Genomic DNA, 61,058 nt, shown 5'->3' with positions numbered 1-61,058 from the left:
GACCCCTGAACTCTGCACCCCCAAACCTCATGGATCCCAAACCACAGGGACCCTCAAACTCTGCACCCCCAAACCAGGGACCCCCAAACTCCAGGGACCCCAAACTCTGTACCCCCAAACCCCATGGATCCCAAACCCCATGGACCCCAAACCACAGAGATCCCAAACTCTGCACCCCCAAACCCCAGGGACCCCAAACCATGGGGACCCCATACTCTGTACCCCCAAACCCCATGAACCCCCAAACCACATGGACCCCCAAACTCTGCACCCCCAAACCAAGGACCCCCAAACTCCATTGACCCCAAACCCCAGAGACCCCAAACTCTGCACCCCCAAACCCCATGGACCCCAAAACAGGGACCCCATACTCTGCACCCCCAAACCCCATGGACCCCAAACCACAGGGATCCCCAAACTCTGCACCCCCAAACCAGGGGCCCCCAAACCCCAGGGGCCCCCAAACCCCAGGGACCCCAAACTCTGTACCCCCAGACCCCATGGACCCCAAACCACAGGGACCCCCAAACTCTGCACCCCCAAAACCCACAGACCCCAAACCCCATGGACCCCCAAACTCTGCACCCCCAAACCAGGGACCCCCAAAGTCTGTACCCCCAAACCCCATGGATCCCAAACCACAGGGACCCCCAAACTCTGCACCCCCAAAACCCACAGACCCAAAATGCATGGATCCCAAACCACAGAGCCCCCAGACTCTGCACCCCCAAAACCCACAGATCCCAAACCCCATGGACCCCAAACCAGGGACCCCCAAACTCTGTACCCCCAAACCCCATGGATCCCAAACCCCAGGGACCCCAAACCACAGGGACCCCAAACTCTGCACCCCAAACCACTAAGACCCCAAACCAGGGACCCCCAAACTCTGCACCCCAAACCCCATGGACCCCAAACCACAGGGATCCCCAAACTCTGTACCCCCAAACCCCAGGGGCCCCCAAACCCCAGGGGCCCCCAAACCCCAAGGACCCCAGACTCTGCACCCCCAAACCCCATGGACCCCAAAACAGGGACCCCATACTCTGCACCCCCAAACCCCATGGACCCCAAACCCCATGGACCCCCAAACTCTGCACCCCCAAACCAGGGACCCCCAAATTCTGCACCCCCAAACCCCATGGATCCCAAACCCCATGGACCCCAAACCACAGAGACCCCAAACTCTGCACCCCCAAACCCCATGGACCCCAAACCACTAAGACCCCAAACCAGGGACCCCCAAACTCTGCACCCCCAAACCCCACAGACCCCAAACCCCACAGACCCCAAACCCCACAGACCCCAAACCCCATGGACCCCCAAACTCTGCACCCCCAAACCAGGGACCCCATGCTCTGTACCCCCAAACCCCATGGATCCCAAACCACAGGGATCCCCAAACTCTGTACCCCCAAACCAGGGGCCCCCAAACCCCAGGGGCCCCCAAACCCCAGGGACCCCAAACTCTGCACCCCCAAACCCCATGGATCCCAAAACAGGGACCCCATACTCTGTACCCCCAAACCCCATGGACCCCAAACCACAGGGATCCCCAAACTCTGTACCCCCAAACCCCATGGATCCCAAACCCCATGGACCCTCAAACTCTGCACCCCCAAACCAGGGACCCCCAAATTCTGCACCCCCAAACCCCATGGATCCCAAACCCCATGGACCCCAAACCACAGAGACCCCAAACTCTGCACCCCCAAACCAGGGGCCCCCAAACCCCAGGGACCCCAAACCCCAGGGGCCCCCAAACCCCAAGGACCCCAGACTCTGCACCCCCAAACCCCATGGACCCCAAACCACAGAGACCCCAAACTCTGCACCCCCAAACCAGGGACCCCCAAACCCCATGGACCCCAAACCACAGGGACCCCAAACCAGGGACCCTCAAACTCTGCACCCCAAACCACTAAGACCCCAAACCAGGGACCCCCAAACTCTGCACCCCCAAACCCCATGGATCCCAAACCACAGGGACCCCCAAACTCTGCACCCCCAAAACCCACAGATCCCAAACCCCATGGACCCCAAACCAGGGACCCTCAAACTCTGCACCCCCAAACAGCAGGGACACCAAACTCTGCACCCCCAAACCTTATGGACCCCAACCCCTATAGCCCCCCCTGCACCCCTAAACCTTATGGACTTCAAACCCTATAGACCCCCCCCTGCACCCCTAAACCTTATGGACCCCGAACCCTATAGACCCCCCCTGTACCCCCCAAACCTTATGGACCCCGAACCCCCAAACCTTATGGACACCGAACCCTATAGAGCCCCCCTGCACCCCCAAAACCCTGTAGACCCCAAACCCTATAGACCCCCCCTGCACCCCCCAAACCTTATGGACCCCGAACCCCCAAACCTTATGGACCCTGAACCCTATAGAGCCCCCCTGCACCCCCAAACCTTATGGACCCCGAACCCTATAGAGCCCCCCCCCCACACCCCCAAACCTTATGGACCCTGAACCCTATAGACCCCTCCTGCACCCCCAAAACCCTATAGACCTCCCCCTGCAACCCTCAAGCCTTATGGATCCCAAACCCTATAGACCCCAAACCCTATAGACCCCCCCTGCACCCCCCAAACCTTATGGACCCCGAACCCTATAGACCCCCCTCTGCACCCCCAAAACCCTATAGACCTCCCCCTGCAACCCCCAAGCCTTATGGATCCCAAACCCTATAGACCCCAAACCCTATAGACCCCCCCTGCACCCCCCAAACCTTATGGACCCCAAACCCCCAAACCTTATGGACACCGAACCCTATAGAGCCCCCCGCACACCCCCAAACCTTATGGACCCTGAACCCTATAGACCCCCCCTGCACCCCCAAAACCCTATAGACCCCCCTTCACCCCCCAAACCCTATAGACCCCAAACCCTATAGACCTCCCCCTGCAACCCCCAAGCCTTATGGATCCCAAACCCTATAGACCCCAAACCCTATAGACCCCCCCTGCACCCCTAAACCTTATGGACCCTGAACCCCCAAACCTTATGGACCCCGAACCCTATAGACCCCCCTGCACCCCCCAAACCCTATACACCCCTAACCCTATAGACCCCCCTGCACCCCCCAAACCTTATAGACTCCTAACCCTATAGAACCCCCCGCACCCCCAAACCTTATGGACCCCGAACCCTATAGACCTCCCCCTGCACACCCTGAACCTTATGGACCCCCAGATCCTATAGATCCCAAACCATATAGACCCCCCCCCCACCCAAATCTTATGGACCTACAGACTGCCCCCCAAGCCCTACAAACCCCCCCAACCCCTATAGACCCCCCAACCCCTATAGACCCCCCAACCCCTATAGATCCCCCCCAACCCCTATAGATCCCCCCCCAGCGCCGCTTTCCGCCTTCTCCTTAAATTCATTTTATTGAAAAGAAACGTACAAAAAAACTCACTGATCACATATATACATCTCCCATCTCCCCCTATATACACCCCCCTGGCCCTATATACAACCCCCCCTTATATACATCCCCCCCCAACCCCTATATACACCCCCCAGCCCCTTATATACACCCCCTCCCTTATATATAATGTACACCCCTCCCCATCTATACAGCTCCAACATATACAATATATACAGTGCTTCCCCCAGTGGGGGCTGCGATCACAGCAGGACCATATAGGGGGGGGGGGGGGTCAGGGGGGTGTTTTCCCCCCCCCCCCCGCCCCGTATGCTAATTAATAAATTAAATAAATAGCTAATTAATTAATTCCCGCGCTGCCTGCAGGTTGTAGACGGCTCCCAGCAACTGCGAGACCAGGCGGTACAGGTGACCCCAAAACACGCCGCCGCGCCGCTCCCGCTGCTGGAAAAAGGCCTTCGTTAGTGTTAATTAACGAGGGGGGGCGTTAATTAGTCAGGGGGTTCATTAACAGGGGGGGTTTTAGGGTCCCCCCCCCTTCTCCATTGGCTCCCAGCTGCTATTTATAGGGGGTGAGGTTGAGGCTTGGTGTGATGCAAACGAGCCGGCGGCAGCTTTTTGTTAACGAGGAGGGGTTAATTAATTTAGGGACACCCCCCTTAAGTTGTGGGGTGACCCCCCCCTTGAAATTTTGGGGTTCCCCCCTTTAATTTTGGGGTTAAACTCTTAAATTTGGGGGGAAACCCCTTAAATTTGGGGGTAAAACCCCCTTCTGTAACATGAAGAATAACGTGAATAAGGGGGGGGAGAGCTTGGTGATTTTGGGGTGCCCCCCCAATTTAGGGGTTTCTGCGCCAATTTAGGGGTTCCCCCCCAATTTAGGGGTTTCCCCCCCCAATTTAGGGGCACCCCACTTTACATTTTGGGGTCCCCCCCTTAAATTTGGGGGTAAACCTCGTCAGTTTTGGGGTAACGGTCCCTTCAGTGACACCAGGAATAACATGTGAATAGGGGGGGAGATGGGGGATTTTGGGGTGCCCCCCCCAAAATACATCCCATGGGGAGCCCCCCCCCAATTTAGGGCTGTCCCCCCTTAAATTTTGGGCTGTCCCCCCTTAAATTTTGGGCTGTCCCCCCTTAAATTTGGGGTTAAACCCCTTAAATGTTGGGGTGCCCCTCCCCAAATAACCCGCAACAAGAGGGAATAACAATGAGGATGGAGCGAGGGGGGGGGTGCAAGATTTTGGGGTTTCCCCCCACTTTAAAGTATCCCCCCCAATTTTAGGGTGCCCCCCCTTAAATTTTAGGGTGTCCCCCCCTTTTTGGGGTGTGTCCCCCCCAGTTTTGGGGTGTCCCCCCCCCTCACCTGCTGTTCATAGGAGCTCTGGAACGCGTCTCCCAAGCGGCGCAGCCGGGCGCCCAATTCCCGTTCGGGGCCGGGGGGGGCCGGGGGGAGGTGACCGTTGGGGACAATGACACCGCCCCCCCCCTCGTGGGTGTCCCCCCCCTCGTGGGGCTCGTCCTGCGTGGGGTGGAAGTCACCTGTGGGGGGGACACAACAAAAATGGGGGGGGGGGGGGGGGTTTAGTTCAGTGTCTGCTGCCCACTCTGGTCTGTTCCAAGTGGGGTTTGGGGAGGGGGGGGGGGGGTCACAGGGAGGTTCCACCACCCAAAAAACACGGGGGGGGCGGGGGCAGGGAGGGAAGTGGGGGTATTGACCCCCCCATAGCAGGGGTATAGGGACCCCCCACGTGTGCGTGGACCCCCCCACGAGTGGGAGAGCCCTCCCCATGGGTATAGGGACCCCCCCACGTGTGCGTGGACCCCCCCCACGAGTGGGAGAGCCCTCCCCATGGGTATAGGGACCCCCCCACGTGTGCGTGGACCTCCCCACGAGTGGGAGAGCCCTCCCCATGGGTATAGGGACCCCCCCACATGTGCGTGGACCCCCCCCACGAGTGGGAGAGCCCTCCCCACGAGTGGACCCCCTGCCCCCCCCGTGGATATAGGGACCCCCCCCCACGAGTGGGAGACGCCCACCCCCCCAAGTATAGGGACCCCCCCTCCCGTGGGTGCCTGGACCCCCCATGAGTGGGACCCCACAGCCCCCCCCTTGGATATAGGGACCCCCTATGTATAAAGATCCCCCCCCCCCATTTATAGGGACCCACAGTTATAGGGACCCCCCCCGTGGGTTGGACAGCCCCCCCACGGGTAACAGGACCCTCCCATGGGTGCGTGGACCCCCCACGAGTGGGAAACCACCCCCTCTGGGTATAAAGACCCCCCCACACACAGTTATAGGGACCCCCCCACGAGTGGGAACCCCTCCCCATGGATATAGGGACCCTGCTGGGTATAAAGATCCCTTGCCGTTTATAGGGACCCCCCCCCCACGAGTGGGAAACTGACCCCCCGGGTATAAAGACCCCCCCCCCCCTGCCACGAGTGGGTGCCCCCCCCACGACTCACCATGGGCAGCAGCGGGGGGGGGGTCCTCCCGTCCCGCAGCCGTAAAAGCCACAAGGGGCCAGGATGGGGGGGGCCGGGGCGTCCCCGGGACACGCGCAGCTCAGACGGGGGTGACGCCGGCGTGGGAGGGGCGGGACACGCGTGGGGGCGGCGGGGGGCGGCCCCCCCCGGCAGGCGGGATGCGGCGCCCCCCCCGCGCCCCCCCCGCAGGCAGGAGGCGCAGGCAGGGGGGCTGGGGGCTCCCCGACGGTCCCTTCCCGCAGCGGTCTGGCCATCGCACCCGGGGGGCTCTGCGTGGGGTGGGGGGGACACGAGTGGGTTAGCGATGGGGGGGGTGTGATGTCCCATGATGTGTGTGTGTGTGTCCCCCCCCCCCCCACCATAGGGCGCTGTGTTTTCCCGCGCCCGCCAGGGGGAGTCGTGGGGAGCGGGCGGTGTTTGTAAACAAACCGGGCAGCGACCCGAGACGGCGCCGACCCCCCCCCCACGGACACGCGTGACACCCCCCCCTTATACCCCCTATATACCCCCCCCCCCCCATTACACCCCTACAACCCACGCACGGGGCAACCCACGTGGGGGGTGGTGCCTTCGCAGACCCCCACACTAAACCCCCCACCCTCCTGTGTCCCCCACGGATCCCACGCGTGATGGGGACCCCACGAAGACACCCCCCCCGCCCCCCCCGGCCCCACTAAACACCCCACGGGTCTCTCGTCCATCCCCACCCCCCCCGTCCGTGGACACCCCACGGCTTCCTCACCTCACCTCCCCACTCTGCCCCCCCCCAACGCGTGATTCCCCGTCCCCACCCACGCGTGATTCCCCTTTCCCACACCCCAAATCCACCCCACGGGCGGGAACGGGGGGGGTGTCCACGACCCCCACGCGTGTCGCCCGCGGGGGCGCGTGCCCCCACGCGTCTCCCCCTTTCCCCCCCAACAATGTCACGCGTGGGGGTGCGTGTATGTGTGTGTGTGTCCCCCCCCCCCCAAAACACTCACAGCAGCTGCATGAACCGGGCGGGGGAACCGGGAACGTCGCGATCGGGCACCGGCTCGCGAGCTCTGGCAGGCGGGGCCACGCCCCTCCCGTGACGTCACCCCGCAGGCCACGCCCCCCCGCTCCCCCCCTCCCCTACAGGACAAGTTCGGGCTTGTGCGGCGGGAAACTCCCAATTCCCCCCCGCGATGGGGGGGTCCGGGGGATTTTTGGGGGGGGCGGGGGGTGCGCCCCATATATTCATCCCCCCCCCCACCTTGGGTCCCCCAAATGTTCCACCCCCACACCCCTCCGCTTGGGGTCTTGGGGGTGCGGGGAGTTTGGGGGGGGGGGGGGTGCGCCATTGGGTCCCCAAATGATCCCCCCCCCCCCGCCTCATGGGGAGTCCCGGGTCGGGGGCGGGGGGGAGGTTTTTGGGGGGGGTCTGGGGTTTTTGGGGCTCAAACCAACTCTGTCCGCCCCCCCCCGGGTGTGGGGGGGTCTGAGGGGACACAGGGCGATTTAAAGGGGGTTGCGCCCCATACCCCCCCCCCTCCCAATTCCACTCGTGTCCCAAGTCTGGGGGATTTCGGGGTGTCCAGAGGGGGAATTTGGGGGGGGGGGTGCCCCCTATGGGCCCCCCCCAACTCTTTCCCGCCTCCCCTTGGTCCCACTCGGGACGGTGGGTGCTGAGTGGGGGGTGTCACCCCGACCCCCCCATGGGTCACAGTCCGTGGGGTTCCCCCCATTCCCCAGGGGTTCCCACCCCCCACTCTCCATGTGCTGCCCCCCCCCACACACTCCCCTCGTGGTTCATTCCCCCCATCACGCGCGGGGGGGGCGGGTCCCGGGGCGGCCGCAGCCAATCAGGAGCCGCCGCCGCCGCCGTTTCCAGGGGAAAAGTTTGGGCGCCGCCGCCGCCGCCTCCTCCCCGGTAACAGCGGGAAGGGGCCAACCAGGCGCCGCCGAACCGGCGAATCCCCGCCCGGTGCCCCGGGAGCCCCCGAAACACCCCCCCCCTCCCCCCGCGGCCTTTGCCCGGTAACACTGCAGGCCCCTCAGGCACTGATATTTGACCTTTGACCTCTGCCCCCCTGGTCACCCCGCCCCTCCCTCCGGCCGCTCCCCCCCCCCCCCACCCCGTGCATATACACACACAGAGCGCGCCACCGCGGGCCGCGCTCCTATTGGCTGGAGAGGGTGGCGCCGCAGCCAATCAGAGCCCGCGGCGGCCGCTGTATCCAGCGGAGCGGGAACCGGCGGGACCCAGGGCGCGGCCGTGGGGACAGAGCGGGACGGACGGACACGGGACAGACAGACAGACATGGGGACAGAGCGGGACGGACGGACACGGGACAGACAGACAGACAGACATGGGGACAGAGCGGGACGGACGGACACGGGACAGACAGACAGACAGACATGGGGACAGAGCGGGACGGACGGACACGGGACAGACAGACAGACATGGGGACAGAGCGGGACGGACGGACACGGGACAGACAGACAGACAGACATGGGGACAGAGCGGGACGGACGGACACGGGACAGACAGACAGACAGACATGGGGACAGAGCGGGACGGACGGACACGGGACAGACAGACAGACACGGGACAGACGGACACGGGACAGACAGACAGACATGGGGACAGAGCGGGACAGGCAGGCAGACATGGGGACAGACAGACATGGGCAGACAGACAGACAGACAGACGTGGGACAGGCAGACATGGGGACAAAGCGGGACAGACAGACACACATGGGACAGACAGACACACATGGGACAGACAGACACACATGGGACACAATGGGACAGACATGGGGACAGACACGGGACAGACAGACATGGGACAGACAGACATGGGACAGAATGGGGTAGACAGACATGGGATGGAAAGACATGGGACAGAATGGGACAGACAGACATGGGACAGACAGACATGGGTCAGAATGGGACAGACAGGCAGACATGGGACAGAATGGGACAGACAGACATGGGATGGAAAGACATGGGGACAGACAGACATGGGACAGACAGACATAGGACAGACAGACATAGGACAGACAGACATGGGACACACATGGGGACAGGATGGGACAGACAGACACGGGACAGACAGACACGGGACAGACAGACGTGGGACAGACAGACATGGGACAGACAGACATGGGGGTAGAATGGGACAGACAGACAGACATGGGACAGACAGACACGGGACAGACAGACATGGGACAGGATGGGACAGACAGACACAGGACAGACAGACATGGGACAGAATGGGACAGACAGGCAGACATGGGACAGACACGGGACAGACAGACGTGGGACAGACGCAGGGACAGGAGCTGCTGGTACAGCTATAAGTACCGGCTATAGGTGCAGCTAGAGATGCGTCATCCATAGGTACCGCTGGAGGGTCTGGCTGTGGGTGCCAGCTCTGGGTACATCATCTATAGGTACAGCTATAGGTGTGGCTGTATGTATTGGCTATACAGCTATATGGACCAGCTATATCTATAAGTACCGGCTATAGGTGATGGGTATGACTACCAGCTATGGGGGCATCTAGATGTAAAGGCTACAAGTACCAGCTCTATAGGCTCTATAGCACATCTATAGGTGCTGCCTATAGCTACCAACTGTAGGTCGTGTTATAGATACTATAAGTAGCATTATACATACAGAGACAGGTGCTACCTATAGGTAACACTTGCTGCCTATAGGTGCCATAGGCATCACTATGGGCACTTCCATCAGTACAGCTATAGCTACCACTATAGGTATAGCCATAGAAATGCCTACAGGTGCTTCTAGGGCTCTCTCCATAGGTCCCGCTATAGCTTTGGCTATAGATACTGCTATGGGTGCTGCTATAAGTAAGTCTATAGGTCCAACTATAGGTTCTGCTATAGATCCAGCTATCGGGGCGGCTGTAGCTCCATCCCGAGGTGCAGCAGCCGCTATAGGTCCCGCTATAGTTCCCGCTATAGGACACGGCCCAGGGCCGAGCTCCCCCCTTGGCCCCGCCCCCCGGCCCGGCGCAGCCAATCAACGCGCGGCGCCGCGGCCAGAGCCGCAGCTGCCATGGAGACAGCTGAGGGGCGGGGCCCAGGGAAGGCCACGCCCACTCCCGCCTCCGGCACAGCCTGCTGAGGGCGGGGGAAGGGGCGGGGCGTGGTGTAGACACGCCCACCGAGGAGAGTGGGGAGCGAGGGGGACGGGGAGACACAGACACGGGGACACGGGGGGATCCAGACACGAGGGGATCCAGACACGGGGACATGGAGGACATGGGGACAGGGGGACACAGACACGGGGGACAGGGGGACACGGGGGGATCCAGACACGGGGACATGAGGACAGGGGGACACAGACACGGGGGACACGGACATGAGGGGACAGGCGGACACGGGGACAAGGGGACACAGGGACGTGGAGGGTGGGGGGTGTAGGGACATGGGGACAATGGGAAAAGGGGACATTGGGGACACGGGAATCTGGGGGCACAATGAAATGGGGACAGGGGGATTTGGGGATGGGGGGACATGGGGACACATGGACAGGAGGACACGGGACTGTGGGGACACATGGGGACACATGGACCCCAGCCAGGGCGGGGGGACAACCATGGGGACACACATCAGGACAGACGGACAGCCACGCGTGTGGCGACACACAGTCCCGGGTGGGCCCCACCCGCCTGCTGCCATCGCCCTTTTAAGACACCCCCCCCCATACCCCGCAGCGGAAGCGGAAATGGCTCTGGTGGGCGGAGCCGGTCGCTCCGGGGGGCTCAGTCCGTCCCGGAGCGCTCAGGGGGCGGCCGCTGTTCCCGCCGCCGCGATGGTGAGACCGGGCCCGGGGCTTCGGCCCCGGGGACACCGGCCCTGGGCTCCGGGGGGCGGGGGAGGCTCTGGGGGTCGCGCCAGGCCGGCTTGGGGCTGCGGGGGGTTCGGACTGGGCCTGGAACGGCCGGGCCGGGGCTGCGGGGGCCGGGATGGGGCTGCGGGATGAGGCTCTGGGGGTCCGGCCTGGGGCTCTGGGCCGCCGGGTTGAGGCTCCGGGGGTTCGGTTTGGGGTTCCAGGGAACCCGGTTTGGGGCTTCAGGGACCGGGATGAGGCTCTGGGGGTTCGGTCTGGGGCTCCGGGGAACCCGGTTTGGGGCCCTAGGGACCGGGATGAGGCTCCGGGGACCCGGTCTGTGGCCCCAGGGACCGGGATGAGGCTCCAGGGACCCGGCGTGGGGCTCCGGGGACCCGGCGTGGGGCTCCAGGAACCCGGTCTGGGGCTCCGGGGGTTCGGTTTGGGGTTTCAGGGAACCCGGTTTGGGGCTCCGGGGACCGGGATGAGGCTCCGGGGGTTCGGTCTGGGGCTCCAGGGACCCTGTCTGGGGCTCCGGGGACCGGGATGAGGCTCCAGGAACCCGGTCTGGGGCTCCAGGGACCGGGATGAGGCTCTGGGGGTCTGGTCTGGGGCTCCCAGGGTTTGGGTCTGGGGCTCCGGGGGTCTGATCTCAGGCTCCAGGGACTGGGATGAGGCTCCAGGGACCAGGATGGGGCTCCAGGGATCGGGATGAGGCTCTGGGTGTTCAGCCTGGGGCTCTGGGTGGCCCTTTTGGGGCTCCAGGGACCCGGCCTGGGGCTCTGGGAGTTCGGTCTGGGGCTCTAGAGACTGGAATGAGGCTCCAGGGACCGGGATGAGGCTCCAGGTGGACCCTTTGGGGCTCCAGAGGTTCGGGTCTGGGGCTCTGGTGGTTTGGTCTGGGGCTCCAGGGACCAGGATGAGGCTCTGGGGACCCAGCCTAGGACTCCAGGGACCAGGATGAGGCTCTGGGGACCCAGCCTAGGGCTCCAGGTGGCCCCTTTGGGGCTCCAGGTGGCCCCTTTGGGGCTCCAGAGGTTCGGGTCTGGGGCTCCAGGGACCAGGATGAGGCTCTGGGGACCCAGCCTAGGGCTCCAGGTGGCCCCTTTGGGGCTCCAGGTGGCCCCTTTGGGGCTCCAGGTGTCCGGCCTGGGGCTCTGGGGTCCAGTCTGAAGCTCCCGAGGTTCATTCTGAGGCTCCAAGGGGCCGGTCTGGGGATCTGCGAGTTCACTCAGGGACCCCAGGGGTCCAGTCTGGGGCTTGTTGGGGACTAAGCGGGGCTCTGGAGTCCAGCCTAGGCCCGGCCTAGCCAAGCCGAGCCTTCCTAGAACCCGTCCCCGCTCTGTCCCTGCAGTCGGCGGCGCTGGACCTGCGCTCCAAGGAGGAGAAGGACGCGGAGCTGGACAAGCGCATCGAGGCGCTGCGCAAGAAGAATGAGGCGCTCATCAGGCGCTACCAGGTGCGGGGGGGGGCCTGTCCTGTGTGTCCCCCCCCCTTAAACCCGGCCTAAGGAGGCACCGAAGGAGCTTAGAGCCGTTAATCCCGGCTTAACGCCAAGTCGGGGGGGATTAATATAATATGAGGTGACAGGAGCAGCCGGGGGGGTTGTTGTGTCCATCCCGTCCTGGAAATATTCTTGGGGGGGTTGTGTCTTTCCTATCCCCAAAATCCTCATGGGGGGGGGGGGGGGTGTCATATCTGTCCCTTCCCAAAATATTTGGGGGGGGGGGTGTTGTGTCCTTCCCAACCCCAAAATCTTCATGGGGGGGTCATCTTGGTGACAACAGGTGACAGGAGGGTGGCTGGGGGGGTTGTCACCTCCTTCCCGTCCCCAAAACCTTTTTTGGGGGGGGGGTGTCGGCGGTAGGAGATCGAGGAGGACCGGCGCAAGGCGGAGCAGGAGGGGGTCGCGGTGACGACGCTGCGGCGCGCGCGCCCCCCCCCACCCCGAATTCGACGGCCGCCGCGTCCCCAGGGGCGTCACCGTCGTGTCCCCCCCCGGGGTGAGTCAGGGACCATTTTGGGGGTTCAACACAAGGCGGGGGGGTTGTTTGTATCACTGATCTCTCCACCCACCCCCCCCGTGTTGTTTCTTCCAGGAGAAACGTGTGACAAGGGACAAAAAGCCACCGGGGGTCCCCAAATCCCCCCGGGGGTCCGGCCGCTCCCCAAGGGGGGACCCGACCCCCCCGGCGGAGCCGTTTTGGGAGGGGGGGGCAGGGGACGGGGGCTCCGCGGGGGGACGGGGGCGGCGAGCGCGGGGCCGGGGGGCGGCCGCAACGGCCGGGGGGGGCGACGGACCCGACCGCAAGTCCAAGGTGGGTTTTTGGGGGTCAAAAGTGGGATTTTGGGGTTCAATTTGGTTTTCTTGGGGGTCCAAGGTGGGACTTTGGGGGTCCAAGGTGGGATTTTGGGGCCAATTTGGGGGTGTTGGGGTCAACCTGTGTTTTTTGGGGGGTCCAAGGTGTGTTTTTTGGGGTCAAAAGTGGGATTTTGGGGTTCAATTTGGCTTTCTTGGGGGTCCAAGGTGGGATTTTTGGGTCCCAAATGGTGGTATTTTGGGGTCCAGTTTGGGGTTTTGGGGTAATTTGGGGTTTTTTGGGGGGTCCAAGGTGCATTTTGGGGGTCAAAAGTGGGATTTTGGGGTCCAATTCGGTTTTCTTGGGGGTCCAAGGTGGGATTTTTGGGGCCGAGGTTGTTTTTTGGGGTCCAGTTTGGGTGGTTTTGGGGTCCAGTTTGGGGTTTTGGATTAATTTGGGGTCTTTTGGGGGGTTCATGGTGCGTTTTTGGGGTCAGAAGTGGGATTTTGGGGTTCAATTTGGCTTTCTTGGGGGTCCAAGGTGGGGTTTTTGGGTCCCAAATGGTGGGTTTTGGGGACTTGGTGAGTGGTTTTGGGGTCTGTTTTGGGGTTTTTTGGGGGGGGGTCCAAGGTGCGTTTTTGGGGGTCAAAAGTGGGATTTTTGGCATCTAATTTGGCTTTCTTGGGGTTCCAAGGTGGGATTTTTGGGTCCGAAGTGGTGGTTTTTGGGATCCAATTGGGGTGTTTTGGGGACCCAGATGGTTATTTTGGGCTCCAAAGTGGATTTTTTGGGGCCCAAAATGTTGTATTTTGGGGGGGCCCCCCCCAGGAATGGGAAGAACGCCGGCGCCAAAACATCGAGAAGATGAACGAGGAGATGGAGAAAATCGCCGAGTACGAGCGGAACCAGCGGGTGAGGCCGGAAAAAAGGGGATCGGGGGGGACACACGTGTCACAAACATCCCCCCGAGGGGGTGACAATGTCCTCTGTGCCCCCCCCATTTAGGACGGGCTTAACGAGAAGAACCCGGTGCGGAATTTCCTGGACGACCCGCGGCGCAGCGGCCCCGTGTCGGACGCCGATCGCAGGGAGGGGAGTCGGCGCCACGTCCGGAATTGGGGGGGCGCCGATTTCGACAAGGTCAAAGCCGGGATGGAACGCGACAAAAGCCGCCAGGGCCCCACGGTGGGTCCCGTCCCCCCCCCCCGTCACGCATTTTGGGGGGTTTAAGGGGGATCGGAGCGGTTGGGATGGAGTTTGAGTTGCAGTTTTTTGGGGTTTGATGTTCTGGGTGGGATCTGAGTGCTTAGGATGGAGTTTAAGCTGAGTTTTGGTGCCTTGCGTGGAATTTGAGTGCCTAAGATGGAGGTTAAGCCGCGCTTTGGCGGGGGCGGAGGTTAAGCCGCGCTTTGGCGGGGGCGGAGGTTAAGCCGCGCTTTGGCGGGGGCGGAGGTTAAGCCGCGCTTTGGCGGGGGCGGAGGTTAAGCCGCGCTTTGGCGGGGGCGGAGGTTAAGCCGCGCTTTGGCGGGGGCGGAGGTTAAGCCGCGCTTTGGCGGGGGCGGAGGTTAAGCCGCGCTTTGGCGGGGGCGGAGGTTAAGCCGCGCTTTGGCGGGGGCGGAGGTTAAGCCGCGCTTTGGCGGGGGCGGAGGTTAAGCCGCGCTTTGGCGGGGGGCGGAGGTTAAGCCGCGCTTTGGCGGGGGCGGAGGTTAAGCCGCGCTTTGGCGGGGGCGGAGGTTAAGCCGCGCTTTGGCGGGGACGGAGGTTAAGCCGCGCTTTGGCGTTCTAGGTGGGATTTGAGTGCCTAAGATGGAGTTTAAGCTGCACTTTGGCGGGGATGGAGTTTAAGCCGCGCTTTGGCGTCCTAGGTGGGATTTGAGTGCCTAGGACGGAGTTTAAGCTGCGCTTTGGCGCGGACGGAGTTTAAGCTGCGCTTTGGTGTCTTGGGTGGGATCTGAGCACCTAGGATGGAGTTTAAGCCATGCTTTGGTGTCTGCGTGGGTTTTGAGCATGTAGGATAGGGTTTAAGCCGTGTTTTGGTGTTCTGATTGTTTTGATGTCCCAGATGGGATTTAAGCCGGGACCAGGTTTAAGCTGCATTTGTGGTCTATTTTGACATCCCAGACGGGATCTGATGGGATTTAAGCAGCTGGGACCTGGTTTAAGCTGCACTTGTGGTCTGTTTTGACGTCCCAGACGGGATCTGAGCCGCCGGGACCAGGTTTAAGCTGCACTTGTGGTGTGTTTTGACATCCCAGACAGGATCTGAGCACCCAAGATCAGGTTTAAGCTGCACCTGTTGTCTGTTTTGACGTCCCAGACGGAATCTGATGGGATTTAAGCAGCTGGGACCTGGTTTAAGCTGCACTTGTGGTCTGTTTTGACGTCCCAGACGGGATCTGAGCACCCAAGATCAGGTTTAAGCTGCACTTGTGGTCTGTTTTGACGTCCCAGACGGGATCTGAGCACCCAAGATCAGGTTTAAGCTGCACTTGTGGTCTGTTTTGATGTCCCAGACGGGATCTGAGCCGCCGGGACCAGGTTTAAGCTGCACTTGTGGTCTGTTTTGACATCCCAGATAGGATCTGATGGGATTTAAGCAGCTGGGACCTGGTTTAAGCTGCACTTGTGGTCTGTTTTGACGTCCCAGATGGGATCTGATGGGATTTAAGCAGCTGAGACCTGATTTAAGCTGCACTTGTGGTCTGTTTTGACGTCCCAGACGGGATCTGAGCCGCCGGGACCAGGTTTAAGCTGCACTTGTGGTCTGTTTTGACTTCCCAGATGGAATCTGATGGGATTTAAGCAGCTGAGACCTGGTTTAAGCTGCACTTGTGGTCTGTTTTGACGTCCCAGACAGGATCTGAGCCCCCGGGCCCAGGTTTAAGCTGCACTTGTGGTCTGTTTTGACGTCCCAGACAGGATCTGAGCCCCCGGGACAGCATTTAAACCCGGTTTTCCCCCAGGGCCGCCGTCCCAGCCCCAAATCCGGCGCATCGCTGGACATGACGCTGTCGATGACGGGCCGGGAACGCGCCGAGTACGTGCGCTGGAAACAGGAGCGCGAGCAGATCGACCGCGAGCGGCTGGCGCGGCACCGCAAACCCGGCGGGCAGTGGCGGCGGGAGTGGGACGCCGAGAAACCCGACGGCGGGTGAGGCCGGGGGGGCTGTGCTGTCCACGGTGGTGCTGGTTTGGGGGGGGAAAGGCTGGGCTTTGCGGGGAGGAAGGCTGAGTTTTGGGGGGGGGAAGGCTGGGCTTTGGCAGGGGGAAAGGCTGGGGTTGTATGGGGGGGGGGAAAGGCTGGGTTTGAATGGGGGGGGGGAAAGGCTGGGTTTGAATGGGGGGGGGGAAAGGCTGGGTTTGAATGGGGGGGGGAAAGGCTGGGTTTGAATGGGGGGGGGAAAGGCTGGGTTTGAATGGGGGGGGGAAAGGCTGGGTTTGAATGGGGGGGGGAAAGGCTGGGTTTGAATGGGGGGGGGAAAGGCTGGGTTTGAATGGGGGGGGGAAAGGCTGGGTTTGAATGGGGGGGGGTAAGGCTGGGTTTGAATGGGGGGGGAAAGGCTGGGTTTGAATAGGGGGGGGGTAAGGCTGGGTTTGAATAGGGGGGGGAAAGGCTGGGTTTGAATGGGGGGGGGGAAGGCTGGGTTTGAATGGGGGGGGGGAAAGGCTGGGTTTGAATGGGGGGGGGGAAAGGCTGGGTTTGAATGGGGGGGGGAAAGGCTGGGTTTGAATGGGGGGGGGGAAAGGCTGGGTTTGAATGGGGGGGGGAAAGGCTGGGTTTGAATGGGGGGGGGGAAAGGCTGGGTTTGAATGGGGGGGGGAAAGGCTGGGTTGAATGGGGGGGGGAAAGGCTGGGTTTGAATGGGGGGGGGAAAGGCTGGTTTGAATGGGGGGGGGAAAGGCTGGGTTTGAATGGGGGGGGGAAAGGCTGGGTTTGAATGGGGGGGGAAAGGCTGGGTTTGAATGGGGGGGGGAAAGGCTGGGTTTGAATGGGGGGGGGAAAGGCTGGGTTTGAATGGGGGGGGGAAAGGCTGGGTTTGAATGGGGGGGGGGAAGGCTGGGTTTGAATGGGGGGGGGGGAAGGCTGGGTTGAATGGGGGGGGGGGAAGGCTGGGTTTGAATGGGGGGGGAAAGGCTGGTTTTTGAGGTGGAAAAGATGGGGTTTATCAGGTAAAACTGGCTTTGGAGGAGAAAAGACCAGGTTTTAGAGAGGGTAAAGCTGTTTTTTGAGAGGTAGAACTGGGTTTTGCGGTTGAAAAGCTGGGCTTTGTGGGAGGGGAAAGACTGGTTTCGAGGAGGTAAAACTGGGTTATTGGGGGGCAAAGAGAGGAGTTTGGGGGTTAGAGCTGGGCTTTGCGGGGGGTTAGAGCTGGGCTTTGCGGGGGGGTTAGAGCTGGGCTTTGCGGGGGGGTTAGAGCTGGGCTTTGCGGGGGGGTTAGAGCTGGGCTTTGCGGGGGGGTTAGAGCTGGGCTTTGCGGGGGGTTAGAGCTGGGTTTTAGTGGGGTAAAGCTGGGTTTGGGGAGAAAATGTTGGGGTTTTAGAGAGTAAAGCTGTGTTTTTTGAGTGGTAAAGCGCGGGGCTTTGCGGGGGGGGGGGGGGGGGCAGAAAAGCCGGAGTTTGAGGAGGAAATGCTGGGATTTGAGGGGGTTAAAACTGGGTTTTTTGAGGGGGAGAAAAGCCAGGCTTGGGAGGCGGGGTGGGGGGGGAGAAAAGCCGGGCTTTGGGCAGAAAAGCTGAATTTCGAGGCGGAAAAAGCCAGCTTTTGGTGCACTAAAACTGGTTTTTAAGCTGGCAAAGCTGGGACTTTGGGTCTAAAAGTGGCTTTTTCACCCTTATCGCCCGCCTGCAGCTTCAAGGCCGGGTCGGATCCCAACCTCAGCGACCACACCAACCGCTTCCCCCCCAAAGCTCCCACATTCGGCGAATTCCTCACCCCCCGGCGCCCCCAGCGGCGGCGAAAGGGCCGGGGGGGGGCGGCACCAAACCCTACAGGTGCCGTTTAATCGGGGGGGGGGGGGGGGGCGCTAAGCTTGGCTTAATCCCCGCTTATCGCGTGGTTTAATGGCGTTTCCCACCCCCAGCATGCACGACAACCGCTGGGACAAAGAGCCGCCGGTGGCCGAAACGCCGAAACAAGAGGTAAAATGACACCGGGGTGGGGGGGGGGGTGACAATTATGTCCCCCCCCACCCCGTGACACCCCAAAATCCGCCCCCCCCATAGGTGGCTGAAGCACCATTGGGGTCCCAAACTGAGGATGATGAGGATGAATGGGAGGACGTGAGCGAGGACGGGGACAGCGCGGGGCCGTCGAGCGAAGGCCGAACCCCCCGCAGTGCGTCCCCAAAAAGCCCCCCCCGTGCCGTTGTCACCCCCCCCCCATCCCACCGGTCCTTTGTCCCCTTTGTGGGGGGGTCACCAACTCGCCACCGATTGGGGGGAGGAGATGGACTTGGCCTCTCCCCGCAGCAGCGTTGGGGACAATGGGGACAATCCCTTTGGCCCTAAATCCACTGGGGACCCCGGCGAGACTCCAGGTAAAAACATCCTGGGTGGGGGGGGGGGTCCCCAATTTACACCGGGGGGGGGGGTGGTCCCCAATTTACACCGGGGGGGGCGATAAATTGAGGGGGGGGGGGGGCACTATAGGCGCCGCATTGCCGGAGCGGAATATAAAGCGACAAAGCTTGACTTAAAGTTTCTCCCCCATAGGTTTAAGCCCCGGGGGGTCGCCCCGGGGGGGTCACAACCCCCAGCCCCCCCCCCGAAAAGGAAGCGGCGCCCCCAAAAGCCTCAACGGGGACCACGGCGACGCAAGGTGAGGGGGGATATAGGGGGTGGAGCCACAATGGGGACCCCCCCAGTGTTGTTAAATTGGGGGGGGGGGGTGTTGTGCTTTGTTCCATGGGGGGTTCAGACCCCAAATTGTATCCCCCCCCCCCCAAAATAGGAGCCGTGGAATTTCCCCCCGACGCCGTGGAGATCACGGATTTCCAGCGGGTGCGTTTTCGGAAAACCCCCCCGGCCGCCGCGGGGGGGGGCACCGAATGACCCCCCCGCACCCCCATCTTACCCCCCCCACCCCCCCTTTTATCTGTCTGTCTGTCCTCCGCTTGCACCTCGGACGGACGCCGCATCGTCGCTTCGCTGCCGTATTGGGGACCAATTATTTGGGGGGGGGGGGGGGGGGGCGGGGCAAGCAGGTGATTAATTTGGGGGGGGGGGGCTACGCTCCTCTGTACATCTGTCTGTCTTGCATTAAACTTTTCCCCCCCCAAACCAGCCCCGTCGCATTTTTGGGGCGTCCAATGGGCTTTGCGCCCCCCCTCCCCACCCCCCCAATTTAATTTTGGGGGGGGTGGGAAGATGCTGGACCCCCCCCCAATGCTTTTCTCTCTCCGACAGGACGCGCCGCGATGTCCTCGAGCCGCCCCCCCCGCGACACCGTGAGCAAAACCGGGGGGGGGACACGACACCAAAATGACATTTTGGGGGGGGGGGGATGCAGAAAAACCACCTTTTTGGGGGGTTCAGCCCTTTTTTGGGGTCCCCCCTTTGGCTTATTTTGGTCCCCCCCTTGAATTTTTGGGGTCCTCCCTCGAATTTTTGGGGTCCCCCCCTCATTTTGAACCTATCACGGTGGTTTTTTGGGGGGGGTCCCGGTAGATTTGGCGACGCCGTTTGCACCCCCGACGTCACTTTGGGGGCGATTTTGGGGGTGATTCTTGGCTTTTTGGGGCTTTTTGGGAGGAGATTTGGGGGTGAAAGGAGCAGTTTAAGCTTCGATCCCCTCCGGGACTTTGTGTCCCCAACCCGGTGTTAATCTGGAGCTGAAATGAGGCCAAAACCCCCCCCCAAAATGACATTTTGGGGGGGTCAACGCTTCGTTGGCCTTTGGGTCCCCCCCCCCCCAAGTTGTTGCTGCTTCTCCTTTTTGGGTTTTCCCTTTTCTCTTCTTTTTTTGGCCTCCGCTTCCCCTCGGCCGCCCATAAAACCTCCTCGGCACCCATTTGGCACCCATTTGGCACCCATTTGGCACCCGGAGCGGCCGGGACGCAGGTGAGTGGGTCCATGGGGCTGGAAGGAACTGTTTGGTGGTGGTTTTGGGGGGTAAAGCTGGGTTTTGGGGGGGAAAAGTGAGGATTAAGGGGATAAAGCTGGGTTTTGGGGGGGAAAAGTGAGGGTTAAGGGGATAAAGCTGGGTTTTGGGGGTAAAGCTGGGTTTTGGGGGGGAAAAGTGAGGATTAAGGAGATAAAGCTGGGTTTTGGGGGGGAAAGTGAGGATTAAGGGGATAAAGCTGGGTTTTGGGGGGGAAAAGTGAGGGTTAAGGGGATAAAGCTGGGTTTTGCGGGGGGAAATGAGGATTGAGGGGATAAAGCTGGGTTTTGAGGGGGAAAAGTGAGGATTAAGGAGATAAAGCTGGGTTTTGGGGGGGAAAGTGAGGATTAAGGGGATAAAGCTGGGTTTTGGGGGGGAAAGTGAGGATTAAGGGGATAAAGCTGGGTTTTGGGGGGAAAAGTGAGGATTAAGGGGATAAAGCTGGGTTTTGGAGGATAAAGCTGGGTTTTGGGGGGGAAAAGTGAGGATTAAGGAGATAAAGCTGGGTTTTGGGGGGTGTAAAGCTGGGTTTGGGGGGGGAAGTGAGGATTAAGGGGATAAAGCTGGGTTTTGGGGGGTGTAAAGCTGGGTTTGGGGTGGGAAGTGAGGATTAAGGAGATAAAGCTGGGTTTTGGGGGTTGAAAAGTGAGGATTAAGGGGATAAAGCTGGGTTAAGGGGATAAAGCTGGGTTTTGAGGGGGGATAAAACCAGGATTTGGGGCTTGAAGAGCCAGGTTTTGGGGAGATAAAGCTGGGTTTTGGGGAAGATAAAGTGAATTTGGGGGGTAAAGCTGGGTTTTGAGGGAGAATAAAACCAGGATTTGAAGGTGAAGAGCTGGGTTTTGGGATGATAAAGCTGGATTTTGAGGGAGTAAAGCCAGGTTTTGAGGGGGAATAAAACCAGGATTTGAAGGTGAAGAGCTGAATTTTGGAGAGATAAGCCAGGTTTGGAGGAGGTAAAGCTGGGCTTTGTGGAGCAAAAGGCGAAATTGGGGGGTAAAGCTGGGTTTTGTGGAGCAAAAGGCGAAATTGGGGGGTAAAGCTGGGTTTTGAGGGGGTAAAGCTGGGTTTTGAGGGGGTAAAGCTGGGTTTTGAGGGGGTAAAGCTGGGTTTTGAGGGGGTAAAGCTGGGTTTTGGGGGGGTAAAGCTGGGTTTTTGGGGGTACAGCTGGGTTTTGAGGGGGTATAAAGCCAGGTTTTGGGGGAGAAAAGCCGGGTTTTGAGGGGAAACTCCTCCCTTAGTCTTTCCCACCTGTTTTTGGTGCGGGTGCCGCTTTGCTCACCGCGGATTTCTCCATCTCCTGTTGGGACTTTAGGCCCGGCCCAAAGGCGGCGGAGCCACCAGGGCTGCGGCGCTTGAGTGTTTCCTCACCCCGGTTCTTGCGCCACGGGGAGGAAATGGGGAAACGGCCGTTTCCTCGCTGGCCGGGGCGGGTTTCGGTGCTTCCACCTCGGGTTCTTCCTGAGGAACATCTCAGCGGCTTGGACGGGGTGGTCAGTGGAGGTTCCTCCAAGCCAAACCCCTCCATGGCTCTAGAAACAGGGTTTGAGGAACCTCATCCCATTGAAGGTCTCCTTGACCATGACACGGGTTGGATTGCATGATCTTTGAAGGTCCATCCAACCCAAACCATGGCTCTAGAAACAGGGGTTTGAGGAACACGGTCATGTAGACAATGTCCTTGACCATGACATGGGTTGGATTGGATGATCATTGAAGGTTCTTCCAACCCAAACCCCTCCATGGCTCTAGAAACAGGGGTTTGAGGAACACGGTCATGTAGACAATGTCCTTGACCATGACATGGGTTGGATTAGATGATAATTGAAGGTCCATCCAACCAAAACACTTCTATGACTCTAAGGATGGAGTGTTGAGGAACCTCATCCCATTGAAGGTCTTCTTGACCATGACATGGGTTGGATTGGATTGATCATTGAAGGTCCATCCAACCCAAACCCTTCTATGACTCTAAGGATGGAGTGTTGAGGAACCTCATCCCATTGAAGGTCTCCTTGACCAAGATGGTGGTAGAAATGGATGATCCTTGAAGGTCCATCCAACCCAAACCCTTCTATGGCTCTAGAAACATGGTTTGAGGAACCTCATTGAGTGGAAAACGTCCTTGACCATGATGGGGGTTGGGCTTGGAGATCCTTGAAGGTCCATCCAACCCAAACCCCTCCATGGCTCTAGAAACAGGGTTTGAGGAACCTCATCCCATTGAAGGTCTCCTTGACCATGACGTGGGTTGGACTGGATGATCTTTGAAGGTCCATCCAACCCAAAACCCTTCTATGACTCTAAGGATGGGGTCTTGAGGAACCTCATCCCATTGAAGGTCTCCTTGACCAAGATGGTGGTTGAACTGGATGATCATTGAAGGTCCATCCAACCCAAACCCCTCCATGGCTCTAGAAACATGGTTTGAGGAACCTCATCCCATTGAAGCTCTTCTTGACCATGACATTGGTTGGATTAGATGATCATTGAAGGTCCATCCAACCCAAACCCTTCTATGACTCTAAGGATGGAGTGTTGAGGAACCTCATCCCATTGAAGGTCTCCTTGACCAAGATGGTGGTTGAACTGGATGGTCTTTGAAGGTCCATCCAACCCAAACCCCTCCATGGCTCTAGAAACATGGTTTGAGGAACCTCATCCCATTGAAGGTCTCCTTGACCAAGATGGTGGTAGAACTGGATGATCCTTGAAGGTCCATCCAAGCCAAACCCCTCCATGGCTCTAGAAACAGGGTTTGAGGAACCTCATCCCATTGAAGGTCTCCTTGACCATGACATGGGTTGAACTGGATGATCCTTGAAGGTCCATCCAACCCAAACCCATCCATGGTTCTAAGGATGGAGTGTTGAGGAACCTCATCCCATTGAAGGTCGTCTTGACCATGACGTGGGTTGGATTGGATGATCCTTGAAGGTCCATCCAACCCAAACCCTTCCATGACTCTATGGACAGAGTTTTGAGGAACCTCAGTGAGTGGAAAACGTCCTTGACCATGACGTGGGTTGGATTGGATGATCTTTGAAGCTCAATCCAACCCAAACTCATCCTTGACCAAGATGGTGGTAGAACTGGATGAACTTGGAAGGTCCATCCAACCCAAACCCTTCCATGGCTCTAGAAAGAGGGTTTGAGGAACCTCATCCCATTGAAGGTCTTCTTGACCATGACGTGGGTTGGATTGGATGATCATTGAATGTCCATCCAACCCAAACCCATCCATGGTTCTAAGGATGGGGTCTTGAGGAACCTCATCCCATTGAAGGTCTCCTTGACCAAGATGGTGGTAGAACTGGATGATCCTTGAAGGTCCATCCAACCCAAACCCTTCTATGGCTCTAGAAACATGGTTTGAGGAACCTCATTGAGTGGAAAACGTCCTTGACCATGATGGGGGTTGGGCTTGGAGATCCTTGAAGGTCCATCCAACCCAAACCCTTCCATGGCTCTAGAAATGGGGGTGTTGAGGAACCTCATCCCATTGAAGGTCTTCTTGACCGTGACGTGGGTTGAATGGGATGATCATTGAAGCTCCATCCAACCCAAACCCTTCTATGACTCTAAGGATGGGGTCTTGAGGAACCTCATCCCATTGAAAGTCTCCTTGACCATGACATGGGTTGGATTAGATGATCTTTGAAGCTCAATCCAACCCAAACTCCTCCTTGACCAAGATGGTGGTAGAACTGGATGATCCTTCAAGGTCCATCCAACCCAAACCCATCCATGGCTCTAGAAACATGGTTTGAGGAACCTCATCCCATTGAAGGTCTCCTTGACCATGACGTGGGTTGGATTGGATGATCTTTGAAGGTCCATCCAACCCAAACCCCTCCATGGCTCTAGAAACATGGTTTGAGTAACCTCATCCCATTGAAGGTCTCCTTGACCATGACATGGGTTGGATTGGATGATCATTGAAGGTTCTTCCAACCCAAACCCTTCCATGGCTCTAGAAACAGGGTTTGAGGAACATGATCATGTAGACAAGGTTCTTGACCATGACATGGGTTGAACAGGATGATCATTGAAGGTCCATCCGACCCAAACCCTCCTATGACTCTAAGAATGGAGTGTTGAGGAACCTCATTCCATTCAAAGTCTCCTTGACCATGACATGGGTTGGATTAGATGATCATTGAAGGTCCATCCAACCCAAACCCTTCCATGGCTCTAGAAACAGGGTTTGAGGAACCTCATCCCATTGAAGGTCTTCTTGACCATGACGTGGGTTGAACTGGATGATCATTGAAGGTCCATCCAACCCAAACCCTTCTGTGACTCTAAGGATGGGGTCTTGAGGAACCTCATCCCATTGAAGGTCTCCTTGACCAAGATGGTGGTAGAACTGGATGATCCTTCAAGGTCCATCCAACCCAAACCCCTCCATGGCTTTAGAAACAGGGGTTTGAGGAACACGGTCATGTAGACAATGTCCTTGACCATGACGTGGGTTGGATTGGATGATCATTGAAGGTTCTTCCAACCCAAATCCATCCATGGTTCTAAGGATGGGGTCTTGAGGAACCTCATCCCATTGAAGGTCTCCTTGACCAAGATGGTGGTTGAACTGGATGATCCTTGAAGGTCCATCCAACCCAAACCCCTCCATGGCTCTAGAAACAGAGTTTGAGGAACCTCATCCCATTGAAGGTCTTCTTGACCATGACCTGGGTTGGATTGGATGATCATTGAAGGTCCATCCAACCCAAACCCTTCTATGACTCTAAGGATGGGGTGTTGAGGAACCTCATCCCATTGAAGGTCTCCTTGACCATGACATGGGTTGGATTAGATGATCTTTGAAGCTCAATCCAATCCAAACTCCTCCTTGACCAAAATGGTGGTAGAACTGGATGAACTTGGAAGGTCCATCCAACCCAAACCCCTCCATGGCTCTAGAAACGGGGGTTTGAGGAACCTCATCCCATTGAAGGTCTCCTTGACCATGACCTGGGTTGAACTGGATGATCCTTGAAGGTCCATCCAACCCAAACCCTTCTATGACTCTAAGGATGGAGTGTTGAGGACCCTCATCCCATTGAAGGTCTCCTTGACCATGACATGGGTTGAACTGGATGATCCTTGAAGGTCCATCCAACCCAAACCCTTCCCCGCTGTCCAACAGGCTGCGGTTTCCGGTTGAGCGGCCGCTGCACCATGGACGACTTGACGCCCAACTACACCTTCAACTACACGTGGGACGACTACTCCATCTACGACCTGGACGGCTACGCCGTTCCTCCCGGCCACCGCGCCATCCTGGCCCTCTACGCCCTCATCTTCCTCCTGGGCGTCTTGGGCAACGGCGCCGTCATCTGGGTGACCGGCTTCGAGCTGCGTCGCACCATCAACGGCGTTTGGTTCCTCAACCTCTCCTTGGCCGATCTCCTCTGCTGCTTGGCCTTGCCCTTCTTGGCCTTCCCGCTGGCCCGCGACCACCACTGGCCGTTGGGCCCTTTCGCCTGCAAGTTCTTGCCGTCCCTCACCGTCCTCAACATGTTCGCCAGCGTCCTCCTCTTGACGGCCATCAGCGCCGACCGCTGCGCCTTGGTGACGCGCCCGGTGTGGTGCCAGAACCACCGCACGCTGCGGTTGGCGCGGGCGGCGTGCGGCGCCGCGTGGTTCTTGGCCGCGCTCCTCACCCTCCCGTCCTTCATCTTCCGCACCGTCCGACGCGACGATTTCTCCGACAAGACCACGTGCGTCTTGGACTACGCGGCCGTTGGGCGGCACCAACACGTCACCGAGCTCGTCACCGCCGTCACGCGCTTCGTCGCCGGTTTCTTGGTGCCGTTCGTGGTGATCACCGTTTGTTACGGCCTCCTGCTGGCCCGCGTGCGCAGCAAGGGCTTCGCCAGGTCCAAAAAGGCCACCAAACTCATCTTGGTGGTCATCGTCAGCTTCTTCGTGTGCTGGTTGCCCTACCACGTGGTGGGGTTGATCATGGCATCCACTCCTCCTCGCAGCGACTTGTTCAAGGGCGCCCGCGACGCCGACGCCGCCGTCACCGGCGTCGCCTACGTCAACAGCTGCATCAACCCCATCATCTACGTGGTGATGGGGCAGGACTTCAAGGACAAGCTGCGGCGCTCCTGGAGATCCATCCTGCGCGGCGTCCTGAGCGACGAGCCCACCAGCACCCTGGGGGACAGCAGGATGAAGACCAAGACCACCGTGGACGACCAGAGCGTCAGCACCACCATATGAGCGACGCGGCGGCTCCGGCGCTTGGGTTTTGGTGAGGTGGCCGTCTTCTCCTTTCCCCACGCGTTGTCCCATGTGGTTGTGAGTTGGGGTGTTGGCCAACCCTTGGGGACCTTCTACCGGCTTCCTCGGTGGCCTCTGAGCGACGGGAGGACTTTGGCACCGCCTGTGCCGCCAGCTCGTCACCACCCATCATCTCCACCACGCAAGGTGGACATGGACCCACCTCAGGCTTTGTCGCCCCAAAAACTCAAGCCCGGCCCAAGACAGCTCGAGCCCGGCCCAAGACGACTCGCTCGAGCCCGGCCCAAGACGACTCGCTCGAGCCCGGCCCAAGACGACTCGCTCGAGCCCGGCCCAAGGCGGCTCGCTCGAGCCCGGCCCAAGGCGGCTCGCTCGAGCCCGGCCCAAGGCGGCTCGCTCGAGCCCGGCCCAAGACGGCTCGCTCGAGCCCGGCCCAAGGCGGCTCGCTCGAGCCCGGCCCAAGACGACTCGCTCGAGCCCGGCCCAAGGCGGCTCGCTCGAGCCCGGCCCAAGGCGGCTCGCTCGAGCCCGGCCCAAGGCGGCTCGCTCGAGCCCGGCCCAAGGCGGCTCGCTCGAGCCCGGCCCAAGGCGGCTCGCTCGAGCCCGGCCCAAGGCGGCTCGCTCAAGCCCGGCCCAAGGCGGCTCGCCCAAGCCCGGCCCAAAAGCTCAAGCCCGCCCCACGGAGGTGGCCGCGTCCCTCACCGTCCCCATCGTGTCACCGTCGCCAATAAAACTGGAGGTTCCTCAAGCGTTGAGCAACATCTTCCTCGTTTCTCCTTTCCGGTGGTTTCTTGGGCAAGATTTTGGCTGTGTCAGCAGTTTTGGGGCCTGTGGGTGACACAATGAATGTCACAGGCGGATGTCACCTCCCCGGTGCCACCGGAAGGGTCTTGGTGGGGGGATTGGGGACAGTTTGGGACAGGTAGGTCTAGCAGGGGTGGTTGGGGATAGTGAGGCACAAGGGGGTCAGGTTGTGATGGGGACACTTGGGGACACTTGGGGACAGGGGAGCACAAGTGAGGTAGTTGGGGACAAGGGGACAGTTTGGGATGGGGACAAGGGGGGACAGGGGAGCACGAGGGGGATAGTCGGGCAGGGGGATACTTGGGGACACTTGGGGACAGAGGGCACAATGGGGATGGTTTGGGATGGGGGGTGCAAGTGAGATAGTTGGGGATAAGGGGACAGTTTGGACTGGGGACAATGGGGGACACGGAGCCCAATGGGGATGGTTGGGGACACGGGAGCACAAGGGAGGTAGTTGGGAACAAGGAGACAGTTTGGGATGGGGACACATGGGGGACACCTGGGGGCAATTGGGGACGTTTGGTGGCAGGGAAGCACAAGTGAGATACTTGCAGGTAAGTGGGGACAATTGGGGGACAGTGGTGACTGGTGGGGATGGGGACGCACAAGGGGGACCCTTTGGGACCCTTGAGGACCCTTTGGGACCCTTGAGGACCCTTTGGGACACGGGGACACAGCGTTTCTCGCAGCCCCGCCCGCCCGCGGGAAGCTCCGCGGGCGCCCCGCCCACTCCCCTGGTGATTTGCATAACCACGCCCACACACACGCCTTCAAGTTCCCACCCATGCCCGCCCTCACTTCATTTCCATAGCCACGCCCATTGTTCCATTTGTTTGCATAACCACGCCCACTTGCCCCCACCCTTCGTTCCCGCCCCTCGTTGGCCCCGCCCATTCGCTCTGGCGCCTCCTGGCGGCCGCGCGCGTTAGTTGTTCCGGGGCCCGCTCGGTCCGTTTGGGGCCTGAGCGGCGGGAACGCGCCGGGCGCTAAAACCGGGACTAAAACTGGTACTAAAACTGGGCCTGAGAACGGGGTGGGCCTGGCGGGACGGGCCCGGGGGGTCCCAGGAGGTTGGGATGCGGTTTGGTGGGGTCCCAAAGGGCTGGACGGGGTGTAGGGAGTCTTAGAGGCATCTGTGGGGGTTCCAGAGGGTTGGGATGGGGTTTGGGGGATCCCGGGGGTCTGGAATGTGGTTTGGGGGGTCCCATGGGGCTGGAATGGGGTTTAGGGGATCCCGGGGGTCTGGGTTGGGGTTTGGGGAGTCCCAGGGGTCTGAAATGGGGTTTGGGGGGTCCCAAGGGGCTTTCAGGGGTCCCAGGGGGCTGGGTTGGGGTTTGGGGGATCCCAGGGGCCTGTCTGGGGGTCTTAGGGGGGAGGGTTGGGGTTTGGGGGTCCCAAGGGGCATGTCTGGGGGTCCCAGGGGTCTGTAATGGGGTTTGGGGGGTCCCAAGGGGCTTTCAGGGGTCCCAGGGGGCTGGGTTAGGGTTTGGGGGATCCCAGGGGCCTGTCTGGGGGTCTTAGGGGTTTGGGGGGTTTCAAGGGGCCTGTCTGGGGGTCCCAGGGGTCTGGAATGGGGTTTGGGGGGTCCCGGGGGCTGGGTTGGGTTTGGGGGGATCCCAGGAGTGTGGAATGGGGTTTGGAGGGTCCCAAGGGGCTGCATTGGGGTTTGGGGGTTCCCAGGGGGCTGGGTTGGGTTGTGGGGGTCCCAGGGGCCTGTCTGGGGGTCCTAGGGGTCTGAAATGGGGTTCGAGGGGTCCCAAGGGGCTGCGTTGGGGCTTTGGGGGTCCCAGGGGTTTGAAATGGGCTTTGGGGGGTCCCAAGGGGCTCAATAGGGCTTGGGGGGGTCCCAGGGAGCTGTGTTGGCTTTGGGGGGTCCTAGGGGCCTGTCTCAGGGGACTGAAATGGGGTTTGGGGGGGTCCCAAGGGGTCTCAGGGGGCTGGGTTGGGTTTTGGGGGGTCCCAGGGGTCTGAAATGAGGTTTGGGGGGTCCCAAGGGCCTGAAATGGGGTTTGGGGGGGTCCCAAGGGGCTGTCGGGGGTCACAGGTGTCTGGGTTGGTGTTTGGGGGGTCCCAGGGATCTGGAATGGGGTTTTGGGGGGTCCCAGGGTCTGGGTTGGGTTGTGGGGGTCCCAGGGGTCTGAAATGGGGTTTTGGGGGGTCCCAAGGGGCCATTGGGGGTCCCAGGGGTCTGAAATGGGGTTTTGGGGGGTCCCAAGGGGCCATTGGGGGTCCCAGGGGTCTGAAATGGGGTTTTGGGGGGTCCCAAGGGTCTGGAATGTGGTTTTGGGGGGTCCCAGGATCTGGGTTGGGTTGTGGGGGTCCCAGGAGCCTGAAATGGGGTTTTGGGGGGTCCCAAGGGGCTGTTGGGGATCCCAGGGGCCTGAAATGGGGTTTGGGGGGGTCTCAAGCGTCTGGAATGAGGTTTGGGGGGCCCAAGGGGCCATTGGGGGTCCCAGGGGTCTGAATTGGGGGTTGGGGGGTCCCAGGGTCTGGGTTGGGTTGTGGGGGTCTCAGGGGTCTGAAATGGGGTTTTGGGGGGTCCCAAGGGGCTGTTGGGGGTCCCAGGGGTCTGGGTTGGTCTTTGGGGGGTCCCAGGGGTATGGAATGGGGTTTGGGGGGGTCCCAAGGGGCTGTTGGGGGTCCCAGGGGTCTGAAATGCGGTTTGGGGGGTCCCAAGGGTCTGGAATGAGGTTTGGGGGGTCCCAAGGGGCCATTGGGGGTCCCAGGGGTCTGAATTGGGGGTTGGGGGGTCCCAGGGTCTGGATTGGGTTGTGGGGGTCCCAGGCGTATGAAATGGGGTTTGGGGGGTCCCAAGGGGCCATTGGGGGTCCCAGGGGTCTGAAATGGGGTTTGGGGGGTCCCAAGGGGCCATTGGGGGTCCCAGGGGGCTCAATAGGGCTTGGGGGGGTCCCGGGTACCTGTGTTGGGTTTGGGGGGTCCCAGGGGCCTGAAATGGGGGACTGAAATGGGGTTTGGGGGGGTCCCAAAGGGTCTCAGGGGGCTGGGTTGGGTTTTGGGGGGTCCCAGGGGCCTGTCTGGGGGTCCCATGGGTCTGGAATGGGGTTTTGGGGGGTCCCAGGATCTGGGTTGGGTTGTGGGGGTCCCAGGAGCCTGAAATAGGGTTTTGGGGGGTCCCAAGGGGCTGTTGGGGATCCCAGGGGCCTGAAATGGGTTTTGGGGGGGTCTCAAGGGTCTGGAATGAGGTTGGGGGGCCCAAGGGGCCATTGGGGGTCCCAGTGGTCTGAGTTGGGGGTTGGGGGGTCCCAGGGTCTGGAATGGGTTGTGGGGGTCCCAGGGGTCTGAAATGGGGTTTGGGGGGTCCCAAGGGGCCGTCAGGGGTCCCAGGGGGCTCAATAGGGCTTGGGGGGGTCCCAGGGAGCTGTGTTGGCTTTGGGGGGTCCCAGGGGCCTGAAATGGGGCTTGGGGGGGTCTCAAGGGTCTGGAATGAGGTTTGGGGGGCCCAAGGGGCCATTGGGGGTCCCAGGGGCCTGAAATGGGGTTTTGGGGGGTCCCAAGGGTCTGGAATGGGGTTTTGGGGGGTCCCAGGATCTGGGTTGGGTTGTGGGGGTCCCAGGAGCCTGAAATGGGGTTTGGGGGGGTCCCAAGGGTCTGGAGTGAGGTTTGGGGGGTCCCAAAGGGCTGGGTTGCATTTTGGGGGCATCTTAGGGGCTGAATCGGGTCCCCCAGGGTGCAAACAGAGTTTCATGTGGGTCCCAAGAGCCCGGGCCGGGTTTTGGGGGTCACCCAAACCCCAAATCTGATCCAAATCCTCCCGGCACAGCTCCCGGCACCCGGATCCCGCGGCGATGGAGAACGACCCCTGTCCCCCATCCCCCCCACATTGGGACTGGGACTGTCCCGCCGCGCGGCGCCGCCTGGAAGAGCTTTATTTCGGCGAGCAGCACCATCCCGGCGCCGGCACCGAGGACGCCGACGACTTCTGGGTCTTTTTCGAACGGCTCCGGCGTTTCCAAAGCCGAAAAATCCCCCGCGAACCACCCAAAGAACCCAACGCTAGCGTATTGGATTTACCGCCCCGCTACGACCCCCGCTACCGCATCAACCTGGCGGTGCCGCGGTGCCGGCGCGGCGCCGCCGGCGTCCCCGAGGAGCCTCTCGCCGAATTCCGCGCCGCTTTGTTGCATTACCTGGATTTCGCCCAAAAACGGAGCTTTGCCAAGTTGGCCAAGATCCAAAAGGAGCGCGCGGCGCTGCCCATCTGGCGCTACCGGGAGCGGATCCTCGACGCCGTGGCGGTGAATCCGGTGGTGGTGATCGCCGGAGATACGGGCTGCGGGAAATCCACGCAGGTGCCGCAGTTCTTGCTGGCGGGTGGGTACGAGCGCGTGGTTTGTACCCAACCGCGGCGCGTGGCCTGCGTGGCGTTGGCCAAACGGGTGGCGCTGGAGAGCCTGCACCAGTATGGCGACGAGGTGAGGTCGCGGTGAACCGGGAGCTTCGTTTTGGGGATGTTTAATGTGATTTGTTGGTTAGTTTTAACTTCTCGTTGGCGTTTCCAGATGTTGGTGGCTTCTCCCCGCAGGTGGGCTACCAGATCCGCTTCGAGAGCAGCCGCTCGGCGGCCACGCGGCTGCTGTTCCTGACCGAGGGGCTGCTGCTGCGGCAGCTCCAGCGCGACCCGGCGCTCGCCGCATACAACGTCCTCATCGCCGACGAGGTCCACGAGCGGCACCTCCACGGCGACTTCTTGCTGGGCGTCCTGCGCCGCCTGCTCGGCGCTCGCCGCGACCTGCGCCTCATCCTCATGTCGGCCACTATCAATATACAACTGTTTTCGAGCTATTTCGGCGACGCGCCGGTGCTGCAGGTGCCGGGAAGGATCTTCCCCATTTCGGTGAGGCCATGAGTCGCGATGGCTTTTGGGGTACCTGGGGGGGGTTAGAAGGGGGTGGTCAGTAGGTCAGAGAGGTTCTCCTGCCCCTCTGCTCTGCCCTTGAGAAAGGGTTTAGTTCAGATATTATCAGGATACATAGATAGATAGATAGATATAGAATATATACAGTCATAGCACCCTGAGAATGGCTGATCTGGGAAGCTAAGCAGGGTTGGCCCCGGTCAGGACTTGGATGGGAGACCTTGTGGCCAGGAAGCCAATGGGACCTGGGGGGGTTAGAAGGGGTGGTCAGTAGGTCAGAGAGGTTCTCCTGCCCCTCTACTCTGCCCTTGGAAAGGGGTTTAGTTCAGATACTATCAGGATATATTTGGGGATCATAGATATACATATGATATATGCACTCATAACACCCTGAGAATGGCTGATCTGGGAAGCTAAGCAGGGTCGGGCCCGGTCAGTACTTGGATGGGAGACCTTGTGGCCAGGAAGCCAATGGGACCTGGGGGGGATTAGAAGGGGTGGTCAGTAGGTCAGAGAGGTTCTCCTGCCCCTCACATATATATATGTGTTGATATCTCTATAATACATACAGTCATAGCACCCAAAGAATGGCTGATCTGGGAAGCTAAGCAGGGTCGGGCCCGGTCAGCACTTGGATGGGAGACCTTGTGGCCAGGAAGCCAATGGGACCTGGGGGGGGTTAGAAGTGGGTGGTCAGCAGGGTAGAGAGGTTCTCCTGCCCCTCACATATATATATCTATAACACGTATACCTATAACATCCTGGGAATGGCTGATCTGGGAAGCTAAGCAGGGTCGGGCCTGGTCAGCACTTGGATGGGAGACCTTGTGGCCAGGAAGCCAATGGGACCTGGGGGGGATTAGAAGGGGGTGGTCAGTAGGTCAGAGAGGTTCTCCTGCCCCTCTACTCTGCCCTTGAGAAAGGGTTTAGTTCAGATATTATCAGGATACATAGATAGATAGATAGATATAGAATATATACAGCCATAGCACCCTGAGAATGGCTGGTCTGGGAAGCTAAGCAGGGTCGGCCCCGGTCAGCACTTGGATGGGAGACCTTGTGGCCAGGAAGCCAGTGGGACCTGGGGGGGGTTAGAAGGGGTGGTCAGTAGGTCAGAGAGGTTCTCCTGCCCCTCACATATATATATATGTTGATATCTCTATAATACATACAGCCATAGCACCCTGAGAATGGCTGATGTGGGAAGCTAAGCAGGGTCGGCCCTGGTCAGGACTTGGATGGGAGACCTTGTGGCCAGGAAGCCAATGGGACCTGGGGGGGATTAGAAGGGGTGGTCAGTAGATCAGAGACGTTCTCCTGCCCTTCACGTATATATATATATTTATATGTCTATAATACACACAGTCATAACACCCTGAGAATGGCTGATCTGGGAAGCTAAGCAGGGTCGGCCCCAGTCAGCACTTGGATGGGAGACCTTGTGGCCAGGAAGCCAATGGGACCTGGGGGGGATTAGAAGGGGGTGGTCAGTAGGTCAGAGAGGTTCTCCTGCCCCATATATATATATATAGATATTTTTATAATATATATACAGTCATAACACCCTGAGAATGGCTGATCTGGGAAGCTAAGCAGGGTCGGCCCCGGTCAGCACTTGGATGGGAGACCTTGTGGCCAGGAAGCCAATGGGACCTGGGGGGGATTAGAAGGGGGTGGGCAGTAGGTCAGGGAGGTTCTCCTGTTCTCCTGCCCTTCTACACTATCTATCAGGATATAGTTGCAGATCATATATATAATATATCCAGTCATAGCACCCTGGGAATGGCTGATGTGGGAAGCTAAGCAGGGTCGGCCCCGGTCAGGACTTGGATGGGAGACCTTGTGGCCAGGAAGCCAATGGGACCTGGGGGGGGTTAGAAGGGGTGGTCAGTAGGTCAGAGAGGTTCTCCTGCCCCTCACATATATATATATGTTGATATCTCTATAATACATACGGTCATAGCACCCTGAGAATGGCTGATCTGGGAAGCTAAGCAGGGTCGGCCCCAGTCAGCACTTGGATGGGAGACCATATAGCACCCTGAGAATGGCTGATCTGGGAAGCTAAGCAGGGTCGGCCCCGGTCAGGACTTGGATGGGAGACCATATAGCACCCTGGGAATGGCCGATCTGGGAAGCTAAGCAGGGTCGGCCCCGGTCAGCACTTGGATGGGAGACCTTGCACCCCTGCTGAGACCACACCGGGGTGTCCCCAACATGGACTCGGTGCTTCCCCCCCCCAGGTTATTTACCAACCGATTGCCAAAGAGGAGGCGGCGGCGCCGGCACCGGGCCGAGCGGAGCGGCTGGACCCGCTGCCGTACCTGCGGGTGCTGCAGGCCATCGACCAGCAGCACCCACCGGAGGAGCGCGGGGACCTGCTGGTGTTCCTGAGCGGGGTGGCCGAGATCGGCGCCGTCCTGGAGGCGGCGCAAGCGTACGCGGCGCGGAGCCAGCGCTGGGTGGTGCTGCCCCTGCACAGCACCCTCTCGGTGGCCGAGCAGGATAAGGTGCGGACCGGTCCACGCTGGAAATGGGGGGGGATTTTTACCTTAGATTGGAATATGCTTGGTGTTTAGTGGGGTTATTAGTGGGGTTATTAGTGGGGTTATTAGTGGGGTTATTAGTGGGGTTATTAGTGGGGTTATTAGTGGGGTTATTAGTGGGGTTATTAGTGGGATTATTAGTGGGATTATTAGTGGGATAATTAGTGGGACCATTAGTGGGACTACTGGATTATTAGGGGGATTATTAGGGGGATTATTAGGGGGACTATTAGTGGGACTATTAGTGGGACTATTAGTGGGACTATTAGTGGGATTATTAGTGGGATTATTAGTGGGATTATTAGTGGGATTATTAGTGGGATTATTAGTGGGATTATTAGTGGGACTATTGGATTAGTGGTACTATTAGTGGGATAATTAGTGGGACCATTAGTGGGACTACTGGATTATTAGGGGGATTATTAGGGGGATTATTAGTGGGATTATTAGTGGGATTATTAGTGGGATTATTAGTGGGATTATTAGTGGGACTATTGGATTAGTGGGACTATTAGTGGGATAATTAGTGGGACCATTAGTGGGACTACTGGATTATTAGTGGGAGTATTAGTGGGATTATTAGTGGGATTATTAGTGGGATTATTGGATTGTTAGTGGGACCATTAGGGGGACTATTGGGTTATTAGTGGGACTATTGGATTATTAGTGGGATAATTAGTGGGACCATTAGTGGGACTATTGGATTATTAGTGGGATCATTAGTGGGACTATTGGATTATTAGTGGGATCATTAGTGGGACTATTGGATTATTAGTGGGACCATTAGTGGGACTATTGGATTATTAGTGGGATTATTAGGGGGATTATTAGTGGGATTATTGGATTGTTAGTGGGACCATTAGTGGGACCATTAGGGGGACTATTGGATTATTAGTGGGATAATTAGTGGGATCATTAGCGGGACTATTGGATTATTAGTGGGATTATTAGTGGGACCATTAGTGGGCCTATTGGATTATTAGTGGGACCATTAGTGGGCCTATTGGATTATTAGTGGGACCTTTAGTGGGACTATTGGATTATTAGTGGGATAATTAGTGGGACCATTAGTGGGACTATTGGATTATTAGTGGGATCATTAGTGGGACTATTAATGGGACCATTAGTGGGACTATTGGATTATTAGTGGGACTATTAGTGGGACTATTAGTGGGATAATTAGTGGGACTATTGGACCATTAGTGGGACCATTAGTGGGACCATTGGATTATTAGTGGGACTATTAATGGGACTATTAGTGGGATAATTAGTGGGACCATTAGTGGGACTATTGGACCATTAGTGGGGCTATTGGATTATTAGTGGGATAATTAGTGGGACCATTAGTGGGACTATTGGATTATTAGTGGGACCATTAGTGGGATAATTAGTGGGACCATTGGATTATTAGTGGGATAATTAGTGGGACCATTAGGGGGACTATTGGATTATTAGTGGGATAATTAGTGGGACCATTAGTGGGACTATTGGATTATTAGTGGGACTATTGGATAATTAGTGGGACTATTAGTGGGATAATTAGTGGGACCATTAGTGGGACTATTGGATTATTAGTGGGATAATTAGTGGGATAATTAGTGGGACCATTAGTGGGACCATTGGATTATTAGTGGGACTATTAGTGGGATAATTAGTGGGACCATTAGTGGGACCATTAGTGGGACTATTGGATTATTAGTGGGACCATTAGTGGGATAATTAGTGGGACTGTTGGATTATTAGTGGGACTATTAGTGGGACTCTTAATGGGACTTTTAATGGGATTATTAGTGGGATTATTAGTGGAATCTTTAGTTGAATTTTTTTAGTTTCTTTTTGGATTTTTAATTTTATTATTTTGGAGGATTTTTTAGTTTCTTTCTCGATTTTTAATCGTTTTATTTGGGGATTTTTTTAGTTTATTTTTTGATTTTTAATCTTTTTATTTGGTGGATTTTTAGTTTACTTTTGTATTTTTAATTTCCTTATTGCGTCCATTTTGTGGGGTCCGACGCCATTTTGTGGGTCCGACTCCATTTCGTGGGGTCCGACGCCATTTTGTGGGTCCGACTCCATTTCGTGGGGTCCGACGCCATTTTGTGGGTCCGACTCCATTTCGTGGGGTCCGACGCCATTTTGTGGGTCCGACTCCATTTCGTGGGGTGTGACCCCATGTTGTGGGTCCATCTCCATTTTGTGGGGCGCGACCCCATTTTGTGGGGCGCTACCCCATTTTGTGGGGCGCGATGCCATTTTGTGGGGCGCTACCCCATTTTGTGGGGCGCGACGCCATTTTGTGGGTCCCGACCCCATTTTGTGGGTTCATCTCCATTTTGTGGGTTCATCTCCATTTTGTGGGTTCATCTCCATTTTGTGGGTCTGACGCCATTTTGTGGGTCCGACCCCATTTTGTGGGGCCCAACCCCATGTTGTGGGTCCATCTCCATTTTGTGGGGCGCTACCCCATTTTGTGGGGTCCAACCCCATTTTGTGGGACGCTACCCCATTTTGTGGGGTCCAACCCCATTTTGTGGGGTCCGATGCCATTTTGTGGGTCCCGACCCCATTTTGTGGGGTCCGACTCCATTTTGTGGGTCCATCTCCATTTTGCGGGGTCCGACGCCATTTTGTGGGTCCGACCCCATTTTGTGGGGTGCGACGCCATTTTGTGGGTCTGACCCCATTTTGTAGCGCTCGAACCTTCAACTTTGGCCATTTCCAGGTGTTCGACGTCCCCCCTCCCGGCGTCCGCAAGTGCATCCTGTCCACCAACATCGCCGAAACCTCGGTGACCATCGACGGCGTGCGCTTCGTCCTGGATTCCGGTACGAAACCGCCCTCCATTTTGTGCCAATAACCCTCCAAATCCCCTTTTAACCCCTTTGGTGTTTGTTGTTGCGTCCAGGGAAGGTGAAGGAGATGAGTTACGACCCCGAGGCCAAACTGCAGCGGCTGCAGGAGTTTTGGATCAGCCGGGCGAGCGCCGAGCAGCGTAAAGGCCGCGCCGGCAGGACCGGGCCTGGGGTTTGTTACCGGCTTTACGCCGAGTCCGACTATGATGGGTTTGCTCCGTATCCCGTGCCGGAGATTCGACGGGTGGCGCTCGACGCTTTGGTGCTGCAGGTAAAAGGCGGGGAGGAAAAATATGGATGGAAAATGTAATGATTTGGGGCTAAAGGGGCTGTGGAGGCACAATCACCTCAGAGCTCAAAATGGCGGCAGAATCGCCTCATAAAATGGCGCCAGAATTGCCTCAGGGCTCAAAATGGCGCCAGAATCGCCTCAGGGTCAAAATGGCGCCAGAATCGCCTCATAAAATGGAGCCAGAGTCACCTCAGGGCTCAAAATGGTGCCAGAATCACCTCATAAAATGGCGCCAGAATCGCCTCAGGGCTCAAAATGGCGCCAGAATCGCCTCAGGGCTCAAAATGGCGCCAGAATCACCTCAGGGTCAAAATGGCACCAGAATCACTTCATAAAATGGTGCCAGAATCACTTCATAAAATGGCGCCAGAATCGCCTCATGGCTCAAAATGGCGCCAGAATCACCTCAGGGCTCAAAATGGCACCAGAATCGCTTCATAAAACGGCGCCAGAATCACCTCAGGGCTCAAAATGGCGCCAAAATCACCTCATAAAATGGTGCCAGAATCGCCTCAGGGCTCAAAATGGCACCAGATTCACCTCAAAGATCAAAAAATGGCAGCAACAAGGCACCAAAATCACCTTAAAAACCAGACTGGTGGCACCAAGGGTGCTAAAATCACCTCGGGGGTCAAAATGGCATCACCAGAATCACCTCAGGGCTTAAAATGGCACCAGAATCACCTCAGGGTCAAAATGGCGCCAGAATCACCTCAGGGCTCAAAGTGGCAGCAGTGGGTTAATGGTTGGACTGGATGATTTTGAGGTTCTTTTTCAATTAAAACGATTCTATGATTGATTTGTGAAGATCTCAGGGGGAAAACCCATCCAGACAAAGCTTGAGCGTCAGGGTCTGATGGTTCCTGGGCGGGATTTATAAACACCAAGCTCTTAGTATTGTCACCAAGGTTGGTTTTGTGTCTTTCTCTCGCAGTTAAAGAGCATGGGGCTGGGTGACCCCCGAACTTTCCCCTTTTTGGAGCCTCCCCCCGCGTCCAGCTTGGAAATGGCCGTGCGGTACCTGCAGGACCAGGGAGCCCTGGACAACAACGAGGACCTGACGCCCATCGGGACCCTCCTGGCCCAGCTCCCGGTGGACGTGGTGGTGGGTGAGTAACACATGGAGACATGACGCCAGAAGCACCGCAGGGTCCAAAATGGCGCCAGAATCACTTCAGGGTCAAAATGGCGCCAGAATCACCTCAGGGCTCAAAATGGCGCCAGAATCACCTCAGGGTCAAAATGGCGCCAGAATCACCTCAGGGTCCAAAATGGCGCCAGAATCACCTCAGGGTCCAAAGTGGCCGCTCCAGGTGCACCAGTTCTGGGAGTTTTAGTCTCGATTTCATGATATCATGGAAGAAAACGTACAAAAAGTGACTAAGGTGGGAATTATTGATAAACAGAGCGACCTCCAAACTGCCTCAAAATGGCAGCACCAGAGTCACCTCAGGGCTCAAAATGGCGCCAGAGTCACCTCAGGGCCCAAAATGGCGCCAGAATCACCTCAGGGCCCAAAATGGCGCCAGAATCACCTCAGGGCCCAAAATGGCGCCAGAATCACCTCAGGGCCCAAAATGGCGCCAGAATCACCTCAGGGCCCAAAATGGCGCCAGAATCACCTCAGGGGTCAAAATGGCGCCAGAATCACCTCAGAGTCCAAATGGCGCCAGAAGCACCGCAGGGTCCAAAATGGCACCAGAATCACCTCAGGGTCAAAATGGCGCCAGAATCACCTCAGGGCTCAAAATGGCGCCAGAATCACCTCAGGGTCCAAAATGGCGCCAGAATCACCTCAGGGTCCAAAATGGCGCCAGAATCACCTCAGGGTCCAAAGTGGCCGCTCCAGGTGCACCAGTTCTGGGAGTTTTAGTCTCGATTTCATGATATCATGGAAGAAAACGTACAAAAAGTGACTAATGTGGGAATTATTGATAAACAGAGCGACCTCCAAACTGCCTCAAAATGGCAGCACCAGAGTCACCTCAGGGCTCAAAATAGCGCCAGAGTCACCTCAGGGCTCAAAATGGCGCCAGAATCACCTTAGGATCCAAATGGCGCCAGAATCACCTCAGGGTCCAAAATGGCGCCAGAGTCACCTCAGGGTCCAAAATGGCGCCAGAGTCACCTCAGGGTCGAAATGGCGCCAGAATCACCTCAGGGTCCAAAATGGCGCCAGAATCACCTCAGGGCCCCAAATTGCGCCAGAATCACGTCAGGATCCAAATGGCGCCAGAATCACCTCAGGATCAAATTGGTGCCAGAATCACCTCAGGCTCAAAATGGTGGCACCAGAATCACCTCAGGGCTCAAAATGGTGGCACCAGAATCACCTCAGGGACAAAATGGCGCCAGAATCACCTCAGGATCCAAATGGCGCCAAAATCACCTCAGGGCCCAAAATGGCGCCAGAATCACCTCAGGGTCCAAAATGGCGCCAGAGTCACCTCAGGGCCCAAAATGGCGCCACCAGAATCACCTCAGGACGTCCCCCCATCACAGCAGAGCCGTTTTTGGGGTGTCCCTGGCTGATTTTCCCTCCCCGCGCAGGCAAGATGCTGGTGCTGGGGGTGCTGCTGGGGCTGCCGGAGCCGGCGCTGACGGTGGCGGCGGCGCTGAGCGTCCCGTCGCCGCTGGTGCGCGCGGCGCAGCCCGACCCCGACCGCGCCGCGGCCCGGCGCCCGCTCGAGAGCCCCCACGGGGACCCCCTGACGCTGCTCAACCTCTTCAACGAGTGGCTGCAGGTGAGGGGGGACATGGGGACATTTTGGGGGACATTTGGTGGAGATGGAGACATTTGGGGGGACATTGGGGGGATTTGGGGGAGATGGGGGATGTCTGGGGGAGATTTGGGGGACATTTGGGGGACATGGGGGACATTTGGGGGACATGGGGGATATTTTGGGGGAGATGGGGGATGTTTGGGGGACATTTGGGGAGATGGGGGACATTTTGGGGTAGATGAGGCAGATTTTGGGGGAGATGGGGGACATTTGGGGTAGATGAGGCAGGTTTTGGGGCAGATAGGCCACATTTTGGGGCAGATAAGTCAGATTTTGGGGGAGATGGGGGACATTTGGGGCAGATAAGTCAGATTTTGGGGGAGATGGGGTGCATTTGGGGTAGATAAGTCAGATTTTGGGGCAGATAGGCCACATTTTGGGGCAGATAAGTCAGATTTTGGGGGAGATGGGGGACATTTGGGGTAGATGAGGCAGATTTTGGGGCAGATAGGCCACATTTTGGGGTAGATAAGTCAGATTTTGGGGGAGATGGGGGACATTTGGGGTAGATGAGGCACATTTTGGGGGAAATGGGGTGCATTTGGGGTAGATAAGTCAGATTTTGGGGCAGATAGGCCACATTTTGGGGCAGATAAGTCAGATTTTGGGGGAGATGGGGGACATTTGGGGCAGATGAGTCAGATTTTGGGGCAGATAGGCCACATTTTGGGTCAGATAAGTCAGATTTTGGGGGAGATGGGGTGCATTTGGGGGAGATGAGGCACATTTTGGGGGAGATGGGGGACATTTGGGGTAGATGAGGCAGATTTTGGGGCAGATAGGCCACATTTTGGGGCAGATAAGTCAGATTTTGGGGCGGATAAGTCAGATTTTGGGGCAGATAAGTCAGATTTTGGGGCGGATAAGTCAGATTTTGGGGCAGATAGGCCACATTTTGGGGCAGATAAGTCAGATTTGGGGGGAGATGGGGGACATTTGGGGTAGATAAGTCAGATTTTGGGGGCGATAAAGCACATTTTGGGGAGATGGGGAAGATTTGGTTAGATAAGGCACACTTAGGGGGGCAGGAGGCACATTTAGTGGGGGGTGCTGCACATTTAGGGGGGGATGCTGCACATTTAGGGGGGGATGCTGCACATTTTGGGGGGCGCGAGGCACAGCGTCGGTTTGCCAAGGCTCTGTTTTGTCGCGGTGACCCCCCCGGGCTCCGTTGCCGCAGGTGAAGCGGCAGCGCGGCGCCTCCCGGCGCTGGTGCCGGCGCCGCGGGCTGGAGGAGCACCGGCTCTACGACGCCGCCGACCTGCGCCGCCAGTTCCAGGTTTGGCACGAGCCCACGGGGTCCGGCTGCACCCCCGGTAGCCGCGGTGCCCCCGTGTGTGTGGGGTTTGGGGGGGACAGCTCCCCAAATGAGCCCCAGATCCCCCAAAATCTGACTTATCTACCCCAAATCTGCCTCATCTACCCCAAAATGAACCTCATCTCCCCCCAAATGTCCCCATCTCCCCAAAATCTGACTTATCTACCCCAAAATGACCCCCATCTCCCCCCACATGTGCCCCATCTCCCCCAAAATGTGCCCCATCTCCCCCAAAATGTGCCCCATACACCCCCACATGTGCCCCATCTCCCCCAAATATGCCCCATCTCCCCCCAAAATGTGCCCCATACACCCCAAAATGTGCCTTATCTACCCCAAATGTGCCCCCTATACCCCAAAATGTGCCCCATACACCCCAAGTCTGCCCCATCTCCCCCAAATCTGACTTATCTACCCCAAAATGACCCCCATCTCCCCCCACATGTGCCCCATACACCCCAAAATGTGCCTTATATACCCCAAATGTGCCCCATACACCCCCACATGTGCCCCATACACCCCCAAATGTGCCCCATCTCCCCCAAATATGCCCCATCTCCCCCCAAAATGTGCCCCATACACCCCAAAATGTGCCTTATCTACCCCAAATGTGCCCCCTACACCCCAAAACGTGCCCCATACACCCCAAGTCTGCCCCATCTCCCCCAAATCTGACTTATCTACCCCAAAATGACCCCCATTTCCCCCCAAATGTGCCCCATACACCCCAAAATGTGCCTTATATACCCCAAAGGTGCCCCATACACCCCCAAATGTGCCCCATCTCCCCCAAATATGCCCCATCTCCCCCCAAATGTGCCCCATCCACCCAAAAATGTGCCCCATACACCCCAAGATGTGCCCCATACACCCCAAATGTGCCCCATACACCCCAAAATGTGCCTCATCTCCCCCAAATGTGCCCCATCTCCCCCCAAATGTGCCCCATCCACCCAAAAATGTGCCCCATACACCCCAAATGTGCCCCATCTCCCCCCAAGATGTGCCCCATCTCCCCCCATAATGTGCCCCATACACCCCCAAATGTGCCTCATCTCCCCCAAATGTGCCCCATACACCCCAAATCTGCCTCATCTCCCCCAAATCTGCTTTATCTACCCCAAAATGACCCCCATCTCCCCCCAGGTGTCTCCATATGCCCCATACACCCCAAATGTGCCCTGTACCCCCTAAATTTGCCCCGTGCCCCATAAATCTCCCTCATCTCCCCCCAAAATGAACTCCATCCCCCCAAAATCTGCCTCATCCCCCCCAAAAAATGCACCTCCCCCCCCCCCACCAGGAGCTCCTCCGCGACCACCATCTCCTTCCCGACCCCCCCGGCTCCGATAGCAACCGGCACAGCCGGCACCGCGAGCGCCGGGAGCTGCGGCAGCTCTGGCGCCGTCACGCCGACACCCGCAAGCGCAAGATGCTGCGGCTACAAGATGGCGCCGCCGCCTCCGGCTCCGACGACGACGCCGACACCGGCGCCAAAGGCGAGCGCGCCGTCGACATCCAGGTACCCGCCGCATCCCTCGGCGCTTCCAAATCGCACCGCCAGCCCCTACGCCGCCATTTTATCCCCGCAGGACGTCAAGTTCAAGCTCCGGCACGACGTGGAGGAGCTTTGCGCCGCGGCCGGTTCGGCGCTCACCGCGGCGCAGCTCGTCCTGCTCAAACTCGTGCTTTGCCGCGGGCTTTACCCTCAGTTTGCCGTTGCCGACCAGCTCAACGCCAGCCGCAAAGATTCCGAGCAGGTAGCGCGGAACCCGCGGCCGCGGCCTCCGTGCCATCGCTCGCCTTTGACGCCATGTTTTTTGGCTCGTATTACAGCTTTTTCACACCAAAACCAAGCAAGGCGTCGTCCTTCATCCCACCAGCGTCTTCACCGCCAGCCCCGAGCTGCTCCACGCCAATGAAGGAGCGAAGCGCGGCGGCACCAAAGGTGAACCGAATCCCGTGGGGTTTGCCTCTTTTCCTCATAAATTAAAGATTTGGGGGAAATTTTGGCGTTGTGGGGCCGGGGGAGGTTTGTGAGCGGCCATTTTCCCCCCCCGCAGACCCCGCGGATGGGTTGAGCTGCCAACACCAGCTCCTCGCCTTCGTCTCGCTGCTGGAGACCAACAAACCGTATCTGGTGAACTGTGTCCGCGTCCCGGCGCTGCAGGTGAGCGCGGCGGTGGCTCCAGGGACACGGGTTTGTGGTTTGAGGTGATTCTGGCGCCATTTTGAGCCTGAGGTGATTCTGGCGCCATTTTTTGAGGTGATTCTGGTGCCATTTTGAGCCCTGAGGTGATTCTGGCGCCATTTTGTCCCTGAGGTGATTCTGGCGCCATTTTGTCCCTGAGGTGATTCTGGCGCCATTTTGAGCCCTGAGGTGATTCAGGCGCCATTTTGACCCTGAGGTGATTTTGGCGCCATTTTGGGCCCTGAGGTGATTCTGGCACCATTTTGGGCCCTGAGGCGATTCTGGTGCCATTTTGGGCCCTGAGGTGATTCTGGCGCCATTTTGGGCCCTGAGGTGATTCTGGCGCCATTTTGAGCCCTGAGGTGATTCTGGCGCCATTTTGAGCCCTGAGGTGATTCTGGCGCCATTTTGGGCCCTGAGGTGATTCTGGCGCCATTTTGAGCCCTGAGGTGATTCTGGCGCCATTTTGGGCCCTGAGGTGATTCTGGTGCCATTTTGAGCCCTGAGGCGATTCTGGCGCCATTTTGTTCCCTGAGGTGATTCTGGCGCCAGTTTTTGAGGTGATTCTGGCGCCATTTTGAGCCCTGAGGTGATTCAGGCGCCATTTTGACCCTGAGGTGATTCTGGCGCCATTTTGAACACTGAGGTGATTCAGGCGCCATTTTGACCCTGAGGTGATTCTGGCGCCATTTTGACCCTGAGGTGATTCTGGCGCCATTTTGAACACTGAGGTGATTCTGGCGCCATTTTGATCCTGAGGTGATTCTGGCGCCATTTTGACCCTGAGGTGATTCTGGCGCCATTTGGATCCTGAGGTGATTCTGGCGCCATTTTTTGAGGTGATTCTGGCACCGCCATTTTGCCCCTGAGGCGATTCTGGCGCCATTTTGACCCTGAGGTGATTCAGGTGCCATTTTGACCCTGAGGCGATTCGGGCGCCATTTTGACCCTGAGGTGATTCTGGCGCCATTTTGACCCCTGAGTTGATCTTTACGCCGCCAACCTGAAATCATCCCGCACATTCCTTAATTCTCCTGGACCCTCGGCGCAGAATCAAACCCCACCACCCTTAACAATCATCCTCTTGGCCTAAAGAGGGTTAAGCCCAGCTTTGCCTCATCCTTATCCCTCCAACCCATCCATCCCCAACACCCCTCTTGGCGTAGTTTTTATTGTTATTTCCCCCGCCCAGGCCCTCCTGCTCTTCTCCCGCTCTCTGGACACCAACACCGACTGCTCGCGCCTGGTTGCCGACGGCTGGTTGGAAATGGCCGTCCTGGACGCCGACGCCGCCCTGCGCCTCCTCGCCGCCGCCATGCGCCTCCGCTCCTCCTGGGACCAACTCCTGCGGCAGCTCCTGGCGGCGCCGCGCGGCGAGGAAACCGAACAGCGGCCGAACCCCCACGACGTGTCCGCGCTCACCCGGGGGCTGCTGGAGTTTATACACACGGAGGTGATAGAGGTTTCGAGCCGTCTCACCGCTGAAAAACACCGAGACGCGGCTGTTTGACCTCCATATTGTCCTCGTGTCACCTCGTAGGTGCCGTTTCGCCTGCGCCCGCTCACCGGGTTGGAGAAACAAAACCTCTACGTGGGGCCGCAGACGGTGGCGGCCGCGCCGCGGCTCCCGGGGCTGTTTGAGGGCGTCGAGATTGCGCCCGACGAGGTGAAAGGCGGCTACAGGGTGACAGATTTTCTCACCTACAACTGCTTGGCTGTGAGTGACCCACATCCCCGCCCCGGTTGTCACCGCCCTGGGGGACACTGATGGTCCCCTTGGTGTCCCCCAGACGGACACAGATCTGTACAGCGACTGCTTGCGGAGCTTCTGGACATGTCCCCACTGTCACCTCCACGCGCCTGTCACCCCCATGGAGCGCGTGTGCCACGAGAACGCCTGTCAGCCGCAACAGGGTGAGTCCCGTGTGTCCCCCGCTGCGAACAGTGAGAATTGGGGACAACCCCGCGTGTGACCGGTGACAACTGGGGACAACCCTGCATGTCCCCCATGCTGTGTCCAGTGACAACCCCGCGTGTGACTGGTGACAATCAGGGACAACCCCGCGTGTGACTGGTGACAATCAGGGACAACTCCACGTGTCCCCTGCATGTGACGAATGGCAACTGGGGACAACCCCACGTGTCGAGTGACAATCGGGGACAACCCCGTGTGTCCCCTGCACTGTGACCAGTGACAATCAGGGACAACCCCACGTGTGATGAGTGACAACTGGGGACAACCTCGTGTGTCCTCCACGCTGTATCCAGTGACAATCGGGGACAACCCCACGTATGTCAAGTGACAATCGGGGACAACCCCACGTGTGGCCAGTGACAATTAGGGACAACCCTGCATGTCCCCTCCATGTGATGAGTGACAGTCGGGGACAACCCTGCACACTGTGACCAGTGACAATCGGCAACAACCCCACACACTGTGACCAGTGACAGTCAGGGACAACCCTGCATGTGACCAGGGACAATCGGGGACAACCCTGTGTGTGACCAGTGACAATTGGCGACAACCCTGTGTGTGACCAGTGACAATTGGGGACAACCCCGTGTCCCCAACGTGTGACCAGTGACAATCGGGGACAACCCACGTGTCAAGTGACAACTGGGGACAACCCCATGTGGGATGAGTGACAATAAGGGACAACCCTGTGTGTGATGAGTGACAATCGGGGCAACCCCATGTGGGATGAGTGACAATCGGGGACAACCCGTGTGTGACCAGTGACAATTGGGGACAATCCCACACTGTGACCAGTGACAATCGGGGACAACCCCATGTGTGTCGAGTGACAATCAGGGACAACCCGTGTGTGACCAGTGACAATTGGGGACAATCCCACACTGTGACCAGTGACAATCGGGGACAACCCCGTGTGTCGAGTGACAATCAGGGACAACCCGTGTGTGACCAGTGATAATCGGGGACAACCCCAAGTGTCTTCCACGTGTGACCAGTGATAATGGGGGACAACCCCGTGTGTGACCAGTGACAATTGGGGACAACCCGCGTGTGATAAGTGACAATCGGGGACAACCCACATATCGAGTGACAACTGGGGACGACCCCAAGTGTCCCCTACGTGTGACCAGTGATAATGGGGGACAACCCCGCGTGTGACCAGTGACAATCAGGGACAACCCACGTGTGATGAGTGACAATCGAGGACAACCCCCGTGTCGAGTGACAATTGGGAACAACCACAGCCCGTGTTTTGGGGATAATTTAGGGCCGAAAGGGGTGTTTATTGTAACTTTTCTTTACGTTTACCCGCAGAACCCGAGGAAGAAACCCCTGACATGTCCTCCCAGAGCTCCTCCCTCCACCGACTGTTCCACTGCGACGTGTGCCAGCGCGACTTTTCCTTCACCCCCACGGAGATTCTCCGGCACAAGAAGCAGCACCGGTGAACCCCAGGGACCCCAAAACAGGGACAAACCCCCTTAAAACTCCACCCCTTTTATTTCAGGGTGAGTCTGACTCTTGCAACACATCGCCGACGTTATCGGGGTGGAAACAACCTAATTTCTTTCAATTTTAAAGTAAAATATGTATAAATAACTATATTTTTTGAGTTTTGAGCGTGGCCGTCGCGTGTTATTAAGCAGGTGAAGAAAGCGCTAAATGATGATGATTTAACTGATAAATAAGTGTGGTTTAAATGATAAATAACTGCAGTTTAACTGATAAATAATTGTGGTTTAACTGACAAATAATTGCGGTTTAGCTGATAAATAAGCATGGTTTAACTAAGGTGATTTTGGCACCATTTTGACCCCTGAGGTGATTCTGGCGCCATTTGGATCCTGAGGTGATTCTGGCGCCATTTTGAGGCCTGAGGTGATTCTGGCGCCATTTTGAGGCCTGAGGTGATTCTGGCGCCATTTTGAGCCCTGAGGTGATTCTGGTGCCATTTTGAGCCCTGAGGTGATTCTGGCGCCATTTTGACCCTGAGGTGATTCTGGCGCCATTTGGATCCTGAGGTGATTCTGGCGCCATTTTGACCCCTGAGAGGGGATTCTGGCACCACCATTTGGACCCTGAGGTGATTCTGGCGCCATTTTGAGCCCTGAGGTGATTCTGGCGCCATTTTGAGCCCTGAGGTGATTCTGGCGCCATTTTGAGCCCTGAGGTGATTCTGGCGCCATTTTGACCCTGAGGTGATTCTGGCGCCATTTTGACCCCTGAGAGGTGATTCTGGCACCACCATTTGGACCCTGAGGTGATTCTGGCGCCATTTTGAGCCCTGAGGTGATTCTGGCGCCATTTTGACCCCCGAGAGGGGATTCTGGCACCGCCATTTTGGGCCCTGAGGTGATTTTGGGCCATTTTGACCCGAGGTGATTCTGGCACCCCCATTTGGACCCTGAGGTGATTCTGGCGCCATTTGGACCCTGAGGTGATTCTGGCGCCATTTTGTTCCCTGAGGTGATTCTGGTGCCATTTTGACCCTGAGGTGATTCTGGCACCATTTTGTTCCCTGAGGTGATTCTGGCGCCATTTTGTTCCCTGAGGTGATTCTGGCGCCATTTTGACCCTGAGTGGCCCATCCTTCCCTCCATCTCCCATCACTTTTCCCAAGACCGGCACATTTTCAGATCCATACTCACTTTTTACAAATCAGGGAGGTTAAAACACCCCCATGAAGAGTCAGAACAAGTGCTCAGAATCCCCCTTTAGATCTTAACCCCCCTTCAAAACTAAAAGCAACCACTTCCCATATGCTGCGGTCTGGCAGCCGTCCAACCGCGCTCGTTAAGCCGGAGCCGCCGCTGCCATAAATCAAAGAGCTTGGCAGCGCGTTGAATGCAGGAGCCGGGCTATGTTTAGCTATTTTGCTCCCAGAAATAGCAGCTGTTCCCAGGTACAGGCCGCGGGACCAGCCGCGGCGTTTTGGGCCTGATTCCTCCCTTTTGGGCTTCCTCAAAATCCATCTTCGCTTCAAGCGGTGAAATTCCGCACGATCACGACAAGGCCGTGAATATATAATGAAATAAAATTTAAAAGCTCAGAGTTTTGCCTGTTTTCCAGCATCATCAAAATTCCCATGTTTTGGGCTGCAAATCTTGATATTTTCTGCTCTGACAGAATGAAATAATAAGTTATAATAATTAAAAATAAGGGAATAAATCCCTACTGAAGCTAAATCACCCTTGGGGGAGGCAACGAGCAAACACGCTACGCCGGGTTTATCAAAGCCAAGCTCAAGCCCAGCTTAAACCCAAAGAAAAGCCAGATATGTTGATATTTCTAATAAATCCTTAACTATTTCTATCCCAACCCCCAAGCGCCGCAAGTACCTTGAGAACAAAGGTGACCCAGATTCCTTGCGCTTCCCCCATCGCACGTAGGAGTGAAGATTTAACACGTTGTGGTACAAAACTCCAAGGATTTCCCCCCGTTTCTCAGTAAAATATGCAGGAAGAACGTGTAGGTCTGAATACCAAATAGGCCACTGAAGTTATCGCTTTATCCTGCGCTTCTTGCCCGACTCTAAGGATTCGGGGCGGTGTTTGCTGTGATATTTCTTATAGAAATGCAGAAAAGGCCAAGCGATGCTTTCAGCAAAGCAGCCGAGCGTTGGTTCAATGCGCCAAAAAGCTCCTGGAATTGCTGTATTCTTGAATTTATGGAATACTGAGAGGGGATGTAAAAGTGCGACGCCAAACCGGAGCGCAAAAACCTCTAAAATGGCGGCGCCAGAGTCACCTCAGGGCTCAAAATGGCACCTGAATCACCTCAGGGTCAAAATGGCGCCAGAGTCACCTCAGGGATCAAAATGGCGCCTGAATCACCTCAGGGTCCAAATGGCGCCTGAATCACCTCAGGGTCCAAATGGCGCCTGAATCACCTCAGGGTCAAAATGGCGCCAGAATCACCTCAGGGACAAAATGGCGCCGGAATCACCTCAGGGACAAAATGGCGCCCGAATCACCTCAGCGCTCACTTTTTTTCCCCAATTGTCAGGTTTGTTTTGCGCTATTTTCCACCCGAGGGATTTTCACATATTTTCCCATCGACTTTGAGCCATTTTGGGTTGTTTTCTCCTCTTTTTTTCTCGCTGTTGATTAAACAGATGGTGGTTTTTTTCCTCCCAGGTCGGTGTTTCTTCCTCGCCTCGCTTCCAATTTTATTGGTGTCCTTCTGAAAACGCCGCTTTGGTGCCAAATTCATTCGGCGCTCGGGTTCTAAATCCACCTCCCTCTTCGCATCCCCTCCTGGGGGAGCTTCGCTCGTTATTCCTTTTATTTTTAATTAACTCCCTGAGGTGATTAATCACCCTGAGATGATTCTGGCGCCATTTTGACCCTGAGGTGATTTGGTGCCATTTTGGGCCCTGAGGTGATTCTGGCGCCATTTTGGGCCGTGAGGTGATTCTGGCGCCATTTTGGGCCCTGAGGTGATTCTGGCGCCAATTTGGGCCCTGAGGTGATTCTGGTGCCATTTTGACCCTGAGGTGGTTCTGGCGCCATTTTGAGCCCTGAGGCGATTCAGGCGCCATTTTGTCCCTGAGGTGATTCTGGTGCTGCCATTTTGGGCCCTGAGGTGATGCTGGCACCATTTTGGGCCCTGAGGTGATTCTGGTGCCATTTTGTCCCTGAGGCGATTCTGGCGCCATTTTGACCCTGAGGCGATTCTGGCACCATTTTGGGCCGTGAGGTGATTCTGGCGCCATTTTGGGCCGTGAGGTGATTCTGGCGCCAATTTGGGCCCTAAGGTGATTCTGGTGCCATTTTGACCCTGAAGTGGTTCTGACGCCATTTTGAGCCCTGAGGTGATTCAGGTGCCATTTTGTCCCTGAGGTGATTCTGGTGCTGCCATTTTGGGCCCTGAGGTGATGCTGGCACCATTTTGGGCCCTGAGGTGATTCTGGTGCCATTTTGTCCCTGAGTTGATTCTGGCGCCATTTTGACCCTGAGGTGATTCAGGTGCCATTTTTTGAGGTGGTTCTGGTGCCATTTTGAGCCCTGAGGTGATTCTGGCGCCATTTTGAGCCCTGAGAAAGACCTGTTGTCTCCTCCTATTCATTCCCCCTGTATAAAAAGTTAATTAGAATAACCAAGCTCATTAAATCCAGAAAACACAAGATGCTACCCCCTTCCCAATAGCACTTTTAATCCCAATTTTAAATCTAATTTTATTTAAACTTTAGACGATGCGCACGATATCGCTACCAGAAATAAACCTCAATAAGTCACGCTTGGCTGGTGTAACTACCTAATTAACCTCAGTAATCAGCAAATTACCGCCTTATTATTGTGAAGCTGCCTCTTGGAAACGACTTTTCTTTTTCAAGAAAGGATATTTCTTTTAAATTTTCAGTCCTTACTAAACTAAAAAGCAATTTAATTAATTCATTTCCATTTAATCTTCACAGATCACGGGATGTTTCACCATATCCGAGCGGCGCTCGGCTCAAAAACCCCACAATTTGCCAAAATACTCCATGAAAATGGGAAAGTGGGTCAGGCCGCTCAGTGCTGCGTTTGCCAAAAACCCCAATTTTTGCAGAAATGGTAAAAAAACAATAAAATTCTGATTATTTCTGGGGGTTTTATGTCGGTTTGGCCTCTTGGTTTCCTTCCGGCTATGCCGCCGAGCGGAATTAAGCTCCAGGTTAGACTGGATCATGTTAAACGAGACTGGATTGTGTTAAATGAGACCAGATCATCTTAAGCTAGCCTGGATCATCTTAAGCTAGCCTGGATCGTCTTAAGCTGGACTGGATCATCTTAAACTAGCCTGGATCGTCTTAAGCTAGCCTGGATTGTCTTAAGCTAGAGTGGATCGTCTTAAACTAGACTGGATCATCTTAAACTAGCCTGAATCATCTTAAGTTCATCTGGATCATCTTAAGCTAGACTGGATTGTTTTAAGCTAGACTGGATTGTCTTAAGCTAGACTAGGTCATGTTAAGCTTATCTGGGTCATGTTAAACTAGCCTGGATCATCTTAAACTAGACTGGATCGTCCTCCTAAGACAAGGAGGAGAAAAGACCAAAGATTAGGAAAATAGAAGTTCCGCTTGCACGTTTAGGCCTCAAATCTGCTTAAAACCGACTCTATTTGTATTTTTGGAGCAAGAAACGCGTTGGCAACATCGGTTTTATTCCCGTTTTGATATCAAAATGATGTCTATCAAGAAATAGAGCCTGGCCCGCGTTACTCCCGCAAGGTCATTTTTTAAATGAAGATATTATTTTAATTAAGACTCACGGTTGTATCGCACGACCCAGCAAAACCGCTGCGTCAGCAGAAGTTCCATTAATTAACTCCTACGTGAAATGATTTGAAGTTTAATTAATTAATTGCTACACAAAACGATGCAAACCAGACAGAACTTGGTGTCACATCACATCGTACATTTTATTTTAAAACCCATCTTATTTTTAAACCTTAGATTAGTAGGTTAGATTAGTAGATTAGATTGCTAATTTGTGCTTTGCCTATAGATAAACCCGACTCAAAATCAGCTGTAATTAAATGTATATCGTGTGATCACACGCAGCGGGGAGACGATCTATATCAGCTATATGTTTTGTGCCCCCAGAGAAATGAATGTATTAATTAATTGTGTTGCCGCAGAAGTCAAACCCCCCTTGGCGGGTTTTATTCCTCGTTAACATCAAAGAAATAACCGTATAGGCCGGGTCTAATCCCACCATAGGCCTCGCATATCAATGAGATGTTCTGAGTCCGAGCGAATTTATTGATCTCACTCTTAAACTCCGTTAAAAATAAGAAAATGAGAAGAAAAATGGCACCGGCGGGAATGGATGCAGATATTCGCTTCAGGATGAGTTAAGCTCGGCTTAGATGCCAGGACGATGCTCGAGGGCCAAATACGTCAGCCAAACGCTACGGTCAAGGCCGAGGAACGTGTGGCGCTCACCAGGATCTGAACCAACCTGAGGAGCCATTTGGTTTGGAGAAGATCCTTAAGACCGACTGAGTACAAATCTAGGCCTGACTCAACCAGCTAAACCAGGGCCCTACATGGGGTGTTTTAAATACCTACAGGTATGGTGACACAACCACTTCCTATCAAACCCCATCCTAGGCGGATCTTGCTGGATTTTAGTAAAAATTTAGATGGTTCTGGTGCCATTTTGAGCCCTGAGGTGATTCTGGTGCCATTTTGTCCCTGAGGTGATTCTGGCGCCATTTTTTTTAGGTGATTCTGGCGCCATTTTGAGCCCTGAGGTGATTCTGGCGCCATTTTGTCCCTGAGGTGATTCTGGCACCATTTTTTTAGGTGATTCTGGCGCCATTTTGAGCCCTCAGGTGATTCTGGCTCCATTTTGAGCCCTGAGGTGATTCTGGCGCCATTTTGAGCCCTGAGGTGATTTTGGCGCCATTTTGTTCCCTGAGGTGATTCTGGCTCCATTTTGATCCTGAGGTGATTCTGGCGCCATTTTGAGCCCTGAGATGATTCTGGCGCCATTTTGAGCCCTGAGGGTGATTCTGGCGCCATTTTGAGCCCTGAGATGATTCTGGCACCATTTTGAGCCCTGAGGTGATTCTGGCGCCATTTTGTCCCTGAGGTGATTCTGGCACCATTTTTTTAGGTGATTCTGGCGCCATTTTGAGCCCTCAGGTGATTCTGGCTCCATTTTGAGCCCTGAGGTGATTCTGGCGCCATTTTGAGCCCTGAGGGTGATTCTGGCGCCATTTTGAGCCCTGAGATGATTCTGGCGCCATTTTGAGCCCTGAGATGATTCTGGCGCCATTTTGGCCCTGAGGTGATTCTGGCGCCATTTTGGCCCTGAGGTGATTCTGGTGCCATTTTGGCCCTGAGGTGATTCTGGCGCCATTTTGAGCCCTGAGGTGATTCTGGCGCCAATTTGAGCCCTGAGGTGATTCTGGCGCCATTTTGAGCCCTGAGGTGATTCTGGCGCCATTTTGTCCCTGAGTTGAGGGACCCAAAACTACCCCCAGGATTCCAGTTGCGGTTTCACCACTTGATTAACTCAGCCTCGTTAACTCGAGGCCTAGCAATGGGTCACGTCTTTCCTAGAGGAGCCTGTTTGTTGTAGTTGGAAAGCAACTTGATTAACGAAACAGTTTAATGGGAGAGAAAGAAAAACCACAGAGCAAAAAGACTTTCCTCCTTTTTACTTAATTATGAGCATTAGTTGAAGGAGCGATGGAAAATAGAGTTGTAAAGCTCTCCTTTCATGCGACTGCCTGATGCCCTCGAGATATTTCCCTTGCTCTTTTATCATTATAGCTCGGATCATCTCGTATTTTTAGTCTAATAGCTGCAGCTTAAGTAATTTGTATAATAGTTGGTAATAGTGGCTTATGCAGAGCGGGGAAGCGTAAACCTCACCAAGGAAGAATGTGCCTGCCCTGGTGAACACAAAATTCAATTAATGGCTCCAAAATTACCCAAGTAGAAGGGAATTCAGACACCCGGAGTGATTATGGATCTATAGTTTTCCTATACGTGCGGGAAGAACATCAAGACTTGCTCCGTGGTGGAGCGATGGTTATGTTATGGAATGGTTTTCCTACTCCAGTCTTCAATTTGAGCTTTTCTGGTCATAGAATGGGCTGAGTTGGAGGGACTCATGGGGTCATGGAGTCCAACTCCTGTCTCTGCACAGGACACCCCACAGTTCACAAAATGGCGGCAGAATCATCTCAGGGCTCAAAATGGCGCCAGAATCACCTCAAAAAATGGCACCAGAATCACCTCAGGGCTCAAAATGGCACCAGAATCACCTCAAAAAATGCGCCAAATCACCTCAGGGCTCAAAATGGCGCCAGAATCACCTCAAAAAATGGCACCAGAATCACCTCAGGCTCAAAATGGCACCAGAATCACCTCAAAAAATGGCGCCAAATCACCTCAGGGCTCAAAATGGCGCCAGAATCACCTCAAAAAATGGCACCAGAATCACCTCAGGGCTCAAAATGGCACCAGAATCACCTCAAAAAATGGCACCAGAATCACCTCAGGGCTCAAAATGGCACCAGAATCACCTCAAAAATGGCGCCAGAATCACCTCAGGGCTCAAAATGGCACCAGAATCACCTCAAAAAATGGCGCGAAATCACCTCAGGGCTCAAAATGGCACCAGAATCACCTCAAAAAATGGCGCCAGAATCACCTCAGAGCTCAAAATGGCACCAGAATCACCTCAAAAAATGGCGCCAGAATCACCTCAGAGCTCAAAATGGCACCAGAATCACCTCAAAAAATGGCGCCAGAATCACCTCAGAGCTCAAAATGGCACCAGAATCACCTCAAAAAATGGCGCCAAATCACCTCAGGGCTCAAAATGGCACCAGAATCACCTCAAAAAATGGCACCAGAATCACCTCAGGGCTCAAAATGGCACCAGAATCACCTCAAAAAATGGCGCCAAATCACCTCAGGGCTCAAAATGGCACCAGAATCACCTCAAAAAATGGCGCCAAAATCACCTCAGGGCTCAAAATGCACCAGAATCACCTCAAAAAATGGCGCCAGAATCACCTCAGGGCTCAAAATGGCACCAGAATCACCTCAAAAAATGGCGCCAGAATCACCTCAGGGCTCAAAATGGCGCCAGAATCACCTCAGGGTCAAAATGGCGGCACCAAAATCCGCGATATTTAACACGTGGGGTTGCGATAAGAAGCCAAACTCGGTGATTTTAGTTGTTCTTGCAGCTCAACAAAGAAAAACGAGGGAGTTGATTAATTTGGTTGAATTCAAGAGCGATAACGAAGCAGATCAGGAACTTTCTGCTCTTCTTGCCTTAACATCTTTGCCTCCATCTTGGTTATGTGGTAACAGCTTTTGAAATCAAGCGACGTGGGCAAATAATGAGTTAATGAAGCCCAGCTTAGCCCCATAGAAGGTCTGGCCTAAAGCCCAGCTTAGCCCCATAGAAGGTCTGGCCTAAAGCCCAGCTTAGCCCCATAGAAGGTGTGGCCTACAGCCCAGCTTAGCCTCATAGAAGGTCTGGCCTGCAGCACAGCTTAGCCCCATAGAAGGCCTAGCCTAAAGCCCAGCTTAGCCCCACAGGTCTGGTCTAAAACCCTGAACGAGGCCTTTGAAGCCGCTCAAGCTGTTTCACAGCTCTGAACCAAAATTATTTAGGCTGGAAAAGACCCTTAAAACCGAGTTTAACCAAGGCCACCACTGAACCGCGTCCCTGAACATCACGCCTATGTGTCTTTTAAATACCAGGTACCGCATCCCAGGGACACTCTGGGTCCATGGGTACCGCATCTCGGGGTGCTCTGGGTACCACCGCTCCTGTATCCCGGGATGCTCTGAGTACCACAGGTACTGTATCCCAGGGATGCTCTGGGTACCACGGGTACTGCATCCTGGGGATGCTTTGGGTTCCATGGGCACCACATCCCGAGGATGCTCTGGGTACCACGGGTACCACATCCCAGGATTCTTTGGGTACCACAGGTCCTGCATCCCAGGGATGCTCTGGGTACCATGGGCACTGCATCCCAGGGAGGCTTTGGGTACCACAGGTACCACATCCCAGGGGTGCTCTGGGTACCACCGCTACTGTATCCCGGGAATGCTCCGGGTACCACAGGTCCTGCATCCCAGGGATGCTCTGGGTACCATGGGCACTGCATCCCAGGGATGCTTTGGGTACCACGAGTACCACATCCCAGGGATGCTCTGGGTACCACGGGCACTGCATCCCAGGGATGCTTTGGGTACCACAGGTCCTGCATCCCAGGGATGCTCTGGATACCATGGGTACCACATCCCGAGGATGCTCAGGGTACCATGGGTACCACATCCCAGGGATGCTCTGGGTACCACTGTTACTGTATCCCAGGAATGCTCCGGGTACCACAGGTCCTGCATCCCAGGGATGCTTTGGGTACCACAGGTACCACATCCCAGGGATGCTCTGGGTACCATGGGCACCGCATCCTGGGGATGCTCTGGGTACCATGGGCACTGCATCCCAGGGATGCTTTGGGTACCACAGGTACCACATCCCAGGGATGCTCTGGGTACCATGGGCACTGCATCCCAGGGATGCTCTGGGTACCATGGGCACCGCATCCTGGGGATGCTCTGGGTACCACCGTTACTGCATCCCGGGGATGCTCTGGGTACCATGGGTACTGCATCCCAGGGATGCTCTGGGTACCACAGGTACCACATCCCAGGGATGCTCTGGGTACCATGGGCACTGCATCCCAGGGATGCTTTGGGTACCATAGGTACCACATCCCAGGGATGCTCTGGGTACCATGGGCACTGCATCCCAGGGATGCTTTGGGTACCACAGGTACCACATCCCGAGGATGCTCAGGGTACCATGGGTACCACATCCCAGGGATGCTTTGGGTACCACAGGTACTATATCCCGGGATGCTCTGGGTACCATGGGTCCTGCATCCCACGGATGCTCTGGGTACCACCTCTACTGTATCCCGGGAATGCTCCGGGTACCACAGGTCCTGCATCCCAGGGATGCTCTGGGTACCACCGCATCCCCCCCGTGTCCCTTGTCCCTGCACCGGTTCTGCGACAGGGCGGGGCCGGTTGCGGGGTGAGGGGGGGGGGGGGGGTGTCACCTCCTCTTCCTCCTCCTCTTCTTCCTCCTCCTCTTTTTCCTCCTCCTTTCCCTCCGTTTTTCCGCCTCCTCCGCCGCTGCGCGGAGCCGGGGCGGGGCGGCCCCTGCGGCAGCGGCTCCGCGGCTGCGGAGGCTCCGCGGCTGCTGGGGCGGGGGGGGGGGAAGCGGGGGGGGCGGTGGCGACGGAACCTCCGCAGGTGCTGGAACCTCCGCAGGTGCTGGAACCTCCGCAGGGGCTGAAATCCCCGCGGGTGCTGGATTGAACCCCCGTGGGTGCTGGAACCCCCGTGGGTGCTGGAACCCCCGTGGGTGCTGGATTGAACCCCCGCGGGTGCTGGAACCCCCCGTGGGTGCTGGAACCCCCGTGGGTGCTGGATTGAACCCCCGCGGGTGCTGGAACCCCCCGTGGGTGCTGGAACCCCCGTGGGTGCTGGATTGAACCCCCGCGGGTGCTGGAACCTCCGTGGGTGCTGGAACCTCCGTGGGTGCTGGAACCCCCGTGGGTGCTGGATTGAACCCCGCGGGTGCTGGACTCGAACCCCCGCAGGTGTGGCCATGGCGGGCGGGGGAGCGCCGGAGAGACGCGGGGTCCCCCCCCGCCCCTCTAACCCCCCCGGGACAGGTGAGTGTTTTGGGGGGGGGGTTGAAGGGGGGGGATATGGATCCAATATCTACTACCTGTACCCCCATAACATCCCCTTGTCACCCCATATCCCTGTGTCCCCCCAATTCCCCTTGTGTCCCCCAATCCCCTTTCCCCTCCACATCCCCCTATAGCATCCCCATGCCCCCCAATCCCCCTGTCCCCCCACATCCCCCCCAATCCCCTTTGTCCCCCCAATCCCCCTGTCCCCCCACATCCCCCACAACATCCCCTTGTCCCCCCAATCCCCCTGTCCCCCAATCCCTCTGTGTCCCCCCAATCCCCTTATCCCCCCACATCCCCTTGTGTTCCCCCATCCCCTTATCCCCCACATCCCCTTGTGTCCCCCCAGCCCCTTGTCCCCCAATCCTCTGTGTCCCCCTAATCCCCTTATCCCCCCACATCCCCTTGTGTCCCCCCCAGCCCCTTATCCCCCCCATCCCCTTGTCTCTCCATGTCCCCCCAATCCCTTATCCCCCCAATCCCCTTGTCCCCCAATCCCTCTGTGTCCCCCCCAGCCCCTTATCCCCCCAATCCCTCTGCGTCCCCCAATCCCCTTGTCCCCCCCACATCCCCTTGTGTCCCCCCCCATCCCCTTGTCCCCCATGTCCCCCCCCCCAATCCCCTTGTCCCCATGTCCCCCCCGAATCCCCTTGTCCCCCCATCCCCTTGTCCCCCCATGTCCCCCCCCAATCCCCTTGTCCCCCCTTGTCCCCCCATCCCCTTGTCCCCCCATGTCCCCCCATCCCCTTGTCCCCCCATGTCCCCCCATCCCCTTGTCCCCCCATCCCCTTGTCCCCCCATCCCCTTGTCCCCCCATGTCCCCCTTGTCCCCCCTTGTCCCCCCATCCCCTTGTCCCCCATGTCCCCCCATCCCCTTGTCCCCCCATGTCCCCCCCATCCCCTTGTCCCCCCTTGTCCCCCCAATCCCCTTGTCCCCCATGTCCCCCCCATCCCCTTGTCCCCCCATGTCCCCCCCAATCCCCTTGTCCCCCCATCCCCTTGTCCCCCCATGTCCCCCCCAATCCCCTTGTCCCCCCATGTCCCCCCATCCCCTTGTCCCCCTTTGTCCCCCCATCCCCTTGTCCCCCCTTGTCCCCCCATCCCCTTGTCCCCCCCATGTCCCCCTTGTCCCCCCTTGTCCCCCCATCCCCTTGTCCCCCCATGTCCCCCCATCCCCTTGTCCCCCCCATGTCCCCACATCCCCCCCACCCCCCCCATGTCCCCCCAACCCCCCACATCCTCCCACCCAATTTCTCCTCTACACTTTGTCCTTTTTAACCATCACAGCGAGGACGAAAAATCTGCTTCAAAGTGACAATTTGGGGGGGGGGGGATTTTAATTGTTCTATAGGGTTCTATAGCTGTTCTATAGGGTGAGAGCGACCAAACCGAGCCAGGTTTGGCTTTTTAATGTATCCTCATGCTCTTAGGGCGAGAATAACATAGAACGAACCAGCTCCAAGTGCCGATTGGGGGGTTCCTAATGCCTTTTAATTTGCAACCCCTCCCCTGATGAAGCTGGTGATAAATTGCAGTGTCATTGGCAGCGGCCGTCGCTTTAACACCCCAAAAATACACCAGGATCCACCCTTCCCGTGAAAAACGCGCCCAAAAGGTCGTTTGCAACCGTCGCCGTGGCTTTTAATTACATTTCTCTCCCTTATTCCGCTCCCCCGGCACCATCGGCAAAGGAATTTGGGGCGATTTGTGCCGTTTTCAGAGCTGTGAAAATATTGGTACGTTTTAGAAGATATTTAGAATATTTGACCTATTATTCGAAGTATTTTTAATGATTTAAATATTTATTACGAGGTGTTTCAAAGGTGTTTTTCGCACCCCCAATCGTTTGGGTCACTTGTGTTTTAATTCAATATGATCGCCGGGAAATAAGCCGCGTGTTTAAGATTCTCCTCGTTGCTACGGGACGTAACGACCCCCGCGAGCTTAACGAGTTACCGGCCTCGTTAGGGAGACGTTGCTCTCGGTGTCTCATAGGCCTCAGAAATCATTTCGTAGAATTATTTTGATTAGAAAAGTCCTTTAATGGCATTAAATAATCCTTGCGTCGAGCTCGTTGCGCTAACGAGGGTGGAGGCCTGAGCTCTTGTAGGCCTCAGGTTCAGATGCTATCAGGATATACCTGGGGATCACATAGATATATATATATAATATATCCAGCCATAGCACCCTGAGAATGGCTGATCTGGAAGCTAAGCAGGGTCGGCCCCGGTCAGGACTTGGATGGGAGACCATGTATATACACCCATAGCACCCTGAGAATGGCTGATCTGGGAAGCTAAGCAGGGTCGGCCCCGGTCAGCACTTGGATGGGAGACCTTGTGGCCAGGAAGCCAATGGGACCTGGGGGGGATTAGAAGGGGGTGGTCAGTAGGTCAGAGAGGTTCTCCTGCCCCTCTACTCTGCCCTTGAGAAAGGGTTTAGTTCAGATACTATCAGGATATACTTGGGGATCAAATATATATATAATATATACAGCCATAGCACCCTGAGAATGGCTGATCTGGGAAGCTAAGCAGGGTCGGCCCCGGTCAGCACTTGGATGGGAGACCTTGTGGCCAGGAAGCCAATGGGACCTGGGGGGGGTTAGAAGGGGGTGGTCAGTAGGTCAGAGAGGTTCTCCTGCCCCTCTACTCTGCCCTTGAGAAAGGGTTTAGTTCAGATACTATCAGGATATACTTGGGGATCAAATATATATATAATATATACAGCCATAGCACCCTGGGAATGGCTGATGTGGGAAGCTAAGCAGGGTCGGGCCCGGTCAGCACTTGGATGGGAGACCAGC

At 56.8% G+C, this 61,058-nt stretch overlaps 3 protein-coding genes and 1 long non-coding RNA gene across 5 annotated transcripts; 3 read left to right on the top strand and 1 right to left on the bottom strand.

Moving 5' to 3' along the window:
- Positions 1 to 3,528: 3,528 nt before the first annotated feature.
- LOC135576922 (uncharacterized) lies at positions 3,529 to 7,040 on the bottom strand. The gene is made up of 4 exons (XR_010468579.1): positions 6,881 to 7,040; positions 5,877 to 6,166; positions 4,771 to 4,946; positions 3,529 to 3,848 (listed from the first exon to the last, which is right to left on the bottom strand). It is a non-coding gene; the product is annotated as an uncharacterized LOC135576922 (long non-coding RNA).
- A 3,360-nt stretch (positions 7,041 to 10,400) lies between these two features.
- Positions 10,401 to 14,206, top strand: CCDC9 (coiled-coil domain containing 9). The gene is made up of 6 exons (XM_065044255.1): positions 10,401 to 10,706; positions 12,076 to 12,180; positions 12,589 to 12,724; positions 12,821 to 13,039; positions 13,850 to 13,933; positions 14,027 to 14,206. Exons 1-6 carry the CDS (start codon positions 10,416 to 10,418, stop codon positions 14,035 to 14,037), a joined length of 846 nt encoding a protein of 281 aa, XP_064900327.1. The 5' UTR covers positions 10,401 to 10,415; the 3' UTR covers positions 14,038 to 14,206.
- Positions 14,207 to 18,300: 4,094 nt separating this feature from the next.
- On the top strand, positions 18,301 to 27,120 carry C5AR1 (complement C5a receptor 1). Of its 2 annotated transcripts, none has more exons than XM_065044253.1 (5): positions 18,301 to 18,558; positions 18,734 to 18,839; positions 18,972 to 19,021; positions 19,427 to 20,080; positions 25,270 to 27,120. In XM_065044253.1, the coding sequence occupies exon 5, from the start codon at positions 25,302 to 25,304 to the stop codon at positions 26,349 to 26,351; it is 1,050 nt and encodes a 349-aa protein (XP_064900325.1). In that variant the 5' UTR covers positions 18,301 to 18,558; positions 18,734 to 18,839; positions 18,972 to 19,021; positions 19,427 to 20,080; positions 25,270 to 25,301; the 3' UTR covers positions 26,352 to 27,120. The 2 variants fall into 2 exon arrangements, with proteins under 2 accessions (XP_064900325.1, XP_064900326.1); XM_065044254.1 differs by having other exon boundaries at positions 18,312 to 18,356.
- Positions 27,121 to 28,053: 933 nt separating this feature from the next.
- DHX34 (DExH-box helicase 34) lies at positions 28,054 to 51,608 on the top strand. The gene is made up of 18 exons (XM_065044250.1): positions 28,054 to 28,186; positions 30,961 to 31,612; positions 31,723 to 32,034; positions 34,299 to 34,565; positions 37,324 to 37,426; positions 37,507 to 37,724; positions 38,680 to 38,854; positions 40,296 to 40,489; positions 41,709 to 41,807; positions 43,150 to 43,368; positions 43,439 to 43,606; positions 43,683 to 43,794; positions 43,910 to 44,016; positions 45,230 to 45,490; positions 45,578 to 45,754; positions 45,828 to 45,951; positions 47,327 to 47,520; positions 51,429 to 51,608. The coding sequence occupies exons 2-17, from the start codon at positions 30,986 to 30,988 to the stop codon at positions 47,458 to 47,460; spliced, it is 3,297 nt and encodes a 1,098-aa protein (XP_064900322.1). The 5' UTR covers positions 28,054 to 28,186; positions 30,961 to 30,985; the 3' UTR covers positions 47,461 to 47,520; positions 51,429 to 51,608.
- The last annotated feature ends 9,450 nt before the right edge of the window (positions 51,609 to 61,058 follow it).

The sequence above is a fragment of the Columba livia genome, chromosome 34, assembly GCF_036013475.1.
Source record: "Columba livia isolate bColLiv1 breed racing homer chromosome 34, bColLiv1.pat.W.v2, whole genome shotgun sequence".
In the NCBI taxonomy this organism is placed as follows: Eukaryota; Metazoa; Chordata; class Aves; order Columbiformes; family Columbidae; genus Columba; species Columba livia.
Note: the sequence above shows the minus strand (reverse complement) of the source record. Positions and strands in the feature narration are given on the sequence as shown.

Coding starts and splice junctions, on each gene's coding strand:
- CCDC9 (XM_065044255.1), top strand. CDS start 10,416: ATGGACAGGAGGACACGGGACTGTGGGGACACATGGGGACACATGGAC. Junction 12,725..12,820: donor CCGTCGTGTCCCCCCCCGGG/GTGAGTCAGGGA, acceptor TGTTTCTTCCAG/GAGAAACGTGTGACAAGGGA. Junction 13,040..13,849: donor GACCCGACCGCAAGTCCAAG/GTGGGTTTTTGG, acceptor GGCCCCCCCCAG/GAATGGGAAGAACGCCGGCG.
- C5AR1 (XM_065044253.1), top strand. CDS start 25,302: ATGGACGACTTGACGCCCAACTACACCTTCAACTACACGTGGGACGAC.
- DHX34 (XM_065044250.1), top strand. CDS start 30,986: ATGGAGAACGACCCCTGTCCCCCATCCCCCCCACATTGGGACTGGGAC. Junction 32,035..34,298: donor GAAGGATCTTCCCCATTTCG/GTGAGGCCATGA, acceptor TCCCCCCCCCAG/GTTATTTACCAACCGATTGC. Junction 40,490..41,708: donor TCTTCAACGAGTGGCTGCAG/GTGAGGGGGGAC, acceptor CCGTTGCCGCAG/GTGAAGCGGCAGCGCGGCGC.